The sequence below is a fragment of the Schistocerca nitens genome, chromosome 6 (assembly GCF_023898315.1).
Source record: "Schistocerca nitens isolate TAMUIC-IGC-003100 chromosome 6, iqSchNite1.1, whole genome shotgun sequence".
NCBI classification, from domain to species: Eukaryota; Metazoa; Arthropoda; class Insecta; order Orthoptera; family Acrididae; genus Schistocerca; species Schistocerca nitens.
Window position 1 is genome coordinate 750,650,507 of NC_064619.1, and position 72,089 is coordinate 750,722,595.

Here is a 72,089-nt window from a genome sequence, read left to right on the forward strand (position 1 = left end):
GGATTCGGGGGAAGAAATGAAAGAGGAAGTCGCCTTGTAGAATTTTGCACAGAGCATAACTTAATCATAGCTAACACTTGGTTCAAGAATCATAAAAGAAGGTTGTATACCTGGAAGAATCCTGGAGATACAAATAGGTATCAGATAGATTATATAATGGTAAGACAGAGATTTAGGAACCAGATTTTAAATTGTAAGACATTTCCAGGGGCAGATGTGGATTCTGACCACAATCTATTGGTTATGAACTGCAGATCGAAACTGAAGAAACTGCAAAAAGGTGGGAATTTAAGGAGATGGGACCTGGATAAACTGAAAGAACCAGAGATTGTAGAGAGTTTCAGGGAGAGCATAAGGGAACAATTGACAGGAATGGGGGAAAGAAATACAGTAGAAGAAGAATGGGTAGCTCTGAGGGATGAAGTAGTGAAGGCAGCAGAGGATCAAGTAGGTAAAAATACGAGGGCTAATAGAAATTCTTGGGTAACAGAAGAAATATTGAATTTAATTGATGAAAGGAGAAAATATAAAAATGCAGTAAATGAAGCAGGCAAAAGGGAATACAAACGTCTCAAAAATGAGATCGACAGAAAGTGCAAAATGGATAAGCAGGGATGGCTAGAGGACAAATGTAAGGATGTAGAGGCTTTTCTCACTAGGGGTAAGATAGATACTGCCTACAGGAAAATTAAAGAGACCTTTGGAGAGAAGAGAACCACTTGTATGAATATCAAGAGCTCAGATGGCAACCCAGTTCTAAGCAAAGAAGGGAAGGCAGAAAGGTGGAAGGAGTATAGACAGGGTTTATACATGGGCGATGTACTTGAGGACAGTATTATGGAAATGGAAGAGGATGTAGATGAAGATGAAATGGGAGATAAGATACTGCGTGAAGAGTTTGACAGAGCACTGAAAGACCTGAGCCGAAACAAGGCCCCGGGAGTAGACAACATTCCATTAGAAGTACTGACGGCCTTGGGAGAGCCAGTCACGACAAAACTCTACCATCTGGTGAACAAGATGTATGAGACAGGCGAAATACCCCCAGACTTCAAGAAGAATATAATAATTCCAATACCAAAGAAAGCAGGTGTTGACAGATGTGAAAATTACCGAACTATCAGTTTAATAAGTCACAGCTGCAAAATACTAACGCGAATTCTTTACAGACGAATGGAAAAACTGGTAGAAGCGGACCTCGGGGAAGATCAGTTTGGATTCCGTAGAAATGTTGGAACACGTGAGGCAATACTAACCTTACGACTTATCTTAGAAGAAAGATTAAGAAAAGGCAAACCTACGTTTCTAGCATTTGTAGACTTAGAGAAAACTTTTGACAAAGTTAACTGGAATACTCTCTTTCAAATTCTGAAGGTGGCAGGGGTAAAATACAGGGAGCGAAAGGCTATTTACAATTTGTACAGAAACCAGATGGCAGTTATAAGAGTCGAGGGGCATGAAAGGGAAGCAGTGGTTGGGAAAGGAGTGAGACAGGGTTGTAGCCTCTCCCTGATGTTATTCAATCTGTATATTGAGCAAGCAGTAAAGGAAACAAAAGAAAAATTCGGAGTAGGTATTAAAATTCATGGAGAAGAAGTAAAAACTTTGAGGTTCGCCGATGACATTGTAATTCTGTCAGAGACAGCAAAGGACTTGGAAGAGCAGTTGAACGGAATGGACAGTGTCTTGAAAGGAGGATATAAGATGAACATCAACAAAAGCAAAACGAGGATAATGGAATGTAGTCAAATTAAATCGGGTGATGCTGAGGGGATTAGATTAGGAAATGAGACACTTAAAGTAGTAAAGGAGTTTTGCTATTTAGGGAGTAAAATAACTGATGATGGTCGAAGTAGAGCGGATATAAAATGTAGACTGGCAATGGCAAGGAAATCGTTTCTGAAGAAGAGAAATTTGTTAACATCGAGTATAGATTTAAGTGTCAGGAAGTCGTTTCTGAAAGTATTTGTATGGAGTGTAGCCATGTATGGAAGTGAAACATGGACGATAACCAGTTTGGACAAGAAGAGAATAGAAGCTTTCGAAATGTGGTGCTACAGAAGAATGCTGAAGATAAGGTGGGTAGATCATATAACTAATGAGGAGGTATTGAATAGGATTGGGGAGAAGAGAAGTTTGTGGCACAACTTGACTAGAAGAAGGGATCGGTTGGTAGGACATGTTTTGAGGCATCAAGGGATCACAAATTTAGCATTGGAGGGCAGCGTGGAGGGTAAAAATCGTAGAGGGAGACCAAGAGAATACACTAAGCAGATTCAGAAGGATGTAGGTTGCAGTAGGTACTGGGAGATGAAGAAACTTGCACAGGATAGAGTAGCATGGAGAGCTGCATCAAACCAGTCTCAGGACTGAAGACCACAACAATAACATGTCTTCAAAATATTTCACAAGACTGTAAAATACAGATTGTTCGAAATGTTTCATCATTATGATGCTATATTTTACTCGGTCTTGTGTAGCTTGAGACCAATATGCTGAGAGGAAGGCATGGTAAAATTCTCCTTCACTGTGACAATCATGAATGACCGATCGCATTCTTACAGCTGGTTCATTCTCTAAATAGCCACACATAAATTCTAATCTGTGCTCTAATGGCCAGTTGGGAGGAAAACAATGATAGAATTGATGAAGCCACGCTTGTGGAAGAATGTCGTTGCCAGAATTCTTAAATGTTTTGAATTTACGTGTAGTAATGAACAGCTTATAGTCAAAATCTTCGTATCGGCGAGTCGCATATCGGTCATTGTTACGTCGTGTCGGCGGTTCCATCTCAAAATTGATGAAGCCACGCTTGTGGATGAATGTCGTTGCCAGAATTCTTAAATGTTTTGAATTTACGTGTAGTAATGAACAGCTTATAGTCAAAATCTTCGTATCGGCGAGTCGCATATCGGTCATTGTTACGTCGTGTCGGCGGTTCCATCTCAAAATTCGGTGCACCTTGCCAATTTATTTCATAATTTCCGAAATGCCCTGTGTTATTATTTTGTGGCTGTTCCGTATTTCTAAGTCCCTCTTCCAGTGTTGGAGCGCGAGTGTCCTCTGAAATACGTAATTCCTGTATTATCTGTGTCAGCTGATCTTGTACTTCCCGGATTTCTCTTTGGTGTTGCGTATTAATTTGATTCTGATTTTGTTTGAATTTCCTAATTTGTTCGCACTCTTCTGTGTCATTAAAGACTACCGGTTTTGTGTCATTCAGATTATCATCTACCTTCGTAGATAAATTATTTAGCTGATCCGAAAGTTCAACTACTTCCTGTGATAATGAACTAATTTCCTCCATGTGTCTTTCTGAACCAATTTTCAGAGTATCTACTGTGTCCTTTCCTGAGTTTTTGCAAGTTGCGTAACCGGATCGGTAGATGCAACTGAGTCAATTTTAGCTTGCAAGGTCTCATGATTTTCATGAACAACAGTTTGCAGTTCTTTCATGGCTGTTTCGTGATTCTGTAATGCATTTTCATGCCGCGAAAAAATAGGTTGAAAATGCTCACAAATTTGTGTTTTTACGTCACTACAGACTTTTTGACATTTCGATTCAATGTTATGTAACTCAGTAGTTAAATCTTCACCTGTTTGTTCAAGCGTGGTGTCTAACTTCCGAAGATTTTGTTCCATTGTGTCTAACTTTTGAAGATTTTGTTCCATTGTGTCTAACATTCGAAGATTTTGTTCCATTGTGTCTAACTTTTGAAGCTTTTGCTGTGTTTGTCCCATTTGTTGTATTAATTGTAATAACAATGCACTGGTGTCTGAAACATGTTCCTCAGTGCTTTTCTGCAGAGAATTTGCACCGGCAACATTCACATTTTGACAAGCAGAAAATGTGTCTTGACTTATTTGAGAAAATGGTGAGGACCCAAAACCTGAATCTACAGTATTTGCGAGATTGTGTCCTGTCATTTTGGATTCCTGAGGCGAGCTATTGCCGACCGATCGATCGATAATGCTTCCCTGTTCTCTAATTGTTTCACTGTCTACGCCATTATTTGCCACCCGCTCCATTTCCCTATGCACAATTACCAAATAACTACTTTGAATATCTATTAATTCATTAGACAGTGGTGCTGATAAGCTACGCTCGTCGTCACTATTATTTCTCAGTTTACTTTGGAGCCTAGTGTTACGTTTTCCACACGCCATTATTGTCACAATATTTCACACGATAACACAGAAAAGCACAATTTGAAGAGCAACAATAAGAGAACACATTAACATAGCACTGAAAATAATATCTAGTTAATTGCAAGCACAGCTGCGAAATACTTGGTGCAAATCTACATACATGTCACAACTGTTCTCTCTACAATTACGCGCTAGCCATAAACAAAGGCTGCACTAATTGCACAAACTACAAGAAAAAATCAGAAGATTCCAGTGAGGTATCCTGGCAGGGTCGCCATATGAAACGTCCCCTTAGAAAAATTTATGAATTGCTGTGCTGGTAAACCTCTTACATTATTTGCTTTTCAAACAGCTGAGCAAAACTGAACGTACTCTAACATTCACTAAAGTGACACACAATATTTTTAGCGCAACGGAATCTGACTTTCAATAATCCCTACAAAAGAATGGCCCTGACTAAATTAACCTATACGTTTCACAAATCACTTACCTCACCAAAAATCTTCGTTACTCGAACTACTGCAATACAGCGAGCTCCACTACTGCCAGCTAAATAAAAGATTCAAACTACTGAAGGCACTAACTACTGATAGGCATAGTTAGCAAATGAAAGATTTTGATAGAGAACAAACCATGTATTTACCTTAATAGTGTTGAAAAATCATAATATACATAGCAGCTCATGACATCCAGTCTTACAAATTTCAAAACTCCGCCATTTCTCTCCCCACATCCACCACTGCTGGTGGCTCACCTCCAACTGCGCAACGCTACGCGCTGTTAACAGCCAACTGCCCAACACTACAATGGCAGACAACAATGCAAACTAGCCACAGACTGCACACAGCACAGCCAGTGATTTTCATACAGAGCGCTACGTGGCGTTACCAATATAAAAACTTAAACAGCCTACTTACACTCCCTGAAACTCTCTTAGAACCTCTACTTCTTTCAACTTATCCAGGTCCCATTTCCTTAAACTCCTACCTTTCCGCAGGTTGTTCAGTTTTAACCTACATTTCATGACCAATAAACTGTGGTCAAAATCCACATCTGCCCTGGGAAATGTCTTACAATTTAAAACCTGGTTCCTAAATCTCAGTCTTACCATTTTATAATCAATCTGAAAACTCCAGATGTCTCCAGGTCTCTTCCACATACACGATCTTCTTTGATGATCTTTTAAACCAAGTGTTAGCAATGATTAAGTTATGCTCTGTGGAAAATTCTACCAGGTGACTTCCTCTTTCATTGCTTACTCCCTGTCTATATTCGCCTACTACTTTTCCTTCTCTTCCTTTTTCTACTGTCGAATTCCAGGAAAGTATGTTTAGCAGCCTGAAAGAGGTGATTCCGACAGATGCCATCGATCCATTTCAAAAGATGTCGACTTACCCAGATGTCAACAAACAGTCACAGACATGGGAAGCACAAATGCGAATCACGAGAATGACATTTCATTAGTTTTCCCTGCTCATCTGAAACAACGTGCAGCAAGCAATCCATTCAGTAGACCTCCCACACAGGTGTAGCGATTGCGGCAGATATTTTAAGCACCAGCACGCAGCTTCGCATCGAAAGATGTCATTAGTGGTAGATGTGGCAAGAGACCTGTCGATCTCAGGCAGCACGCTTTGTCGTAGGCCAGCAAATGCGGCAACCCACCAATGTCATACATTTATCATCATACACAGACAAATGTGTGCTTTCATTTTACCTACACAACAGAAAGATTTATCACCAACCTCGACTCTGTGTGGCGTCTAAACTGAGTACAGTATTGCATTCTTTCTGATCGGGAGCTGAAGTGAAAGAATCTAAGCCTTGAGGGTAGGTAGTGAGTTGGTCCCGAAGAGTCAATTCCAGTAAAGTATTTTCGTCAATAGCAAGGCTCTGCCTCTGAGTCTGGCACGCTCTTCTTGCTTTTCGGCAAGCTTCTACAATAATCCCTACAGTATATACACTTCAACACGTTGTAAAGACACAACGTTTCATGAAAGGTTTCTTACATATGACATTTGTGAGTTCTCCCTCGATGACAAGCAAGTGAATGCACCCTCCAACTGTAACAGTCAGCAAAAGCTTTGAAACACACACCACATTTCTATGGCTTCTCGCCAGTCCGCACTTGGGTATGCCTCGTGAGACTGGATGATTGGATGAAAGGCATACCGCAGGTGCGATGGGTATATGTGTACTCCCCAGTATATAGCAGCGATTGCCACCTGAGATGGCAGACTTCCCATATGTTCTCTCTCCAGTGAGTGCTACTGTGTACCACTATGGTGAAGGTTTTGAAACACGCATCCCAACTGAATGGCCTCTGTCCTCCGTGTCTCTTCAGACCACCCAACGTAACGAATATTGGGCAGGCTCCAAGTAATGACTACTGTTGTGGGCTGTCACACGTCTTTACTAAAGATCCTGCATTAACTTCCAGTCTGAGCTGCATGTGGGAGCATGACGATAACTTTGGTTGCCTCAGCTGCTTTAGGAATACAGGACAACATGAGTGTACAAATGAGGAATGGCAGCATTGGTGGGAAAACTAAGTATGTAAGGCAGTGCAACTGTTTTTATATGGTGACACAGCGAAAGCAGGCTTTCTAAATGAATGAACTTTGTTTTCTAAACTTTTTTCAGAAAATGCAGTGTCTATTAAATAAAACTCTCTTTCGATTCTCAAGTACATTCATTATTATAGCTTCCTAAGCTTTCAAAAATTTCTAATTTGACGAAAAAAAGAAAATTGAAAACTAAAAAAGGACAGAATGAATTACCAGATGTTAAAAGAAACGTTACTGAAACATACTGAAAGTGAACTTCAGCAGAATATAATAAACCAGAGAGAGATATTTATTTGTAAACATAAACAGTTTATCTGGTATTTCAATTGACCTCTACAGCTTTTTGTGTGGATGTTACTATTTGCAAAGAATGCTAAGATAATCTTTTTCGTAATTAATAACTATTAACGCAAATTTCTCATAATCTTCTGAGAAATGAATGTTTGCTGAAACGATGTGTGTCAGAATACCTGCTGTGTTAACGAAAATTTACAAATTCTTTGATACCTTCTGCATAAAATCGATCACTCCCTCATTTTTACTCAAACATTCGTGGATATTCTAACGTTTTTTAGACTAACGCAATTTTGACACGATTTTCATAATTGACGCACTGAAAACTATAATGGCTTAAAGCACAGCACAAAATTTTGAGAAAAATAGTTGTTTGTCAACATAAAACCAGTGTCATAGGACTGATTCATTTTTAATGAAGTACCAACATCCTGTAATTCATAATAAAAAATGTGCCCAATTAATGAAATATTAATTAACAATAAATACAAACCAATTTGTTAATGTTAATTCGCAAATTATTTATTTACAATCTAGCGTCGATAGTGTCTTTTGACAATTGTAAAGTCTGTAATTAATGTGAAACTAGAATCAGAATAAAAAGAAGATACTACACTGAAGAGCCAAAAAACCTGGTACACCTGATTAATATCGTGTAGGGCCCTCGTGAGGCCGCAGGAGTGCTGCAACACGACACGGCATGGACTCGACTAACATCTGAAGTAGTGCTGCGGGCAGCTGACGCCATGAATCCTGCAGTGATGTCCATAAATCCGTAAGAGTACGAGGCGGTGGAGATCTGTTCTGAAGTTCCAAGGCATCAAAGATAACCTCAATTATGTTCATATCTAGGGAGTTTGGCGACCAGCGGAAGTGTTTAAACTCGGGAGTGTTCATGGAGCCACTCTGTAGCAGTTATGGACTGTGAGGTTATCTTGTTGGAATTCCCCAAGTACGTCGAAATGCACAATGGACACGAATGGATGCAGGTGCTCAGACAGGACACTTCCGCACGTGTCACCTGTCAGAGTCGTATCCAGACGTATCAGGGGTCCCATATCACTCCAGCTGCACACACCCCACACCATTACAGAACCTTGAACAGTCCCCTGCTGACATGCTGGGTCCATGGATTCACGAGGTTGTCTCCATACCCGTACACGCCCATCCTCACGATACAGTTTGAAACGAGACTCATCCGATCAGGCAACATGTTTCCAATCATCATCAGCCCAATGTCGGTTTTGACAGGCCTAGGCGAGGTGTAAAGCTTTGTATCATGCAGTCATCAAGGATACACGAGTGAGCCTTCAGCTCCAAAAGCTGATATCGACGATATTTCGTTGAATAGTTCCCACACTGACACTATATGCCCAGCACTGAAATCTGCAGCAAACTGCGGAAGGGTTGCACTTCTGTCACGTTGAACGCTTCTCTTCAGTCGCCGTTGGTCCCGTTCTTGCAAGATTCCAGCCGCAGCGATGTCGAAAGTTTAATGTTTTACGGGATACCTGATATGAAGACACTCGCGAAATGGTGGTAGGGGAAAATACCCATTTCATCGCTACCTCGGAGATGCTGTGTCCCATCGCTCGTGCGCCGATTATAACACCACGTTCAAACTGGGTTAAAACGTGAAAACGTGCCGTTGTCGCAGCAGTAACCGATCTATCGACTGCGCCACACACGTCTTGTAAACACTTAGAATAAGGCGCAGAACTCGGCAGCGCCTATATAAGACATTTCTCTGTATTTGATTGTGCATATCCGTAGGAGTTTCTTTGGCGCTTCGATGTAAATGTACCATACACAGAATTATGAGCTATTCCAACATTTCACTATCCTCGTTATAATTTTAAGTAAGCGTATTCTGTGGCTTGAGGTTCAGATAATACTGCCGCTATACTTCTGACTACGAAGAACTGCTATCACTTACGTGATATACGCACTAAATTATGTTGGCAATCCTGGACATCAATTGAGCAGTTCAGAGGAACATAATTATGCTTTGTGCTTTGGGTCCATATGGAAATGAATGTCCGAGTAGTCGATGAGATAGCTTTCACGAATGTTCATATACAGGGTGTTACAAAAAGGTACGGCCAAACTTTCAGGAAACATTCCTCACACACAAAGAAAGAAAATATGTTATGTGGACATGTGTCCGGAAACGCTTACTTTCCATGTTAGAGCTCATTTTATTACTTCTCTTCAAATCACATTAATCATGGAATGGAAACACACAGCAACAGAACGTACCAGCGTGACTTCAAACACTTTTTTTACAGGAAATGTTCAAAATGTCCTCCGTTAGCGAGGATACATGCATCCACCCTCCGTCGCATGGAATCCCTGATGCGCTGATGCAGCCCTGGGGAATGGCGTATTGTATCACAGCCGTCCGCAATACGAGCATGAAGAGTCTCTACATTTGGTACCGGGGTTGCGTAGACAAGAGCTTTCAAATACCCCCATAAATGAAAATCAAGAGGGTTGAGGTCAGGAGAGCGTGGAGGCCACGGAATTGGTCCGCCTCTACCAATCCATCGGTCACCGAATCTGTTGTTGAGAAGCGTACGAACACTTCGACTGACATGTGCAGGAGCTCCATCGTGCATGAACCACATGTTGTGTCGTACTTGTAAAGGCACATGTTCTAGCAGCACAGGTAGAGTATCCCATATGAAATCGAGATAACGTGCTCCATTGAGCGTAGGTGGAAGAACATTGGGCCCAATCGAGACATCACCAACAATGCCTGCCCAAAAGTTCACAGAAAATCTGTGTTGATGACGTGATTGCACAATTACGTGCGGATTTTCGTCAGCCCACACATGTTGATTGTGAAAATTTACTATTTGATCACGTTGGAATGAAGTCTCATCCGTAAAGAGAACATGTGCACTGAAATGAGGACTGACACATTGTCGGATGAACCATTCGCAGAAGTGTACCCGTGGAGGCCAATCAGCTGCTGATAGTACCTGCACACGCTGTACACGGTACGGAAACAACTGGTTCTCCCGTAGCACTCTCCACACAGTGACGTGGTCAACGTTACCTTGTACAGCAGAAACTTCTCTGACGCTGACATTAGGGTTTTCGTCAACTGCACGAAGAATTGCCTCGTCCATTGCAGGTGTCCTCGTCGTTCTAGGTCTTCCCCAGTCGCGAGTCATAGGCTGGAATGTTCCGTGCGCCCTAAGACGCCGATCAATTGCTTCGAACGTCTTCCTGTCGCGACACCTTTGTTCTGGAAATCTGTCTCGATACAAACGTTCCGCGCCACGGCTATTGCCCCGTGCTAATCCATACATCAAATGGGCATCTGCCAACTCCGCATTTGTAAACATTACACTGACTGCAAAACCACGTTCGTCATGAACACTAACCTGTTGATGGTACGTACTGATGTGCTTGATGCTAGTACTTTAGAGCAATGAGTCGCATGCCAACACAAGCACCGAAGTCAACATTACCTTCCTTCAATTGGGCCAACTGGCGGTGAATCGAGGAAGTACAGTACATACTGACGAAACTAAAATGAGCTCTAACATGGAAATTAAGCGTTTCCGGACACATGTCCACATAACATCTTTTGTTTATTTGTGTGTGAAATGTTTCCTGAAAGTTTGGCCGTACCTTTTTGTAACACCCTGTATACAATATGAGCCTACAGATAAAGATAAAGCTGGTTCATCATAAAATCAACAAATCTCAGGAATATGCATATACAATACAGTATCAAAATTGTCGATGGTGCGCCTTATGCCCTTATGGTCTCAGCGCCTGAGCTGTTTTATCAGTCTATTCTGTGTTAGTCCTCAATACTATGTACATAGCTCTCTGCCTGTAATGTTACCTGCGATGATATAAGCATTTCAGTTTAGATATAATGTTCTCTAAGCAGGTGGAAAAATTATATTTATACCGATGCTGTGATGACTTGTTTCATCAAACTTGCGACTGCTTTCAGATAATTAAAGGTAGTTGATTTTTTCGTAATAGTAGGAAAGTGATAATCTGTTGCAAACGTACTACTTTTTCTGCATAACTATGTTTGCACATTCACACCTGTGTTCTCTCAGGGGTAAAATACACAGAGAGAAGGAATTATGAACAATTTGTACAAAAATCAATCTGCATTAATAAGCATTGTTGACAGGGCAGTGGTCCCCGTGTCGACTTGTCGGTACACTGAAGGTAGCCGAGGGCACGTCTGTAAGAGAAAATGATACTCGAGGAGAAGCAATAAAGCTGCTTAGGTTGACTAAAGATTGTAATTATGTCAGACACAGGAAAGGAGTTGAAAGATCAGCTTAATGTAACAGATAATGAGACGAAAAGAAGTTATAAGATAAAAATGAACAAAGATAAACGAAGGATAACGGACTGTATCCTAATTCAGGCGGTGGTGGGGGAATGAGACAGGGAAACGGTACACTAAACGAAGGAAGTGAGTTCTGTTGCTCGGGCAACTGATCCTGCCCGCTCGGAGGCGCCGCGGCCGCTGTCCAGCGTCCGGCTGGAGCCCCCTGCGGCCGTCATACGAGACCGCCTACCTGCCCAGAAGAGTAAAACTCGGATGCCCCACCGAGGGGGTAGCGTCAGTTCGGGGTACGAAACCCAGTGCGCACCTCGGTGTCTAGGATGGGACTGCCGCTAGATCATCCGCGGGTGTGAACTGTGAAGATGAACCGATGCGCCGCGGCTATTTACTGGAGGCGGTGCTCCACCTGACACCGAGTCAGCGCAGGCGGCAACAGCTGCGTGTCTGGGAACTCGCTACTGTGGTGCTCCACCTGCATTGCTGACGCACGGACAGGAGTGGGTAAATGAGCAGCGGTCGGTGTTGAGAGTGCAAGTCAGTTTATTAGGAAAATGGGCGGTACAGAGAGGGCGGAGTGCGGCGCGGCGCGGCGCGGCGTGGCGCCCTACTGCGACTTGCGGAAGTGCGCAGCGAGCGGCCCGTCGTCCGGGTAGCCGGCCATCTCCTGCGGGATGACGGCCGACTCCTCGACGCCGGTGCACGGCCGGCACATGCACTCCAGCGGCGCCTTCGTCGACACCTGCGGGACAACAAACGGCGGGCGTCAGGCGCCGTCGTCACAGCTCACATCGTGAGGGGTGGGGGGCTCTGCGACTGTAGGAGAGGGCAGTGTTGACATCTCCCGAAAGGGAGGTAATGACAGTGGCACGTAAAGTGCCCTCCGCCACACACCGTTGGGTGGCTTGCGGAGTATAAATGTAAATGCAAATGTAAATGTAAATGTAAATGACACCAGGTTTGACACCGGTCTTGCTACCAATACCGACGCCTAAAATTGTACCCACAGTTCGGATATAGGACAAAGATATGGGTACATAATATTTGGTATCGGATCAATATCTGAAATCGTGTCGATACCTCAGTAATGGAGAAAATGTAGGTTCTGATAACTGGTATTCGTATCACCTCTCACAGTAGTGTAAATACCTCAATAATATTTCAACAGAACTGTCGGTAATCGTGCGGTATGTGATATCGACATCTAAAGGTCTCGATAATATCAGTAAAAGAATAGTGGTACCAGTGCAATATTTGGGATCAATATCAACATCTTAAATTGTAAAATACTTCAGTAATGTCATAAAAATACTGATATTTATGTTAGACATTGATACCCATATTGTCTCAATGCCTAATTAGAACGAAACAAGGATTTCAATGGAATAGAATATTTTGTACTGACACAAACATGTTCAATCATATGATTCCTTGATATCGTCGGAAAACACATCAATACTATCTAAAACTGTAGGACACATTGATGAAACGGAAAAAGATATTGATACCGATGCAGTATATGACACCAACACCTGAAATTGTACAAAACGTCAACAGTCTCACAAAAATTTCAGTAGATACAATATTTGATATTAATATTAACGTCTAAAATACTACTGCTACCTCGATCGTAATGGAAAGAAACATTGAAACTGATACAATACTACGTATAGAAACCAACCGCTAGAATTGTAATTCTTCAAGTTTTCCCTGTGAATACTGTTTTCCATCATCATTTGGAGATACATCTGTGGCAGCAGTATAAAAGAAGCAGCCCTCAATGCTGCAATTTTCAAACCGACAGTGGTCCGAAGTTAAATCGATGACAATTCATATTTTGGTCGCACAGTACGGATAAATTATTGACGAACACCTTAGCTCTTCTCTCGAAAATATCACAGAGTAGGAAATGAATGATTGCCTACGGGTTTTGGACGTATTAATTTGACCTAGGGTTGGTGGATTTTTAAAGCATTGCGTGAACCACAATCCACTTGCAGGTGTCGAGCTACCACTATGCTATGCAGACTACAACTGTACGGAAAAGTTTAGATCGCGCAGCCCGTGCAATGTCGATGAAAAGTCTATGGCCTTTCTCCTGTATATGAGAAATGTTTCTTCATAAAGTGCCAGAATAACAAAGACCACAGTTGTTCTGGGGTCTGTGAAAGGTGATATGCTTTTGCAAAAGCCAGGTGTTTATGAGATTCCTCGCAAGTGCGGTGAAAGTTGCACACGACAGAGTACACGCACAGTACGAGCACTCGGCACGGCGGTGTTCGGCGCCCACACAGAGGCGGACGGCGGCAGTCGAGGGCTGCGCTGTGGCAGGCGTTGCCACACGAGCGATGTCGCCGCCTTACCAGTCACCGAGTATTGCGTACAGTGTTGTAAATTAAATTATACTTTTGCCATACACCAGAGCAATAAAACTTTATAGGGTTGTTTGTGGTGTTAATTTCAGCCTCACACCGACAGCATTAAACACAGAATTCAGAGTTCGAATGTACACTGACGAGAAAAAAAAAAAAATAAATCGCGAAACCAAAAAGTAATTAGTGTAATGCGACTGTCGGAATACTTTTGTCTAGGTAATATTTAAGTGATTAAGGATGCAAAATCAGAGGTTAGTGTAAGTTTGAGACAAGTCATTGCAAATGTGTATGCTGTCACATTACCAACCCGTGTAAACGCCAGAATGTTGAATGCAAGCATGCAGACGTGTAGACGTGTATGCATTGTGTCGTACAGGTGCCGGATCTCAATTTGTGAGATGTAAGTCTGTTGCACGCGGTCGGTCAATGCAGGCACGGTTAATGCTGGTTGTGGATGATGTTGGAGTTTCGTCCGATGTCCCATTGTGCTCAATTGGAGGCAGTTCTGGCGATGGAACGGGCCGTGGCAACATGTCGACACGCTGTAAAGCATGTCGGGCGCTACAGCGTTATGTGGGAGACACTGTCCGGTTGGAGAACAGCCCGTGGAATGCTGTTCACCAACGGCTGCACAACGGATTTGCAACCGTGGTGTGTGGCATAACAAGGAGAGCGCCCTGCTGCCCAGGCCGTGACTCCACACAGGCAGGCTGGCTGCAGGCCCTCGACCTGCCTCCACTGGCACCGGACGGAGCCAGCTTTTATCAGGAAATACGGCAGACCCATCCCTGAAGTCGGAAACGGCGGCGGTTTGGCGTCAGTGGAGTGCACCCTGCAGGGCGTGTGTCTCAGAGCTGTCCTCGAATTAACCGATTTGTGAGAGTCGGTCGTGTCAGCGTGGTGCCGGCTGCTGCTGCAGATGCAGTGCGACGCCGCACACGGTGGTCTTCCCCCTGGGTAGCGACGAGTGGCCGTCCAGAGCGCTGTCTCCTTACGACAGCAGCCTACGTTCCCGTGGCGGTCGTGTACACTGGCTGCATTCCTGCCGAGCCACTCTGCACTGTGGCGCAAGGAACACCCGGCTCCCTGTAGCCCTATTACACGGCCTCGTCCAAACTCAGCGAGGCGCTGATAATGACCTCTTAGTCAAGTCACCTTCAGATGTGACAAACATCAACTCACCGCGTTCAATCTCGACGACCGCTACAGCGTGCATTTCAAACAAACATGATTTGCATCCTCGCAATGGTTCTTGACACCGGCACGAAATTTGAACAGACGTCACCCTGCGTATGAAGCAACATGCACAGCAACTTCGGTCTACGTTGCAGAACTGCTTCTCGGTGTTGCGTTCGTTTTTTCCCCTCATTGTATTCGGTAAACGTCAATGAGCAAATTTAACGATGTGTCTAGCTCTTCGAATTGTTTTCTGTAGATCCATTTATTTTACGTAATAATTTTGAGATTTACAGAAATTATGATTAAAAAAATGAAACTCATTATTTTATATTATTGTCTGAGTGAGGGAAGGACTAAATGTGGAATGTGTGTTGCCTGTCAGTCTTTCTGATTCCACGAGTAAGTAACTCAGCACGCAAGAGCTTGAGAATGTGCGTGGGTGTTGCATCTGACGGTCACAGGCATCGGGGAAATGGTGAATTATAAGAAGTCAATTTACGGTAGATTTAAATTATGAAATGTACTTCAGTAGTTCAGGCATTTAAAGATGGAACTAATTTACTTTCATTTGTTTATCTCAAACGTATTATTTAATAATTGTGTCTAAAGTGTTTTGGAAATGTGATCGGTTGGAGAGAGAGAACGTGGAACGGTGTTGATATAACCTTGGGATTCAGCCAATCGAGAGTGAACGATCTTTGCGCACAGTAGGTTTGTGAGTGCGTCAGAGATGTGGAGTCGGAAGGATAAGTGCCGAGCTCTTGTGATCGGACATGTTGCCCTCAACTGTGCAAAAATGTACTAGTAATGAGTAATTGTACGGTTTTAGGAGATTAAAACCACAAATGACGATTCGGCAAATTCGAGATGTGACTTTATTTCGAATAATTAAAATTCCGTGTGGCGTACTGTGCAATTTTAAACGAGAACATATAGTTCGAAATGAACATTGCCAGACATTGTACGAGCGTTCTAACTATAGTAATCCGTGTGTCTGTTCAGTATCAAGTTAGGGTGAAAACCTTAAACTGGTTGCTAGAGACTGAAAGTGTTGGACGTGCGGAAGTCGTAGGGCTCGACAGCGTATGTTTGTACATCGAAGTAATAACGTATCGGTCTTTTCGTTCAGTGACCGTTACTCTTTTGGTAGTTAGTCAGGCTTGAAACTTGAAATCATTTTTGCTCCCTGTCGGCACGTATAGTGCAACTACGGTATTTTTTCTTACAGTTGACACATAGTCAAGAATCCACCGACAGGTGGGTGAACTTTATTCCACAGCGCAACAAACTGCGCTGTCACAGGACGGAGCATCGGACAGCTCAACAGACGTGCAGGGGCCGACGGAGTGGCCAAGAAGGCCGCGGGAGGGTGGCTGGCGGAGGACGCGACCAGCCGGGACGAGCTTTCTCAGCTGCAGTTAAAGGATGTTAGTCGTTTCACGTCCATACTCTGTCTTATCTGCTTGGCGGTTCAACAGGTGAGCTATAATCACTGTGAATTTACTGGATCGTCATTTACTTCGATTTATTCTCAGACACGAGTCGTGCTGCTGTGCTGACTCTCTTGTCACCGAGTCGCCTTCTAGTCGGCTGTACGGCTAATAACTGACAGATTGGAAGATTAAATATTTCTGTCCCAGAGTCACAGGAGAAAGGTATTATATATATATATACCTTGATGGTAGTGGAACTCATATTGTTATCTGATATCGACATCTAGAGCTAGAGTCGGACAACATCTAGAGAGTAAGAGAAAAAAGGTTACGATACTGACACAATTGTCATACGAGTAGTGACACCAAAAATTGTGTCAGTAACTTTGGTAATAATGGAACAAGGGTGTTGATACCGATACGGTAGGCTATTTGATATTAACTTCATCATGTTAACTTGTACGACACCTAAGTAATATCAGAAAAAATAATACAATAATTCTAATTGATTGCAACACTTAAAATAGTACTGGTGTCTCACTCATATCAGAAAAAGATTAGCACTAATATAATATTTGGTGTCAAATCCCTTAAACTGACTAATCTTTTTGATATTAATAAAAGCTATCACTGCTGTCTAACGTATTGTGTGTGGATAACACTGGAAAAAAAGTATACATACTGAATGAGTGAATGTGAAATAATATTCGAAAAAAAAGAGTCGGTACAAATACAATATTGGGTATTAGTGCAGCACCTAAAACTGAATCAATATCTCGATAATATGGGAATAAAAGTATCAGTACCTATTGCTTAGCAAGGTATTGATTACTATGTGTGTGTTTTTTGCTAGACAAAAAAGGATTAATTGAAATACAAGGCAAAAGACAGAAATTGATGTTTCTTGCTCATACCAATTTTAATATGAAATGAAATACCGCATAAACATTAAAGGACAAATATTCCAGAGACAAACTGAAATGGAGACTCAATATGTAGTGAAACTGAAAAACTGTACAAAACCAGTGTTCTACAGAACCAAGATTCTCTGCTTATTGCAGACAGCCACCTTAACCAATAACGTATCCGAGCATAGTTGCAGGCCCTACTCAGGCTTTTCACGGTGTCTGTTTCCACCTCTGATTTCGAAACAGAAGTGTCACAAGTTTTCACAATGGGTACATGGGAACAAGTTGTGCGGTAACAGGCGAGTAGTGGCGCCCTGAAAACACTCTTAAGTTTGGAGTTGGCGTGGCTGCACAGGCCGCTCGGCAAGCCGCGGCTTCTCAGCAACCGCGTGCAGCCGAACTGTGAGCTGGAGGAAGAGGGGCAGCCCCAGCGCCTGGTCCAGGCCCACCGCGTGGCTGGGGGATTCCGTGTTGACGCTGTGTCGAGGAATGGGCTTTGTGCTGACGAAGGAGATTTGTATGCCGGGAGTGCCAAAGACGGCGGACTTTGTGAAACCATAATGGCAGATATTTCACAGTTAATGTAGAAATTAATAACAGCCAGAGGAATCATGGTACCTTAAAAAGGAACATGTACATCATCATTTGCACGACGATTCTGACGGTCTAATCCGATTTTCAATATCTTTATTAGTTTAAAGTTTAGTATCTGGCTGCAAATTATACAAGTAACACCCAGAAACGAATTTCCAAAATCTAAACGGTTCATCCGATTTTGTCGATCGACATGTCTTTAGAAAGCTATTAGTGTAAACCTAAATTGCTATGAATTACACGCCTACGTAACTTGAATAGTAGATGAGTTATTGGAGGTCAAAGTGGTCAATTACTTTTGATCGCGTCAGGACATAAGTACGCCACAGTTACACGAAGAAACGGTAGCAGCATGCTTATAAATATATTTATTCGTCTATGTCTTTGTTTATATTCGATGTATACTAGTCATGAAGAAATTGGTCAAATTTTTACTGTGTTTTAGAAAGCACAGAGACATTAGACTACTGGCCTACTTTTGTTTCTGTTCCTTTGATATATGTTTATTTGATTTGTTTATGTATTTAATAATGTGTGTTAGAGCGTGTTTATGGTGCAGCCGTAGGAATATTTATTTAATTTCAAGTATTTCAATGTAAATCCAGTATTTCGTATGTGTTTCAAGAAGTTTGTGAGTGTGCGTTGACTTGGAGACGTGGACGAAGCGCTCTGGCCAATCATAGCGCTCGTTACTACGGTAGGCGATTGCCGAGGTCAACGGAGAGACTGTAGAGCATCGGGTGGCACAGGACACGGGGGAGTGCTGGACGGGAAGGCGCGACGGACGGTCGCGGGAAATACTTGGAGAATGACGACCAGTTTGCACGTGCTTGCGGGAGATAGAGATATTTCGTAGTGACGACTTGTGCACTTGTGAAATTTCCGTGGCTTCTGCAGTGAAGATGTAGTATGCGTTTGGAAGTGAATACTCACGAGCTACGTTGTTGCTCATAACTAATTCGTGAAGTAGGAATCTACTGTTTCCTTGTTATTCAACTTGTGGTGGACCATCGAGACCAATAAGTGCTTGACAGTAAAAATGGCATTCTTAAAGGTACTTCTGCTATCGTACTCATCATTTAAAGTCGTTAAAATAGTACCTGCACATCTTTCATTTATAAATTTCTATGTTACTATCAAAATTCGCAATTGTTGACTGATAGGAACCTTCGACCATTCGATTCATGCTTGTATTCATATTGTATACTGTAGAGTCAGCAGTATTTGGCATGTAATGCGGCAACTGTGTATCCCAGCCCCCATACAACGAAACCAGCCAAAACTTTTAATGTTTCAACTCTGAGTCTGAGGGTACGTAGTTGAGGGCCACCATTAATTTTTTTGAAAGCCCACAAGCTCCGCTCGGGTGTGAAGACAGCTGAGGACGCCAGTTGTCTCGACTGTGGGACACGGCCCCCGGCAACTCGATGGTCCGGCATCCCTGTCGTGACGCCCGAACACCACAAGTTATGTATGTGTACCACCTGGAAAACACGTAAACTTCTCCCCTACTCGTTCCCCAGGGGGATTACAGTTCTACTGGATGTGCAAGATGGCCTTCCACCGCACTGGGATCGTGTTCGTGTCGTGTGCTCGCAATTGACCCCAGCACGAGAGATGAGACAAGTGGTATCTATCTTGCAGAACTTGGAAAATAGTGTCCTCCTCCTATTCCACTTCGTCCTCAGCACCATCATTTTCGTCATGACCATTATCATAGGTTCGCTTTCTCCCTGGAGATCCCACAGATTTCGGACGTGGAAGTTCCCTCCCTCCCTCTGCGCCGGACTGGGCCAGCGTTGCACAATCAGCTTCAGTGGCAGAGGAGACGCTGGTGGTGGCGCTCGAACCTTGCAGGGCTTGAGAAATCTGCTGCCGCCGCCCTACCGGCTGCCCAGCGCGTCGGGCCGGTGCTGTGGTGCGTCGGGTCGGCGGGCAGCCGGGCAGCCGGGCTACGTACCTTGCGGAACTTGCGCTCGCCGGGCTTGGCCTTGGGGCAGAAGAGCGAGACGCCGGCCTCGCGCTCGCCGCTCTCCTGGCAGCACATGCACGACCGTTCCATCTGCCAGATCTTGGACCCCGACACCTGCGGGCACACGCGTCGGCCGTCAGCAGCACACTCAGTCGGCGCAGCTTATAAGAATCGTCGCCCTTTTATGCAATATTTCTCGATTTCAATCAGAACCACAACAAAGCACATTGACAATGGCACCACTTAATCGAGCGGAATTCTCGATTGGACTGACAATTTCGTAGATGGAGGACACACGACTTTTTCTCAGATGGAGTTATCGAATGAGGTGGGGGCAACCTCACACGATCACGTAGGCTCAGCTTCAGGTACGGCAGGTAGCGGGATACTGGGGAAAAGCAATCACTCTACAAATAAGAACGCTTGCAAAACAGTCGTACCGTCCTCGAATATTGTTCATTGCTCGTACTAAATAGAACTGACAGCTAATACTGTTTACAGATTTTTTTCGACCGACGAGAGAGAGCCTTGCAAATGCAGAAGGACACAAACTCGCAGCTGCTCCAAGACAGCCTCAAAAACTACGCTGGCGTGTATAACTTGAGGAGGAAAGTAACTTTTGCGTAATGAATCACTGCCGACTAGCGTAGCTCTACGAATGTGCCTGTGTGCAATATGTGTTCGCAGCTCTCGCAATATGAGGCTATGTGATGCACCCGGCAGCACTGTCAAACGTAATTGTGCCGTGGCGGCGGTATTCCTGATCGGTTCTCGATCGTTGGGCCTCCGAGTGGTGTTTCTGTCTCCGTTGCGGGGCGCCTCCTGGCGGCGGCTGGCGCCGTCTCTGCCCGGTGGCGTGGTGTGTGCGCGGGCAGCCGAGTTTGGGCGCGAGCGGCGCGAGCGGCGCGAGCATTGCCTTCTGCGTCGGACGGTGGGTCCCTGCGCGCTGCCGCTGGCCGGCGCTGGTCTTACCTGCTGCTCCCCGGGTCGGTCGTCGCCTGACTACCAGCTTTCCTGCCCTGTCTGACTGCGCCTCGCTGAGGTCTGGGTCACCATACTGGTGCCGGATCATCTTTCTCTCGGCGATTTCCCTGGACCGCACCTCGGCAGGAGCTTGTGGCTGTTCTGCTCCCGGATATAGGTTACACGGGAGTACTTTTCCGTCCTCGGAAGTTTGGTGCTGTTTGTGTGTTTCAGCGTGCTATGGCTAAGAAGATTATCTTCATTGTTATGATTGTGTCTGAATCGTGGGCAAACCCCAGTGTTCGTGTTTCTCGGCATTCTGTGCGGTGATGTACCTTACTTAGTGTGTTTCTCTTGGCGTTTTATTGTGCCGTTGCAGAACTTTGCAGAAGTGTAAGGAGGGAAAAGGTTAAACAGAGTGCCTTTGGATCCTGTGGCCTGTAATTTTGCTTGTGCCAAGTTCCGGGGTTTCGGGGGATAATTGGTTAAATTATGTTTTGCAATTTATGGTATTCTGTGTGTTTGTCCGGGGTTTTTGCTGGTCTGTGCCCGTACGATCTCCCGTTTCCTCGCCCGGGCTCGTACTTGAAGTTTAAGGTAAGTTAATTTTGGTAGTTCCCGTCCTGTGGTTCGGTGGGCCCCATGACGAATTGTTTTTTTTTTACACCCTGCCTGCCCTATCTCCCTGTGCTCATCTGTGCCCGTGCGCGAATGTGTGTAAGTGGGCGACGGTGATCGTTTCCTGACTTGTTTACCGTTTCTTGCCGACTTCCCTGCATAGACTACCGAATCTTTCATTTAGTCTATGCCGTGTTATAGTTGCGTCAAGTTGGTTCGCACATTCACCTTGGTAACGACATCTGCGCACCTATGAGATTGAATAATGTTTGAACTATTGTAAGCTGGTGGTTGTCGCCGTGTGTGTTAAAATTTAACTTGTATTTGAGCTTTGGTGTAAATGTATTTCGTTGACTGAGTTAATTTTATCTTGCCTACTGCTGCGATGTCAGAAATGTTAAAATCTAGCCTTGGGCTCCTTGTGAGTTTTTATGTTGATAACTGATACAGCATTTTAGTGTAATTATTTATCTTTTACGTTTTGGGGAAATTTTATCTTGGCAAATCCTTGGGGTTAGACACAAGTTGCACAATTTATGATCTATGGAAATGTTGGGGTGGATTGCACTTTCTCGTTAGGCCTATCATTTATTGTTTTACTAAAGGCATTAAGAGGTATTTGTTGAAAGCTTTTTTTTAAAAAAAAATTTAACTATCATAAAATTAATCTTACTTGTGAAGTCATATTTGTGGAGAGTTGTTATTTAAATTTCATCGTCTACTGTTCACTCCAATAAAACCATCCTGCTAAAGAAAAAATTTTGGTGCTACTATTTGTTCCCCTACCACGGCTCAGTAATCGTTTCGGTGGTCGTGTGAGGAGCATAATGTTGCACGGCCGCATTGACCTCCGAGACTCTGAACACAGTGACCAGCAAGTGTACCGTCATTCCGAGACTCTGCTCCTTCCCCGTGTGGCTTTCTTCAAGGATGTATTCTGCTCTGACTTCACTTTTACAGACGACAGCACGAGATCTCACTGAACAGCCCAGGAGTAAGAGTTCTGAGAACGCAGAGGTACTCGACTGATAGTGAGTTCGCCCCCATCGAGCACGTATTGCAGCGCGCAGCAGCTGTGAGCGGCGCCGCACCGCAGCCACTCCTCGCCGGGCTCGCGGTCAGCCCGTCGCAGGGCGTGCAGCGCCTTCCGCGGTGGTCACACACTCTGATGAGAACCGAGTCCCACCCTGCCTAATGTTCGGCCAATCATCACAACTCGCCTTGACCTCAGTGTACCAACAACTGTCTTCGAATACAAGTCTCCTTCCTGCTCGTTTCATTGCGCATTTCTTTCGGTTACCCTGTCTGCTGTACTGCACTGTACTACACTGTAGTAGCGCTTTCTGTGTACGATCCAAGTTTCGCGGAGCTGCGTTACTTAGCGGAGACACATTATGCGAAAGTGACTCTCGTCCGTAAGTTATGCGCCGGCCAGAGTGGCCGAGCGGTTCAAGGCGCTTCAGTCTGGAACAGCGCGACCGCAACGGTCGCAGGTTCGAATCCTGCCTCGGGCATGGATGTGTGTGATGTCCTTAGGTTAGTTAGGTTTAAGTAGTTCTAAGTTCTAGGGGACTGATGATCTCAGATGTTAAGTCCCATAGTGCTCAGAGCCATTTTCGTAAGTTATGCACACCATTGTAGTGCCGAGAACTGGTATTACATGGGGAATGTAGGAGTACAGTACAACCCCCTGCATACTGCTCCCAGAGTGACCACACAGACTCTACCACACAATAATTCTTCCATCCCTCCAAACGTGAAGGGTTTCGGAAGGAGACCTACTATCTGGTACAATAGGAAGTACCCTTTGCCATGCACTTAACAGTTGTTTGCGCAGTATGGGTGTACGTTGATGTAACGGTAGACGTAACAGTTTTGGATGATGTGTCTGTGCTAGAAAACTATGACCCTCGCATAGAGTATTAAGTGAAAAAAAGTTTAGCCTTCTTTGGAATTTGTCACATGTGATCTGTATTCTTTGAGTAGACTAAACCACCAAAGACCAACAATGGGCAGCATATTACGGAGATATAAAGCATAAAAAACTGGAGGTATCATCTAGTTGTCAAAGCAGTATTGTCTCTTAGCCATGAACCATCAGGCGTTGCAAATGTGATTAATAAAAAGAAATAATTAAAATCTGTAATAATTAGTCACTTAATTAATAATTTTTATATAGTAATAATCATCTGATAATTTAAAAATAATAAAAAGAAACCTTGGGTACGACTATCCCCTGCCACCTTCGCCGCATCTGCACGTCAGCAGGATATGTCCCACACGGCTACAGCCCTCGAAGAAACAAAAACAACGATAAGAAAATATTTTTTAGATGCAAACAATTGTAGTTCGGAAAAAAAGTGTCAAAGCTGAAATTTTATCATTTGTTTCCTATTAAAGAAGTAGATACTGTGAAGAATAAAGGAAGCTATGTGTAAAGTACAAAGCGGAATCTCTCTTCTCTTTAGTCTTTCATACCAGGAAGTGTTTGTCGAATTTTATGTGCTTAAATCACAGTAACTAGCTTCGTCCGTATCCTCTATTAGGTGTCGGTGTCCGCCCCCGGTAGCTGAGTGGTCAGCGCGACAGAATCTCAATCCCAACGGCACGGGTTCGATTCCCGCCTGGGTCGGAGATTTTTCTCCGCTCGGGGACTGGGTGTTGTGTTGTCCTAATAATCATTTCATCGCCATCGACGCGCAAGTCGTCCAAGTGCCGTCAAATCGAAAGACTCGCACCCGGCGAACGGGCTACCCGACGGGAGGCCCTAGAGACACGCCATTTATTTGTTTATTAGGTGTCGGTCAGGAAAATGAAGGCAATCGACGAAATGTAGTTTTCATCGTGACGCAGTTTTGAAATACACGAAGACTAAACAAACAGACCTCCCAACATTCCACAGGTTTAGCAAAGATTGCATTGAAGTCTAAGGTAACTGACTGAAACTACTAAGGATAAACACATGTAATGTACAGGATTATTCAGAAGTACCTCCAGGGTTTCGTAAGACGACTGTGGAAAACACGACGGTAAACAGAAAAACGACAGGTATCAGTGCACAGACCAACTCTCCAAATTTTTAACTCAAATTACAGGTGGTCGTTACGGGCATAGTTTGTGACACGGTTAATGTCAGTACGGAGGTCAGAATCTTGCGGTACGTGTTCCGACGCGTCAGTTCGATACAAGCGAACACATTAACTGTACCTCCTCGCAACTCTTTCAAATTACATGGCAGTGTACGCACGAGCGCACGGTCTTTGACGCGAGCTCGTAACAAGTAACCACACGGAGTCCCGGGGGTGGCTGCGGAGGAGGAGCGGAGAACCGCGTGCAGCACGCGCGCCCTGCGCCTGCTGCGGCTCGGCGCGCAATGACACGCGCTCTGTGGGACGCGGTGCGGAAGGCGTCAGCTGTGTTCCACAGCCTCGTGCGGATTTTCTGTGTCCCGAACACGCGCTTTATGACGATTCGGACACACGAAACGTGGCTTCGTCACTGAAGCCCGCCTTTGCCTCTCGCTGCAGAAGCCGTCGCAGGTCCCTGCCAGAGTGAGAACAGCTGAGCGTCGCGACAGAACGGCACAAGTTGGCGAGGGACGCGCCAGTCGACTGCGGCACCTGCCTGCCGACTGGCTGCTCCGCACAGCGTTGGCAGCCGGTCCCGCGAAATGTGTTACACCAGCTTGTCTGCTGGAGCTTTGACCTGATATTCGATGCGGTACTGCCGCTCGACACTGACGCATTTAGTGGATTCGAAGAAGCAAAACCCGCGCACCACTCCGTCACGCGCCACGTTTTGACGCGCCTGACGACTACTGTTGCACTCACCGAAACCTGCAGAGGTGCTCTGTCCACCTTTGTCTCACTTTTCGATACGTTTTGAGCTTTTCCCAAAATTTTAAATTTGTCTCTACACAGCACTGGGTAGTATAAAATAAATCAGTGTAGCCTAGTGCCACTCGTAACGTAAAGTTCGTACAATTGTAAACGAAATAAGAGCCCAGTTAAATAATGGCTCATTTGTCCACTGGTAAACGAGACTTACTCGTTTACTAACACTGTCGAGTCGGTCACTACTAACGGCACGTGCAGAGAGCTTTCAGTTTTCCACGCTGTTCTGTAGCTCGTCACCGTGGCGACCAGTTAGCGAATACTAAATCGGCACAGCACTCTACAAGTTATTCGAACGGATTCCGGCCATTTATTATCAGCCACCTCACTGTGTAAAATGTCAACTACTATTCTCATCGGTATACTACGACCCGTGTCGAAACTTCCGTGCGGTAATCGACGAAAATTGTTAACAGATTTACCAAATCGCAAAGCACGACCACGTATAAGAGGCTCTGAGCGGTATCTGACTTGTACCATTCACTACGAATCGTCGGTAGGGGGACGAGGGCAGTGCTACCCCACATTCCGTTGTTGCCAGATGTATCCGAGATGGCGGCTATGACGTCATCGAAGATGGCGGCGTGTAGACTTGGCAACAGCAATGACGACATCCGAGTTTGCGGCCGTGACGTCATTCCGGATGGTGGATTTTGGCGGGAAGTTCGAATTTTGGTGGGAACGAGGCCAATTGGGCTACCTCCACTAACCTAACTCCCCACTGCTTTTCTGGGGTAGGGGAGGGGAGGGAAGTTCGAATTCGAACAGCACAATGCATCACACCACGTTTATCTCCAATAAACTAAGAGAATAGAGTGAAAATATGTCACTTGCGCTATACGTACTAACCAAATCATCCGGCCACCATCTCTTCCTAGGAACTGGCACCGAGTTTGGTGGTAAAGAAAGATCAATTTGCATATCTCTACTAAGCTAAGAAAATGGTGTGAAAGAAAGGACACTCGGACTACCTCCACTTACCTAAGTCATCCGACCGCCACCTCATCCTAGGAACTGGCACCAAGTTTGAATTTTGGCAGGAAGATAGGTCAATTCGCCTACCTCTACTACCCTAAGAAAATGGCGTGAAACAAAGAACACTTTGACTACCTCCACTAATCTAAGTCACCCGACCGCCGCCTCCTCCTAGGGATTCGTAGGAGAAGGACTCGGCCTGTACTGGACTGGTGGAGAGAGGAAGGAGTGTACTTTATTTATTTTGGAACAATTTAATTAGGGATGGAGTATATTTATTACACTGATGCAAAACACATGCTCTGACAGGCTTGGGGTCACGTCACACAGCCTACAGACATACTAACCACTAAAAGACTCTGCAAACATCCTTGCTAATTGTCAACTGTCGAAATCATGCACCAGTCTTTATTTAAACAATTTCAGCCACTACCACCATCCGGTGTGTTCGCCACGAGGTCCAGAGCCCAACTGACCTAGTGCACAGCACCACCACCAGAGTGTGCTATCATCCCTCTCATCTCTTCGACCGCTTTCTATCGCTGTTCTAATGGGACACCTCTGACTCGCTGATACCGATGTCACAGACCGTATTGTTCCACTGTTCGTATTGTGTCTCTGATGCCCATACTGATGTTACAGATCATGCTGTTCCACTGCTCGTGCCGTGTGTGTGTACGTGATGTGAATACGGACATGACAGATTGTGCTATACAAAAATTGTTCCACCACTCCTAAATAATTCAGTACACTGATGTGCCCACATAAAATCAACTCGTAAACTGTCCAAATAACTCACAGAACGGCATACAGACCTGTTTGCAAAATAATCCAACAGACACACGCAAGCACCACCTGCAGCCCCCTGTCCACTGCACCACACTGGAGGGTACCAGTGAAGTAACACGACTGTCAGCTGCAAAGTCGTGCACAGCTGCCCGCAGTCATGAGGCAGTGACATCCTATTTGTACTCTGGACCTCAGAAATTCAAAATATGTGTTTAACTGGACACAGTTGTTGACACGACTGGGTGAGAGTGAACACCTCTTTTTTCAGAGACACTCACCCCGTCTCTGAACTGTGTGCTCATGTGTTTTTTAACATTGAAGGTGTGTTCACACTATACCTGCTGTACGGGTCCAGTGGGAACACCTTTCACCATTGTTTTCTGCAGAGGAGACTTTCAGTGCTAAAATTATTTTCCACAGATCGCTAAATTGCACTCACAGTTAAACCCACAAAACCTGTCTACTGATCATCAAATACATACATACTAGACTCACAAGAATATCAGAAGCCAGGAACATATTTACCAATCTAACTAAATATTATTATGATTACAATCTGACACCGATCTATGTACATGTAATTTCTGCTCTTGACACTTGTGGTTCGGGAACAAATATTCATATCTATAACACATAATTTTCCATGTAAAAAATCTCTCTCATACCCTCGTGGTGATCTATGTGCTGAATCAATACGTCCCACACTCATCTTCTCTAGTCTGGCTACAACATAAGCCACAGCAACTTAACAATACGATATATACACATTTTACATAAACAGTGTAGTTATCTTTTATATCTGTACAGCACCCAAAAAAATTAGGGTGTGCCTACACTCACACCGGCTATTTGTCATGATGCTCCTCAGCCCTAGGGAAGAATCGTCAACCTTTTCTTTCTTTCTATAAACGTGACATTCAGTGGCAATAAACTGTTTTACACTTATCACCATATTGCACCGTCAACTAAACCTCACAAAGTGCCATACATATCGTCAAATGCGGAAAGACTCTTACTCAATGACACTGCTCTCCAACTGAGGGCAGAAGCTTGAATATTAGAGCGTGAAGCCGATCTCCATCCCACCAATATATCACCGCGTACCATGCCGATCTAGTAAACATAAAATTCATATTCTCCACTATACAAAATAATCCCTTTTACATCAGAGCACCCTCAGCGGACCGAAGTCACACTCAGAACTGTTCTACAAATTCGGGATTGTCATCCCTCAGCACAAACACATTACTGTTTCTGATCCGAACCTGCTTCCTTGCTTGCTCGCTTTTCTACGCACATCTCCAGACTGGGAGATTACAAGAACACATATATTTTCGCATCGTTTGCCATACTATTATACCATTTTTGCGGTACTTCCCGATATCAAGCTCTAGGCAGCATCCTACCGATCACTAGCGCAACATAATTCCCAAGATATAGACTGGAAATATATTTCACTACAAACCCCAAACTTTAGTGAGGTGCAGCATGCTGTAAACCACTGACTAAGTAGAAAAAATAGAGGAAACTGATATTTCTGCTCTCGAATACCGATGTCGGTGATGTAGCAGATTCCTAATCATCCCTCTAATTTAGAAGCCAACTAAGGTTTTTCCCATGTCTAGAGAACAGGCAAACATGTCTTCCACATGCTATATGCACAAACCACAATCGATCGACTCTCAACTAAATAAAGGAGCGAAATGTGCAGAAGCAGTCTACAGAACAATTTACATGGGAGTCAATAACTCTCTGGCGCAATCGCACCTCCATACACAATCTTCCCAAATTTCCACCTGTCCACAAAGGCCGCCCAACACACAGTATTAATTCACTATTCGCTTGTCTAGATGGCGGCAAAGTTAGATACATTCCTACACTCCAACAGACCTCTGAATTCAGATGGCTGCTGCCATTGTCGGGAAACGAGAATCATTAGCACCACAGGCCATGCATACATGGAATCATTGTAGAAAACCAGTCACATACATGTTTTATCATTATACTTAAATTAAATGTTATGATCGTGGTCTCAACTGAATGTCATTGGACAATGAGCGATGGATTGGAAATACACCCTGCTGAAAACTGTGTCCAGTTGTAAGGAAGGTACAGATATTTCCAGTTCCAGAGCCAGTCTTCAGCAGGGTGTATTTCCGATACTTCACTCATTGGCAAATGCTGTTCAGTTGAGACCACGATTGTAACATTTAATTGTAAGTATAACGATGAAACATATTTGACCAGTTGTCTAGAATGATTCCGTGTATGCATGGCCTGTGGTGGCAGCAGCCGTTCGAATGCACAGGCCTGTTGGAGTGTAGGAATGTATCTGAGTCAACTTTGCCGTCGTCTAGACAACCGAATAGTGAACTAATACTCAGTATGTGTTGAGCGGCTTTCGTGATCATCTGGAAGTTTGAGAAGACTGTGTATGGAGGTGCGATTACGCTGGAGCGTTATTGACTCCCATATAAATTGTTCGTTTTACTGCTTTTGCACATTTCACGCCTTTATTTAGTTGAGAGAAGATCGATTGTGGTTTGTGCATCTAGCATGTTGAAGACATGTTTGCCTGTTCTCTAGACAAGGGAAAACCTTAGTTGGCTTGTAGCAGATTCCAAATCATCCCTATAATTTACATCACCGACATCAGTATTCGAGAGTGGAAATATGAGGTTTCCTCTATTTGTTTCTAGTTACTCAGTGGTTTACAGCACGCTGTGTTCACTCTCGTCTGGTCACATCAGCAACTGTGTCCAGGTGAATACGTATTTTGAGAGGAATTCTAAGGTGCGGAGTATGAATAGGATGTCACTGCCTCATGATTGTGGGCAGCTGTGCGTGACTTTGCAGCTGACAGTTGCATCACTTCGCTGGTAGCTTCCAGTGCGGTGTAGTGGACAGGGTGTCTCTTGGATTATTTTTGCGAACAGGTCTGTAGGCCATGCTATGTGTTATTTGGATAGTTTACATGTTGATTTCGTGCCTGCACATCAGTGTACTAAATTATTTAAGAGTGGTGGAACTATTTTTGTATAGCATAATCTGTGACGTCCATATTAGCGTCACTCATACACAATTCACGAGCAGTGGAACAGCACGATCTGTAATTTCAGTATGGGCATCACACACACATCACGAACGGTGGGACAATACGATCTGTGATGTTGGTATCTGCACGTCAGAGGTGTCCCATTAGAATGGCACTAGAAAGCGGTTGAAGAGATGAGAGGGATGATAGCACACTCTGGTGGTGGTGCTGTGCACAAGGGCAGTTGTACTCTGAACCTCGTGACGAACACAGTGGGTGGCAGTAATCGCTCTAATTGTTTAAATAAAGACTGCAAACATGATTGCTAATTGTCAATTGTTGAAATCGTGCACCAGAGTCTTTTAGTGGTTCACATGTCTGTAGGCTGTGTGACAAGACCCCAAGCATGTCAGATCGTGTGTTTTGTATCAGTGTAATGAATATACTCCATCCCTAAATAAATTGTTCCAAAATAAATAAAGTACACTCCTTCCTCTCCCCACCAGCCCATTGCAGGTTGAGTCCTCCTCCCATGACTCCCTAGCTTAGTGGAAGTAGTCAAAGTGTCCTTTCTTTCGAGCCATTTTCTTAGGGTATCAGAGGTAGCCCAATTGACCTATCTTCCCTCCAAAATTCAAACTTGGCACTAGTTCCTAGGAAGAGGTGGTGGTCGGATGACTTAGGTTAGTAGGAGTAGCCCAAGTGACATGTTTTCCCTCGCTTTTCTTAGGTTGGTAGAGATAACCTCGGTGTGATGCATTATGCTCTTGGAATCTGAACCTCCCGCCATTTTTCTGGGGGTTGGGAGGGAAGGGGGTTTAGGTTGGTGGAGGTAGCCCAATTGACCTTCTTCCCACCAAAATTCAAACTTCCCACCAGAATCCGCCATCTTGAATAACGTCATGGCCGCCATATTGGATGATACCATTCGCTGTTGCCAAGTCTACACGACGCCATCTTGGATGACCTCATCGCCATCATCTTGGATACATCTGGTAACAATGTAATGAGGGGTAGACCCCCTCTTGTCCTCCTACTAACATCACCGTAAGCAGCATTGAATTTAGCTTCTGTCATGTTACACGTTTTCCCATCCTAAACCAAACACCAAGGGGAAAAAAGTTTTCTCTCTTTTTCAGTCTGCACAAAAGTAGGTACAACTTACTGAAATGGTTGCTTCATAGAAACTAACCTATGACTCAGTGTTATACACTGCCAGAAAAGAATTAGTACACTCTTTTAGAGGTTTCCAATCCACTCGAGATTTATTGCCGCAACAGTGTATGTGGAGTATATGAAATGATTACAAACCAATAACACAAGCAAGTCTGAGGTACCAGATATCGACCACATTAGTACATGCTGTCACCTCCACAGGCAGCAACGCAGATGCTGATTCTCACATCCGATCGTTCGCTAAGAAGGCAGGTACTATCCTGGGATACGTTATGTCACGCCTACTCGACCTGTTCACCAAGTTCTCCAACAGTTGCCCGTTGGAAAGTCGCACAAGTCACTTTTTGTCACATTGTAACGTTGTATCGCACAAGTGTGGAGATCGTGCTGGCCAGAGAAGTTGGTACATGTCTTGCAGAACACATCGGATTTCACGAGTAGTGTGTCCCTATTGGAACAACACGTGGCCTTTCTGTTGTAAGAGTGGAAAAGTACGGTTCTAACAACATTCTGCATACATCGAGCGCTAGTTAGCTTCCCCTACAGAAACACCAAAGACGAATGAGCGTCGTAGCTTATCACATCCCAGACCACAAACCCAGTTTGTCTCTCTCTATGTGGCTGTGCACACTAGATCCACGTCTTAGCCACAAACGACCATCACTTCGGTGGAAGCTGGATCTGCTTTCACGGCTGAAGACCACATTGCGCTGTCCCGTCTTCTGAGTGACCCTTTGATGGCACCAGTTGAGCTGTGCACACCGACGCTGTGGCGCGAGTGGCAGACGGGCTGGAGGTGTGCGTGCCCTTAGTCCCACTGCTAACAACCGGTTTGTAACAGTTCGTGTTGTATCTGGGCTCACAAGCACTCGTGTCTGAATTATGGTACCTGTACCATCTTCCACTGCTGCCATTACGACGGCTCTGGCGGGCGTCTGTGTTCCCTGGACATCCAGAACATCGTCTACAGGTGTGAGAATCGCCGCGTGACCACTGATACCAGCACCGTTGCACAACTGATGCAACACCTCCAACTTGTGTTGAAATTCTCCCAGAGGACCATCACGCCACTCAGAAGGCCACAGTTGGGCCATTCGTGAGGATGACAGTTCAAACCCTTTTGTGACCATCCCGATTTAGGCTTTCCGTCATTTCTCTAAATCGCTTTGGGCAAATGGTTCCTTTGAAAGGGCACGGCTGACTTCCCTTTTCATCCTACCCTAATCCGAGCTTGTGCTCCATCGCTAATGACCTCGTTGCCGACGGCACGATAACACTAATCTCCTCCTCCTCCTCCTCACAATCGGACTCCCTGAGTTGGCTGCAGGAAGCGCGAGTGTCTCTTTGTGGCATGGTTGCCTGCTAGCTTCACACATCTGCACCCCACTGAGCCTTCTGGCTGTGAGCACTCTCTGTTCAAGGGAGATTGACTGCTTCAGTGCCTCTGTATACTCTGTAACTAATCTAATCCTGCTTACACGATACATAAGGCGTTGTAGTATATCCCTGCATTCCTCAGATAATACTAATTTATGAATTCTGTACATAGGCCTTCATGGATTAGATGGCATCTTTCTTCAGAAGTCTGCCAGTTCAGTTTTTCGAGGATTTCCATGACGCTCTGTCATTAGTCAAGTCACGTCTGTGACCATTCACGCTTTCTTTCTTTGTACACGTCCAACTTCGTCTGTCACTACCATTTGGCACAAAGATGGGGCGCAGAAATGATTTGTAAGCAATTTCCTTTGCACACGTCTGCCTTTTCCCCACTAGCCTGGCAATGAGCCTAAGTCTGCCACCTGCCTAACATACGAATGAGCCTGTATGATCGTTCCAAGTTATATTCGTACAGACTGAATGAATTTTTTGACGCAAATTGCAGGTTCTTTATAATGTAAATACTACGGTTTTGCGTTTTTTTGAAGCACACAGTTTTACATCTATGAGCATTTAAAGCAAATTACGAATCTTTGCACTGCTACGAAATCGTACCGAGATCTGAATCGATATTTTTCTGCAGCATTTTTCAAATGAATCTTAATTTTAGATAGCTGCATCATCTGCAAATACTCTGAGATTGGTATTAATAATGTCTATCAGGTCATTAATAGATGTACGAACAGCACACAGTCTCCTGGGAAACGCTCATAGTTATTCCTACTTCTATCGATGACTCTCCATCCGAGATAACATGCTGCGTTCTGCCTACCAAATTTTCAAACAAGCCAAAAATTTCTCGATTGCGCTTTCGGTAAGAAGTGTTGGGGTGGCACCGACTAATGCTTTTCTGGAAGACAAGAGTTATTGCATGTACATGTCTTCCGTTATCCACGTCTCTCAGGATATCGTGTGAAGAACGCACAATTTAGGTTCTGCATACTGATGCTTACAAAATCCAGTTGGGTTGACCGAGAAGAGGTTATTCGTTTCCTGCAGCTCATTACGTTTAAACATACAACAGCTGACTATGAATTACACAAAAAACGTTAGACATATAACATGTCGACATCAGTACAGAAAACAACAGTGACGGTTTCCTAAGAGAGGAACACAATAAGCGGAAGAATAATAACAGAGAAGAAAATCACAGGATTTCAGTTTTTAGTGATCGTGGTAACACCCAGAGGAGATGGACATTAAAAACACACAACTGAGAATTTGTGTTACCTAACGTTACAACTGGAAGATTAAAAAATGTAGAACAGAAATTAATCTTAAATTTTATAAAGTTATGTCAGTACCACATTTGCTGTGTGGGTGTGAATCTTGGTTAGTGAAACAAAAAGGTAAAGGAAGCTTATGAGCTAACACAGTGAAACTTCCTCAAAAACACAGCAGTATTCACAAAATGAGTTAATGAAAGAAGAACAAGTATTAGGAAGGAATTGAAAATATTTGATGTAAACGAAAAGGCTCAAGAAAAGTGGCGAAAACGGATATTCAATCTGTTGCAAGTGGAAGATTTAAGACTACCACTAGATTTTTGGCAATATATTCAGCAAGATAAAAGATGCATGGGAAGAGATGGAAGGACCGAACGTAGCTGCAATGGGCCAGAAGAAGAAAACCAATATGTTGTAAGATTTCACAACAGACACTGGACGGAAGTTTCCTTCTCGTAAACCAGAGTGTTGCAGCCAGCTGCACGAGGCGCGGCGAGGCGGGCAGCGGCGGCCGAGCAGCTGGCGCTCAGCCGAGCCTAGGTGGGCAGGAAGGGCTGCTCGGCAAGCTGGCGGGCAGCCCGCGTGTGCTGACAGCGCTGCCCTGGAACAACCTGCCGTCTACAACCGCTGGGCACAGTTACTGGCTGCACGATTCTGCGCGAGTACTTTTAGAACTGTGTAGTGTACGGACCTGCAAGTAGCTGGAGCAGCGACCGGTGCAGGCGAAGCTGGGGATGGGCTTGGGCACGCAGCCGGGGTACTGCAGCACGTGGATGACGGGCGTCAGCTGGCACTCGTCCGCGGGGCTGCGCTCCGGCGCCTGCGACGCTTCCGAGGCGTCGGGACGCACGACGGCGAGCGCCGGCGCCGGCGCCGCCAGCAGCGCGGCGGCCACGCCCAGCCACCACCGCGGCGCAGCCGCCCCCGCCCCTGCAGACGCCGGCTCTGAAACTGGGCTGCAGCAGCCTCGACCGCCAACTGGGGGACCAGCTTCCAGCGTCTCCACCACCACCCTGGAAGTGGGCTAGGGCAGTTCAGACCCTAACACTGCCAGGTATCAGCCCTGGTACGGGGGAGACACCTCGACTGTACTAATGCCTTTCTTCTCTGTCAAACTCGACCGCACTCCGAGAGCTGTCCAGATTTACATTTTCTTTGATGTTCCAAAACGACTCGACCTTTATGGTGTGAACAGTGCCGATTCACGTTCTCGAGCCTTAAAATTGCAATATCGGGAAGAACGGTTAATAAAATTTTACTTATTGTGCACACACGGTATAGAAGGAAGAATATATCATCAAGTTGTAGGTGATTTGGGAGAATAAGGAGTGTTCAATACAGAGAATTGTCACCTCTCGCAACAGCAACAGCTCCGACCCGCTTTGGCATTGCGCCACACTCACCTCGAGAAACAGATGGGAGTACGTAGTTCTGTGGCGCTCCGACTCCGTGCCAAATCACTAATCTTAGTGCCTGGAAAGGAGTGGTGTGGCAGTCTCTCGGCAACCTGTGACCAGCAGGTTCAATACCTCAAAGATCTGGAGGACATGCTGGCCAGTGCAATCCCTGTACCGACATATTTAAGGACAGAATGGGCTACCTCTGTTCTTATGTCATCTTGTTGAAACATTTGTTCACAGAGACGTCGAAGCTAGGGCAAAAGGCGAAAACAGAATGGCTGCTGTCCAGATTACTGGTTATGTGAACCAGAGGTGACTGCATCGTGTCCCCAGTGGTACCCTATGGTGTAATGAGAGGTGACGGGCTCGTACGATGGTAATGAATGTAATATCGCAATGTTCGTTCCCCTCGGACCCTCAGTAGGCAGAACAAGAGCTCTTCTGAAAAGACAGTGTGGTGCACAGTGTTGTCGTCAGGCATACCATCAGCAATGCCCCTGTGTCTAAATTTTTAGACAACATAGTTGTGTGGAGATAGCAGCGATTAATTTACTTATAGTCAATTATTCAAAATTACAGTCACAATCGCCAACCGGTTGCCGGCAAAATAAATAATGAGATTGTGACTGTCATTTTGTATAAGTGGTTCCTGTATCAACGCAAACAGGACCCACTGTCACCGTGCCGACATCTGTGGTGCTCCAAATATTATCGCACTGGCCCTGTGGATACCTGTTCTCCTGCAGACAATCCTATTTCCTCACTCGAGGTGCGCCACGCCGTATTGGCTGGCTGTGCTGCCGTCTACGGCGCTAATCACGTGGGGTTGCCGAGATCCAGCACGGAGCAGAACGCAGCACGCAGAACGGCACCCTTCTGAACGCGTCGCTGCCACACTGGCGTGACAACCGTGGCATCCCGACCCACGTGGGCGGCAGTACCACGGAACGGTAAACCGTACTCTCTGTAGGCCACAACTGTACCGTTGTCGAATTCTCACACCAGTTCACAGACATTTCTTTGTCCCCCAGAGGGCATAGCGCGATATCTCTCAATTGCGCAACAATAAAAAGCTATTTCTCCATCAGGAGAGCGGTGTGTAACCTTTCCTTACATACAGGATGTAGATGGCGTTATTCGTACCTGATTTCGGCAGTTTCACTGAAATACCAGATCGAGACATATAATACATTCGATACGAATTTAACGTTTGTTGCGGGGGTGTCTTCCCGGTACTGCGAATTGAACAGCCAAAAGTGCCGTATTTCTCAGAATCTCGTTATCAAACGAGCCGTGGGAACTAAACGCTAAAGCGTCCTGCTACCCTGTTCTGGACCAGTATACAGCATAAGCACTCAACTGCTCTGCTCCCGTGCAACGTAGCAGTGATCCCCCATCCAGCTCCAGTCCCGCCCTAGTACAACAGCGCATACAGCCACGCACTGTCTACAAACCTATTAGCTTCTAACACTGAGCAGCGAGTGTTGTTACACAAGTATGTGAAGGTATTGAACAACCCTGAGCTTCCCATTAGTCAATGTAGCCCTTACGATACATCTGACAGGCTAAACTCCAGACGACTGGCAGTAAAAACAGCTGTTAAAGTTCTTTTTGAAGATTTTTATGTACGGTACTCCAAAAATAGGATCCAGTGTTCACCACCAGGAGTACAAACCGAGCTAAACACGTAAACTGAACGAGAAGGCCTCGATTTGCCCAGCAAGCGTGTTCAAGGTGCACAATTTGCACCACCTGTGGACTGTGCAGGCACTTTCTCCGCTAATGAGAACAACTGCCCAAGCCGTGTGGCGACACTCCCGAGACCAACTACCGCATCGTGCAAGAGTGCACTTTATAGCATCGTGTCGAGACAAAACGAGAGACTTCGTCAAACTCCTATGGGTTTGTGACTGAATTGAGAAATTTAAATTAATGCTGTAACCGTTTTTCCATTAAACGTCTGCACCGTACATGTACACCCTTGCACTCTAAATTTGTTTAATATCTGCAGATTTATGTTTAATAACACCTTGTGTCCCATCATTCGCTAAGCTGATCAGCTCTGCACTGCTTGGGACATGTGCTGCAGCAGTCTACACGGCTTTGCCGGTACCTCTTCGTTTCTCTTGGTGGCACAGCCATCCTGTGGCCATCAGTTGTCCGGTTTTGCACAGTTTCCCCACAAGGCTGAAGGTAAATGCACGGATGATTCCTTTGTTAAGGTCCTGGCTATTTTACGTCTCCATCATTCCACTGTCCTGGATAGTTTCCAGAGGCAGATTCACCCACATTACGTCCAGGGTAGGCTCACCCACGTTACATCCAAAGTAGTTTTCAGAAGTGGATCCACCTGCATTCCACTTCTATCACACGTCACCATATTTCGCTCTGTGCAATTCAAACATGCGTAATTTGTAATGGGAGCCATCAAACCAACATTCTGGACAGTGGAAATTAAAATGTTCTGTCGTACCACTCCTGCTCGCAGTCGGCCAGTTTGACATCCTGTCCCCTTTAAAAAACCTCACAATTAATACTGATTGGAATTATCTGTGACTGCAAATTTTCTGAAGAATTTCTGTCAGTCTTTACTGCCTGTTAGCAAGTAACTTTCTTTCCTGTGATATAAAATTAAATTTAGGAAACATTAGACCAGTAAATACAAGACATAAGGAAGACAGTGCACATTTCATCAACTCCTAGTCCCAGCATTTTTCTCTCTCTGCTCTCCTACAGCTTTACACGGTGTGAGTAGTAGGGCAACCTGCACATCACCCCACTCACCATTCTTGCTAAATGTATTCAAGATGGCGATCCAAGATGGCGGTGATATGTAAATGTCGCAATGACGTCATGGCGAGAACTTCAAATTTTGGCGACACATCATGGCTACCTCCACTAACTGAAGGAAGTAGTGGGAAAATAGGTCACTTGGGCCACCTCCACTAACCTAAGTCATCCGACTGCCACCTCTTCCTAGGAATTGGTGGGAAAAACACTTTGCTGGATAGGATGGACATAAGTCTTTATTTAAACAGTCTTTATATAAACAATTTGAGGCAGTACCTCCATCCAGTGTATTCACCCTGGGGTCTGGAGTCCTACTGACCTAGTACACAGTACTGCAACCAAAGGGTGCCGTCATCCCTCCCTCCAAGATGGCGGTATGGAGGGGAAAATGATGGGAAAAGGACTCAGTATACACTTCACAGACCTGCAAACTACTTGTAAATCACCGAAATAATGCAGTACACTGACGTGCAGACACCCAAACAACTTCTAAATTGTAAAAATAATGCATGTAAAATGCTCTCCAAACATGCTTGCTAATCATCAACTGTCGAAATCAGGCATTGCACAGCCTGCACACCTGTTCAAAAATAATGCAACTGACACAAAAACAACTCGTAAATTGTCAAAGAATAACACATGTGTGTCACTATTCAAACACACTCACAATGCTTAAACACCCAAAAATAATGTAGTGCACAAACAGTCACTGCACGCAAAAAACACAAGGTATCAGCGAACTGTTCCAACACTCACACGCACTTTGCAGAGCCAGCTGGACTCAAGCCAGCGCCAGAGTGCAAGCCATTGCTATCGCGCCACTGCCGATGGCAGGTGAAAGTCACGCCTATTTTCGGGTATACAGTTAGAGTTCATTGAGTGTTATACTGACGTCACATATCTATATAAATAAGCTCCAAGTAACACTCTGGACTGCATGCACATATTCACCATTGCTGGCCCAATCAATCTCTTTATCTGCGGTCCAGCAAAGACATAATAGCCTAGCAACTCACTCTCACAGATGCTGGAGAAATCCATTCCACTACTTCCCACAATAGCACAGGCTGCATTGTTCTTAGTGATCCTAACGGGACACACAAGCTGCGTCTAGCCGTGCATGTGTTTACCAGCCAAGTGTAGCTGATATATTGTTACGAAATGCTCCTGTAACTATACACTGTCACAAATGCATCTAAAAGGTTCTCAATGTTACACTGATGTCACATGGCTATGTACAATAAGAACCAAGTCGACCTCTCAGAAATTGTATAGTGTTCCAGTAATAGTTAACTGTCACTTTTTTAGAAGCTTTCGTGATGTCTCAGCTTGTCTGCATGGAAATACTTGCCCTAACAGAACCTGTTTACGAAAATAGCGCAGACTACTCCTGATGGTCCAAAGGTGGCACCCTGTCCATCACATGTTACCCTTCCTGGAAATAGTAAAGACAGGCTTTCAACAAACATCTCCAAAACGCAAACAATCTCATCACTATATAGAGGCTCCTACGTCCTGACATAAAGGATGTCTTGTGACTGAATGGAGCATTATGATAGGCTCTTATTGAATTTACCTGCTGAATTATTGATGCTGCCGATGTGGAAGCACTGTCCACTTTTTTTTCATTCTGCAGACGAGACTTTCAGCGGCAAAAATCTATTTTGTACAGATCACCACTGAGGGCGGGAGCTTGAATATTAGGGTGAAACAGATCTCCAACTCGGCAATGTATCACTGCGTACCATGTCGATGTAGTAAACATACAATTCATATCCTGACCCATACAAAATCGTTCCTTTTACATCATTCGTATAGCTATCGACCGCCAGACACTCGTACATATACCGCCAGACAGACAGCATAAGCACATGCACCATAGGTAAACCAGTCGTTGCACTAGACATTCCCCGCGAGGTCGGGCGGTCATCCACCCCTGACACGTGACCAGAGCGCCCTCAGTGGAACGAAGTCACTCTCAGAACTGTTCTACAAATTCGGGGTTGGCTCTTCTGGCACCTGCGCGTTACTGCTTCTGGTTCCGACCTGGTTGCTTGCTTGCTTTGCTACACCCATCTCCAGACTCTGGGAGTGCAAGAATATATGTAATTCCTCATGGTTTGCCAAAATATCATACCATTTTCATGATCCTTCTCGATATCAAGCACATAGCAATATCACTTGCATAGTAGTATCAGTCGCGCAACATAATTCTGAAGATATGGACTGGAAATTATTTCTCTACAAACCCGAAACTTTTGCGAGGTGGAGCATGCTGTAAACCATTCAGTAACTAGAAACTTATCCCGTCTGCGAAGACCTTTACGAGAAAACTCGAAAAAAATAGAGGAAACTGATATTTCCACTCGCAAATGCCGATGTCGGTGATATAACAGATTCCAAATCATCCTTATAATTTACAGAGTCAACTATGGTGTTTCTCATGTCTGAAGAACCAGCAAACGTGTCCTCCACCCGGCTTTCACCTGATACCACACCTGCAGTCTGGGATTTGGAATCAAGCCTCACCATTCTACCACATACCTGTGTTGGATCCTATAGAGAAGTCCTTTAATGATTACAGCCACTACTGAATCATATTTCTGGCATTCTCATACCTCGAAACAACTCACCTTTCTCGAAACTATTTGCTACAGTAAAATGCCAACGTCGTTTTAGGTAGTCCCTATGCATCTTGCAACTGCTGCCATATCTGCAGCTTTATGCATGTTATCGTTCCAATTTATATCGGAACTGAGTAGAAGTCGGTGAAAGCTAGATCTACCACCTTCTGCAACCCATGTAGAAACAGGCTAAGCTGAGTGTGACAGGACTGTGTTTTGACCATTCGATGGAAATGGGAACATATGTCGTAGCTCCGCCAACTGTACACGATGTGTAAGGTCAGCGCCAAACGAAGCCTGCTCCTGCAACATGAAGAAGTATAAAAGACAGTATGGGAACTGGCAGAAGGACGAGGATTTTGCTACTGCATTGTGGTGCATCTGCAAACTACTACAAGTGCCACGCAGGATTAGCCGAGCGGTCTAAGGCGCTGCAGTCATGGATTGTGCGGCTGGTCCCGGTGGAGGTTCGAGTTCTCCCTCAGGAATGGGTGTGTGTGTTTGCCTTAGGATAATTTAGGTTAAGTAGTGTGTAAGCTTAGGGACTGATGACCTTAGCAGTTAGGTCCCATAAGATTACACACACACACGTACAGCTGTCCGAAGCAGATCTGCATCCCTCAGGACCCATTAACGTCTATCACCCCAACATGCTATCTTCGTTTTCTGTACCAGCCAACAGAGAAAAATTACAAACTATAAAAGCTCCACTAACTTCATCCGACAGAGAACTCTATAAGAGTTTTGCCACATCTCTCTCCTCCCATATATCGAAAATAAATACCGTCTACATGCTGGCATCGAGCACACGTGATGATAGTATTAAATATACAGCTAATTATCCATTGCACAGACCAGTGTAAAGGTGCATCGCCTGTACTGTAGCAGGATGACCTTATCTAACAAACTATAGTATAATTCGAAGAGAACCTCCCTATGACCCTTTGTCGTTGTTTGAAATATTGTTTCTTTCTGCTGTAACACGTTTTGTACACTGCCATGCATATTGTTTTTTCCCCTCACTACTTCAAGGTCTGTGTCAGGTTCTAAACTGACATTAACACATTCTTATCGCTTCTCACAGAAAACTAGACTTCGCACAGTTTAAGTCATGTTGTTACTGCTGCTACTATAACACACCACACACACTGTATCATTTTAAATGAAGGATAGTTACAACATAAGGAAACTGGAAGAGGTTGGCGGCGTTGTGGGGAGTTTACAAACTGCTGTCTGAAGGTGACTGACGACCTCTACATTTAAACCCATCTGTCACAGTGATGGAAAAGCTTATGACTCTACGTTCCATTTCGACTGATTCCTCATATTGGAGTCATGTACGTGATCACTGTTTCGGTGCTAGCCATCCCCAGACGCTGTTACCCCTCCACCAAAACTCTTTCTCCAACTCAAACAAGTGATGTCAGTCAATAATTATGTCATAACCAACAACGTACCAGTGGACAGATGGGATGGAAAAGACACCGTCGATTTACTGAAATAATAAGCATCACAGTCGATAGTGTGAACAATTTTAGCAATTTTACAGTAAATTCAACAATGACCAATGATGCGACACCATGTTTCCCAATTTCAGTATCATAGCTAAACCGTCCCTTCTCTACTTTGCGAGTATCACTGCAAATGAAGATAGATGACTGATGATGTATATGTTCGAGAGTAAATCATGAATGGACGTACGGCACAAAGTATACCACACAGCCCTCTACATGTTTCTAGCTCCTCTAGAAGAGTGCTTAATGTACGCTCTATCTCTATGTGGATGGGAGTCACAGTGCATTCTCGCCATGTTACAGTGCGAGGAGGTCTTTCAAATTTTATCGTCTTTGACCAACCCACACTGCAGCACCATTACCGATTTAATCTGCAGCCGGCCAGAAGTAGACGGCTACATTCCACATCTCGTGAATGGCACTCCTTATCGATGCATAGTAACACATTTGAAAGTGTTCTGATGTAATAGCAGACGGTTTAGAAGAACAAGAAACGGATGATTTTTATGCATGATGGAGCTCCAGGCGGATGGAGTTCGAAGCATTTTATGTAAATCAACTAAGCTATCTATTCTAAAGTATTGTTCTAGTGTCTATGTTCCCTCTTACAAATGCCCTCGTGGTATTGATCGTAAACACACGCACTCCTAAAGCTACATGGCTCTGCACTTGAAACAGACTATAATATTAGATCGCTTCAGTTTCCGCCCTATCAGTCATGTGGAATGCAACACTCTTAACATTCCAATGTAAAAAACATATTTTCAGCGCATGACATACAACCTTACTGCAGGTTTCTCTACGATAAACTACGGTAACAAACAGTAAAATGATAAAAATTCTTCCTTAGAATATCAATTCTGTATGATACGTGCACAATTTAGCTTTCCAGGGATGTATAGCATCCACTATTCACATCTGATCACAGTTCAGAAATTATACTATGCTCAAATTGGACCTATATAAAATGATCGTTAGTAATGGAGGATACCTCTTACAAGGAAACAGATAAACGCATAGCAGCAGCGCCCGACATGTGAAATTACATGTCATGCCACAGCTAACTCTGGAAACAGGAAACCTGTCAAGCAGATGTATACACAGGGATTGCAGTGTCTCACAAACATGTATCGCTAACTTAAGAATCATCTTAGTTATGAAACTGAAGTCTCGATTTTATACGCAAGATGCGACAGGGGAATGGAGTACACTACATAAATCTTCGTTCGTTTAGAGGAATATGTCAAAACAGAATTGTCACGTTTCATCACACATGAGATGGATGTCCTCTGATGGCAGAGAGGTTTGCTATTAACGATCGCAATTAGACAGTGCTCTAAGTGAAATACAGAACACATGGTAGTATACGAGTCAAATGCAGGCTATGTCACGCGACTGATGCATCCTGACAGACGTGCGCAAAAACTGGTCAAATGACCTGCGCCAACATCTCCCTCCCTCTCTAGAATGCATCCTCAGTCTGCCATTAAATGGTACATCGTTACAGCTCCATCTCAATCGATCACTCCGTCCACACTCTGTTATCCTTTACCGCAGATGCATGTAAGTTTAGAGGCAGGCTTCCTCGACGAAAAAAAGTGTTTCCCTTCGCTTCCATGTCGACGTTTTCTCGGATTCCTCTTGCTGTCACATACTTGTTCCCATATACAAGGACTGTTCTGCGCCAATCAGAAGACCTGTGCTGAGGGGAGCCGACCCTGAGTTTGTAGAACAGTCCTAGAGAGTGACTTCGTTCCACTGAGGGCGCCCTGATCACGCGTGAGTGGTGGATGACCGCCCGACCTCGCGGGAAATATCTCGTGCAGCGAAGGGTATACTTCCTCAATTTCCCCTCATTTCAGCGTATTTTCCCTCAATTTATACGTATTTTCGATCATTTTTCGCTATTCTATCGATTTTTTATCCCACTTCTACCCACAAGATCGTCACATAACCTCTCATTCCGTGTTCTAAAACTGCTTTTAAATGTAGTACAGCTGCCAACACCTTGCGCAAAATCACCATTTTTCTGGTCGGTGTTCGTAGTATACAGGGTGATTCAAAAAGAATACCACAACTTTAAAAATGTGTATTTAATGAAAGAAACATAATATAACCTTCTGTTATACATCATTACAGAGAGTATTTAAAAAGGTTTTTGTTCACTCAAAAACAAGTTCAGAGATGTTCAATATGCCCCCCCCCCCCCAGACACACGAGCAATATCAACCCGATACTCTAACTCGTTCCACACTCTCTGTAGCATATCAGGCGTAACAGTTTGGATAGCTGCTGTTATTTCTCGTTTCAAATCATCAATGGTGGCTGGGAGAGGTGGCCGAAACACCATATCCTTAACATACCCCCACAAGAAAAAATCGCAGGGGGTAAGATCAGGGCTTCTTGGAGGCCAGTGATGAAGTGCTCTGTCACGGGCTGCCTGGCGGCCGATCCATCGCCTCGGGTAGTTGACGTTCAGGTTTCATAACTAACCTTTTTCGTAGGACTCTCCATACAGTTGATTGTGGAATTTGCAGCTCTCTGCTAGCTCTGCGAGTCGATTTTCCTGGGCTGCGAACAAATGCTTGCTGGATGCGTGCTACATTTTCATCACTCGTTCTCGGCCGTCCAGATCTTTTCCCTTTGCACAAACACCCATTCTCTGTAAACTGTTTATACCAACGTTTAATACACCACCTTTCAGGAGGTTTAACACCATACTTCGTTCGAAATGCACGCTGAACAACTGTCGTCGATTCACTTCTGCCGTACTCAATAACACAAAAAGCTTTGTGTTGAGCGGTCGCCATCTTAGCATCAACTGACGCTGACGCCTAGTCAAGCGAACAAATGTACAACTAAATGGAACTTTATAGCTCCCTTAATTCGCCGACAGATAGTGCTTAGCTCTGCCTTTTGTCGTTGCAGAGTTTTAAATTCCTAAAGTTGTGGTATTCTTTTTGAATCACCCTGTATAATGTACTCCATTGCGTCCACTCGCCTCCACCCACACATTCCCCTTTCGCAGTGGGTTTGCTCTGTCTTCTGTATGCCTGTGTATGCGCATGTGTCGCCAGACTATTATTCCCTCCCATGTAAATTGTCCGATTGACTGCTTCTTCACATTTCCCGTCTTCATTTGGTTGAGAGAATATCGATTGTGGTGTGTGTTGTGTGCATCTAGCAGGTGACAGACGGGTGGAAGGCACGTTTGCTGGTTCTCTAGACATGATAAACACCGTAGATGAGTTTATAAATTGTAAGGATGATTTGGAATCTGTTATATCACTGACATCAGTATTCGCGTGTGGAAATGCCAGTTTCCTCTATTTTTTTCGAGTTTTCACGTAAAGGTCTTCAGAGACGGGATAAGTTTCTAGCGAGATGGAGTACGCTGTAAACCATTCAGTAACTAAAGTTTCAGGTTTGTAGAGAAATAATTTATAGTCTATATCTTATAATTATGGTGTGCGAGTGATATTGCCATGCAAGCGATATTGCTATGTGTTTGATATCGAGAAGGATCGCGAAAATGGTATGATATTCTGGCAAACCATGAGGAATTGCGTATGTTCTTGCACTCCCAGAGTCTGGAGATGGGTGTAGCAAAGCAAGCAAGCAAGCAACCAACCAACCAACCAACCAGGTCAGAACCAGAAACAGTAACGCATTTGTGCTGAGGAGAGCTGACCCCGAATTTGTAGAACAGTTCTGAGAGTGACTTGGGTCCACTGAGGGCGATCTGGTCACATGTCAGGGGTGGATGACTGCCCGACCTCGCGGGAAATATCTAGTGCACCTACGATGCATGTGCTTATGCTGTCTTTCTTTGCAGTATATGTATGAGTGTCTGGCGGTCGATAGCTATACGAATGATGTAAAAGGGGCGATTTTGTATGGGTCATGATACGAATTGTGTGTTTACTATATCAACACGGTACGCTGTGATATATTCCCGAGTTGGAAATCGGTTTCACAATCTAATATTCAAGCTCCCCTCCTCAGTGGCAGAGTAGTGTAATTGAGTCTTTCCATATCTGTCGATCAGTATGCCACTTTGTCGGGTTTAATTGTTGGTGCAATATGGGGATCTGTACAAAATAGATTTTTGCTGCTGAAAGTCTCATCTGGAGAGAATCGGTAATTTGGTAGGTAAATTCAATAAGACCTAATCATAATGCTCCATTCATTCACAAGACATCTTTTGTGCCAGGATGTAGGTGAGAGCGTTACTGTTTCAGGGATGTTTGTTGAAAGCAGGACTTAACGATTTCCAGGAAGGGTAACATGTGATGGATGGGGTGCCACATTAGGACCATCAGCAGGAAGGCATTCAGCGTTATTTTGCGCTATTTTCGTAAACAGGTTCTGTTAGGTCAAGAATTTCCATGCAGACAAGCTAAGACATCACGAAGGCTTCTACAAAAGCGACCAGTAACTATCTCTGGGACAAAATACAATTTCCGAGAGGACGACTAGGCTCTTATTTTAAATAGCCATGTGACATCATTATAACATTGAGAATCTTTCAGATGCACTTAGATGGTGTAATTATGGCTACACGAGCATTTTGCAGCGATGCATCAGCCACGGTAAACACAGTTCTTATGTGTCGTTAGGATCGCTAGGAACAATGCACCCTGTGGTATTCAGGGAAACACTGGGCCAGAATTCTATAGCGCTACCTGTGACGTCAGTATCCACAGGTGGAGAGGTTTAGCGCCAGCAATAGTAAACATGCGCACGAGGCCCAAAGTGTGACATGGCACTTATTTACATAGACATGTGATGTCAGTAGAATACTCGAAGAACTCTGTGTACCCAAAAACAGGTGCGACTTCCACCTGCCGTTGGCAATGGCGTGACAGCAATGGCTCGCGCTTCGGCATTGGCTTGTGTCTTACTGGCCTTGCAAAGCGCGTGCGTGCGTTGCAACACTTCGCTGATACGATGCGTTTTTTTATGTGCACTGAGTGTTTGTGTAGTGCATTATTTCGACAGTTTATAGTTAGCAAGTGTGTCTGCACAGCGTTTTACATGCATTATTTTGACACTTTATGAGTTGTTACTTGTCTGTACGTCAGTGTACTGCATTATCTACCAGTAATTTGCTTTTCTGTAGACTATTTACTGCGACCTCAAGCACGTCAGAGTGAGTGTTTTGCATCAGTGTAATAAATATAGTTTGTCAAATCCGTCATTAAATAAATAGTTCCAAAAATAAGTAAAGTACACTCCTTCCTCTCTCCAGTAGCCCACCGCAGGCTGAGTCCTTTTCCGCCATTTTTCCCCTCCAGACCACCATCTTGGGTTACGTCACAGAAGGGACGAGGCGCCCTCTCACGGCAGTAGTGTGTACTAGGTCAGTTGGTCTCCGGACTTCATAGTGATCACACTGGATGGAGGTACTGCCTCAAATTGTTTAAATAAAGACTTACGTCCATCCTATCCAGCACAGGCTGAGTCTTTTTCCCGCCAATTCCTAGGAAGAGGTGGCGGTCAGATGAAGTAGGTTAGTAGAGGTATCCCAAATGACCTATTATCCCGCCATTTTCTTAGGTTAGTGGAGGTAGCTGTGGTGTGTTGCAGTGTCCTGCTGGAATTTAAGCTTCCCGCCATTTTCTTGGGGAAGGGTGGGAAGGGCAGAGAGGAGGGGATTGCGTTAGTGGAGGTAGCCCAGTTGCCCTATCTTCCGGCTAAAATTTGAACTTCCCGCCATGACGTCATTGCGATGTTTCCATATCTATCGCCGCCATCTTGGATCCGCCATCTTGAATAAATTTGGCATCAATGGAGAGAGGGGTGATGCACAGTTTGTTCTACTACTGGTGTGCTTTCCTATCTATGAAAGAATCGATTACTTCATCAAAGTTTGTCAAACATATGGCTACATGAAAAATCAAATTGTCATTGTCAAATATTGTAAATGCTTCTAATACGAATAGTACCCAATATTGTTGTTCAAAAGGTTCTGAACACTATGGGACGTAACTTCTGAGGTCATCAGTTCCCTAGAACTTAGAGGTACTTAAACCTAACTAACCTAAGGATATCACACACACACCCATGCCCGAGGCAGTATTCGAATCTGCGACCGTAGCGGTCGCGCGGTTCCAGCCAATATTGGTGTGGTTCCTCGATTCGATCATGTCTATTTTGTTAGTGTCTGCTAGAGAAAACGAAATAGCCCTTTCTAATGTCAGCAGTTGTAACACATGGTAAATAAGCGAGTGTGTTTTGGCTAAAATGGTCATTTATTTGTACCTCATTTACATAAGTAACACGACTGAATATAAGGCACGAAGTACCAATATGAAATGCGTATTAGGCCTACTACAAGAAAAAGCATTAAGTTAGTAAATAGTTTCACATTTGATTCGTATGGTCCAGTTTCTCAAACATGAGATAGAAAATATCAGTACGAAATTTTTATGTAAATTTAGAATCGTCATTTTCTTCCATACTATTTGTGTCTTGTCCCCGTTTCTTCTCCTTCCTCGTCCTCCCAAACACTCCTGTCATTTCTAATTATGTAACTATTCCTGCCACTGTCAAAACTTATTCTCCAGTTAACTTCGGTAACCCTGCCACAATCAGCGGTTCAGTTATCTCGCGTCTGGATAGGCATTATTACATGTTCGTACAACGTGTTTTTAGCGCTTTTCCGACTTATTCTGGAAATAGAAGCGGTTACTAACCGAGGCTCTTAATAGCATAGCCTTCTGCAAAAATTTTCTATCAAATTTTCATTTTTTCGGATACGCCTAGAAGATAATTGTGATCTTAAGTGCCTGTTATTCTTTTTAGTCGTTTATTTCCACTTCGGTAGTCTGAATTTATGGATTTCGCTAATAATTACAACAAAGCTGCTCATTCGCACACCCAGTCAACCACATAAACCAAGAGCGATTGGCATTTATCTGGTCGGGTATATTCGGCTCAGCCCCATCCCCTTTAATCTCTGGGAAAGTTTTTTATTTCTAGATGCGACGGGGATTTCCCTCGGAGAAACATCACGTAAGCTATGCAAGCGTTCAAAAATAACCTTATTATTAGTTCAGAAATCAACTAAGAATTTGTTCAAAAATATTCAAAAACAAACTGGGATGCTGTTCAGAAGCATATGAATAATCGGTAGACCAACGTGTGCTGGATGCTAGGCCTTCGTGAAACAAGGTTTTTTTCTTGAAGAATATGATTTGACGCCCCCTGAAACTGCCGCCCGGGGCAGATACCATGGTTTGCCAACACCCCCCCCCCCCCTCCCGTCACCAGCCCTAGATCCGGGCCTGCGTGATGACAAGATTGATTGAACTAAATATAGTGTGCACAGAGACGTTTAGTCTTTTACTGCGCTTCAGACGTGAATGGAACAGCAGGGAGCCCTAACAACTGGTGCAGTGGAGTGTACTGTCTGCAAACGAGCGTGAAGTGCGTGGCACAGTGTGGATCTAGATGTCGTCGAAGATGTAACGGAGACTAGGGCACATGCAGTTGAATGGAGTTATTTTTCCCTCGTTCATTACGAGAATTAATAAATTCGTTACGTAGTAGGCTAGAGTAGAGCCGTGCGGCCAGCAGGACTGGGAGTCACTGTGAGTTCTAACAACCCAGCAGTTGGCTACACTGTGGCGCACGTAACAGCTGCTGCGGGCGAATCTGCGCGGCGGTGTCGTTGCCGAGCAGTGCCCTACCAACGACCATGCGTTATTTTCGTATGAAATTTTATAAGGCAGTAATAAGCTCAGGAAGTTGAACCTTACACTGCCACGTACTGCGATACACTGTCGTTCTTATGAAGCCTCGTCTACCCTGGAGAGGCGTTCAGTTTTTCACCGAACTGTTCGGTGTGGTAGACATAGATTGATCGTTGTCCGTCTACATCTGCATTGTTTGCGGTATTTCTTATATGTATGTAACCTGTTCGTGAATTAAAAAACCATAATAAAAACGAAGATTCCTACTGATTTGGTAAGCTAGTATTACGGTAGTATATTACTAGATCACTTTAATCGTACCGTTGCTTTATGGCCCACAATTCCTTTAGGTAAACCTGTTTCCTTTGCAACATGTCGTATCGTTCTTTATGCATTATTATTTTGATTGTTACAGGAATGCTGCAAAGAGCATTATGTACTTAAGAGAAAAAATAGATTCACTAAGAAAATGTCCTGGTGGTTCTTGTAGCCACTACATTTTAAAAGCACAAAATGAAAAATCCTGCAGTTGGGTCAAGGAAGCAGCCGACGAGCACCAGGCCGGAGGAGCGGGCTGCTCGCACTCTTCTAGTGTAAAGAATGGTGGGGTGCGGTGAAGGCTGTGTGTGCTGTGGCAGGAAACGCCTTCAATCGGTGCGATCAAAAAATGTTTCGAGCAGCATTAGTAAATTCATTGTTCCACTTGTGGTGATTTAAAAGAGAAAATAGCTGCAACTGAACTGACTAAAGCGTGTAACGCGATGCAGCATGGACACAGTTACAAGTTCTCTGACCGTTGGCGTCCGCCGGCATTCTTCCAGAGGGGGCAACATTCCGAAATATACATTTGTTTTTACCTAACTAATGCGGTGATTCACTAAATGCGTTGTGCGCCAGTAATTAAATTTGACCTGACATACACAAAATTTATTATACTTCAAACGATTGATAGTTATCTAATTAGTGTTCTCGAGGCAGATTGCTTTAATATCTCAACGATAAGCATAATCGGTTGTATATATAAATAGCTTTTTATGTTATTAGTGTGAATATGTAAGCCACTTTTTTCGTTCAACGATCTAAAATTTCATGCTCATGAAAAAATGTGTATACAGGGTGGTCGATTGATAGTGACCGGGCCAAATATCTCACGAAATAGGCGTCAAACGAAATAACTACAAATAACAAAATTTATCTAGCTTGAAGGGGGAAACCAGATGGCGCTATGGTTAGCCCGCTAGATGGCGCTGCCAAAGATCAAATGGATATCAACTGCGTTTTTTAAAATAGGAACCCCCATTTTTTATTACGTATTTGTGTAGTACGTAAAGAAATACGAATGTTTTAGTTGGACCACTTTTTTCGTTTTGCGATAGATGGCGCTGTAATAGTCACAATTTTAGACGAACAGTTGGTAACAGATAAGTTCACAAAGGTACATGTATCATATTGGAAGAACCGAAATAAAATGTTCAAACGTACCTACGTTCTGTATTTTAATTTAAAAAACCTATCATTTATGAGCACGCATGCTAATACAGCATGATTACCTGTAAATACCACATTAATGCAATAAATGCTCAACATGATGTCCGTCAACCTCAATTCATTTGGCAATACGTGTAACGACAGTCCTCTCAACAGCGAGTAGTTCGCCTTCCGTAACGTTCGCACATGCATTGACAATGCGCTGACGCATGTTGTCAGGTGTTGTCGGTGGATCACGATAGCAAATATCCTTCGACTTTCCCCACAGAAAAAAATCCTGGGACGTCAGATCCGGTGAACATGCAGGCCATGGTATGGTGCTTCGACGACCAATCCACCTGTCATGAAATATGCTATTCAATACCGCTTCAACCGCACGCGAGCTATGTGCCGGACATCCATTATGTTGGCGGTACATCGCCATTCTGTCATGCAGTGAAACATCTTGTAGTAACATCGATAGAACATTACGTAGGAAATCAGCATACACTGCACCATTTAGATTTCCATCGATAAAATGGGGGCCGATTATCCTTCCTCCCATAATGCCGCACCATACATTAACCCGCCAAGGTCGCTGATGTTCCACTTGTCGCAGCCATCGTAAACCGGCATAATATGCACTATTGGGCAACAAAAAATCCACGTTAAGCTGTTGGTGAATGACGCTTCGTCGCTAAACAGAACGCGTGCAAAAAATCTGTCATCGTCCCGTAATTTCTCTTGTGGCAGAACTGTACACGACGTTCAAAGTCGTCGCCATGCAATTCCTGGTGCATAGAAATATGGCACGGGTGCAATCGATGTTGATGTAGCATTCTCAAGACAGACGTTTTTGAGATTCCCGATTCTCGTGCAGTTTGTCTGCTACTGGTGTGCGGATTAGCCCCGACAGCAGTTAAAACACCTACTTGGGCTTCATCATTTGTTGCAGGTCGTGGTTGACGTTTCACATGTGGCTGAACACGTCCTGTTTCCTTAAATAACGTAACTATCCGGAGAACGGTCCGGACATTGGATGTTGTCGTCCAGGATACCAACCAACATACATAGCACACGCCCGTTGACCATTTTGATCACAATAGCCATACATCAACACGATATCGACCTTTTCCACAATTGCTGAACGGTCCAATTTAACACGGGTAATGTATCACGAAGCAAATACCGTCCGCACTGGCGGAATGTTACGTGATACCACGTACTTAGACGGCGCAGTAATAATCACAAACGTATATCACAAAGCGAAAAAAGTGGTCCAACTAAAACATTCATATTTCTTTACGTACTACACGAATATGTAATAAAAAATGGGGGTTGATATCCGTTTGACCTTTGGCAGCACCATCTAACGGGCCAACCATAGCGCCATCTGGTTTCCCCCTTCAAGCTAGACAAGTTCCGTTCTTTGTAGTTTTTTCGTTTGATGCTTATTTCGTGAGATATATGGCCCGGTCACTATCAATGGACCACCCTGTATGGGTCCATAATGCGGCACGGAACGAAAATTAAAAATCTGCAACAGAAAAACTGAGGATGACTGAGAAAATCCTGTTGATCATCAACAAAAGCAACAAGCAGTAATACTCCTCAAAGTGGAGGAACGTGCTGTAAACTTTGAAAAAAGCTTTGTTAGATCTGATATCATCTATAAAACTTTCTTTATCTGAAAACACATCACGTTAGTGGCTGTATTTCGTGACTTTCGTGCTTTCTAATTTTTGATACTGACTGGTATAAAAAAAATGAAAAAACGATCACTTTCCGACCTGGTTGTGTTTTCTAGAGTCTGCTGCAATAGCACTGCCATGTAATACTGGATGCGGAATTTACGCACCGCGCACCGTCGTGTGTCTTGTTTGTCCACAGAGGAGCGGTAAACCTCTAGTGAGATGCCGTCGAGCAGCAAGGGGAGGACGCATTTCTCAGGATATTTGGTAAGAATGGCAGATACGTGCGCTGTAGCACAGGAGTGAGCGCTCCAGGGTGCCTTTCTGCAGTGCCTTCCTGCATCTCCTAAAAAGATGCACGAGGAAGAGACAGGGGAAAGGCTGTTGTGGGGTAAGGCTGCGCACCCACACTGACTGTAGAAAGGTGCCGAGACTGCCACCAAACCAGGAGAGGCGCTGCAGCCGATACCGTGCTGTTAGCAAAGGCCATCTGCTGCCAGCGCCCGTTAACACCTTTTACACCTTTTGTGTCCGCAATACTGCCGCCATCTATAAGTGTGCATATCGCTGCCCCAAGACTTTTGTTACCTCAGTGTATAATAGATTACCGCTCTATACCTGAACGTCATCAGTTTCGATTAGATTAGATTCAGTGTTCGTTCTGTAGATCCAAAAATGAGATGATTCTCGTGGGTGTGGAACATGTCAGAAAGTGTAACATGAAAAACGTAAAACATCTGAAGAGACGGTCAACATATGTGAATACACACTGGAACTAGTAATATTTACAGATTTAATACACTGTCATAATGAAACATAGTTATGCACTTTTAATAAATTTATCGTACACAAAATACCTGTCTCGACTGTTGCGACCAAGTGCTGTCAAAACTGAAATCTAACAGACTTTTTGCATAACTTGGTATAACAGTCTCCATTAAGATATTCATTTACAAAGTAGAAGGAATAGCCTATCAAAAATCCTTTCAAGCTCTGTTAAAACTTTGGTTTCAGATAAAGTACAGTTTAAAGTCTCATTCCGTCAGACATTTTACTCCCACACTGCAAGATATACTGTGGCCGTGCGGTAAATGGCTCCAATCAGTTCAGTCTGCTCTACGAGTAATTCGTGAATGGAAGAGATTTATTTAGACAGCATTAACCTTGTGAGAAGAGTAGCAACTTTGTGGTTATTCATTGCATCACCAGCAAGAGACCACACTGACAACGACAGGTAGTAGTCCAACCCCTCTCAAACCAGCACTACAAGCGTCACTACCAACAACACAGCAATTAAGCACTTCTCAGTCATTCTTTATAGGAACGTATTTCACAGAAAGCTCACTTGTTGTTGTTGTTGTTGTTGTTGTGATCTACAGTCCAAAGATTCCTTTGAAGCAGCTCTCCATGCTACTCTATCCTGTGCAAGCCTCCTCACCTACTGCAACCTACATCCTTCTGAATCCGATTAATGTACTCATCTCTTGGTCTCTCTCTACGATCTTTACCCCCTTCATGCCTCAGAATGGTCCAATCAATCGATGTCTCTTCCTACTCAGGTTGTACCACAAATGTCTCTTCTTCCCAGTTGTATTCAGCACCTCCTCACTAGTTGTACCACATATGTAGGTTTGCCTTTTCTTAATCTGTCTTCTAAGATAAATCGTAGGGTCAGTATTGCCTCACGTGTTCCATCATTTCTACGGAATCCAAACTTATCTTCCCCGAGTTCGGCTTCTACCAGTTTTTACTTTCATCTATAAAGAATTTGTGTTAATATTTTACAGCTGTGACTCATTAAACTGATAGTTCAGTAATTTTCACACCTATCGGCACCTGCTTTCGTTGGTATTATTATATTCTTCTTGAAGTCTAAGGGCATTTCTCATGTCTCATACACCGTGCTCACCAGATGAAAGAATTTTGTCACAGCTGGCTCTGCCAAGGCTATCAATAGCTCTAATGGAATTTTGTCTACTTCCGAGGCCTTGTTTCGACTTAGGTCTTTCAGTGCTCTGTCAGATTCTTCACGCAGTATCATATCTCCCTTCTCATCTACATCTACGTCTTCTTCCATTTCCATGATACTGCTCTCGAGTACACGTCCCTTGTACAGATCCCGTATACACTTCTTCCACCTTTCTGCTTTAATTTCTTTGTTTAGGACTGGTTTTCCATCTGAGCTGTTGATATTCATACAGGTGGTTCTCTTTTCTCCAAAGGTCTTTTTAATTTTCGTGTAGGCGGTATCTACACTCCTGGAAATTGAAATAAGAACACCGTGAATTCATTGTCCCAGGAAGGGGAAACTTTATTGACACATTCCTGGGGTCAGATACATCACATGATCACACTGACAGAACCACAGGCACATAGACACAGGCAACAGAGCATGCACAATGTCGGCACTAGTACAGTGTATATCCACCTTTCGCAGCAATGCAGGCTGCTATTCTCCCATGGAGACGATCGTAGAGATGCTGGATGTAGTCCTGTGGAACGGCTTGCCATGCCATTTCCACCTGGCGCCTCAGTTGGACCAGCGTTCGTGCTGGACGTGCAGACCGCGTGAGACGACGCTTCATCCAGTCCCAAACATGCTCAATGGGGGACAGATCCGGAGATCTTGCTGGCCAGGGTAGTTGACTTACACCTTCTAGAGCACGTTGGGTGGCACGGGATACATGCGGACGTGCATTGTCCTGTTGGAACAGAAAGTTCCCTTGCCGGTCTAGGAATGGTAGAACGATGGGTTCGATGACGGTTTGGATGTACTGTGCACTATTCAGTGTCCCCTCGACGATCACCAGTGGTGTACGGCCAGTGTAGGAGATCGCTCCCCACACCATGATGCCGGGTGTTGGCCCTGTGTGCCTCGGTCGTATGCAGTCCTAATTGTGGCGCTCACCTGCACGGCGCCAAACACGCATACGACCATCATTGGCACCAAGGCAGAAGCGACTCTCATCGCTGAAGACGACACGTCTCCATTCGTCCCTCCATTCACGCCTGTCGCGACACCACTGGAGGCGGGCTGCACGATGTTGGGGCGTGAGCGGAAGACGGCCTAACGGTGTGCGGGACCGTAGCCTAGCTTCATGGAGACGGTTGCGAATGGTCCTCGCCGATACCCCAGGAGCAACAGTGTCCCTAATTTGCTGGGAAGTGGCGGTGCGGTCCCCTACGGCACTGCGTAGGATCCTACGGTCTTGGCGTGCATCCGTGCGTCGCTGCGGTCCGGTCCCAGGTCGACGGGCACGTGCACCTTCCGCCGACCACTGGCGACAACATCGATGTACTGTGGAGACCTCACGCCCCACGTGTTGAGCAATTCGGCGGTACGTCCACCCGGCCTCCCGCATGCCCACTATACGCCCTCGCTCAAAGTCCGTCAACTGCACATACGGTTCACGTCCACGCTGTCGCGGCATGCTACCAGTGTTAAAGACTGCGATGGAGCTCCGTATGCCACGGCAAACTGGCTGACACTGACAGCGGCGGTGCACAAATGCTGCGCAGCTAGCGCCATTCGACGGCCAACACCGCGGTTCCTGGTGTGTCCGCTGTGCCGTGCGTGTGATCATTGCTTGTACAGCCCTCTCGCAGTGTCCGGAGCAAGTATGGTGGGTCTGACACACCGGTGTCAATGTGTTCTTTTTTCCATTTCCAGGAGTGTATCTTACCCATAGTGATATATGCTTTTACATACTTATATTTGTCCTCTAGCCATTCCTGCTTAGCCATTTTGCACTTCCTGACTATCTCATGTTTTAAACATTTGTATTCCCCTTCACCCGCTTAATAGTGGAAAGTAGAAAATATAAAAATGCAAAAAAATTAAGTTCAATATCTCTTGTGTTACCCAAGGATATCTACTAGCCCTCGTGTTTTTACCTACTTAATCCTCTGCTGCCTTTATAATTTCATCTCTCAAAACAACCCATTCTTCTTCTACTATATTCCTTTCCCCTATATTTGTCAATCGTTCCCTAATGCTCCATCTCTTACATCCTCTGGTTCTTTCAGTCTATCCAGGTCCCATTTCGTTATACTCTTGCCTTCTGGCATTTTTTTAGTTTTAGTCTACAGTTCATAACCAATGAACTGTGATCAGTGTCCACATTGACACCTGGAAGTGTCTTACAATTTAAAACCCAGTTCCGAAATCTCTGTCTTACCATTATATAATCTATCTGAAACGTTCCGATGTCTCCGGGTCTCTTCACTTGTACAACCTTCTTTCATGATTCTTCAGCCAAGTGTTTCCTATGACTAAAGTATGCTCTGCGCAAAATTCTACCAGGTGCCTTCCTCTTTCATTCCTTTCGCCCACTCCTGCTACTTTTCCTCTATTGGGTTCCAGTGACTCTTACATTTTCGTCTCCCTTAACTATCTGAATAATTCCTATTATCGCATCACACATTTCTTCAATGTCTTTATCATCTGCGGAGCTAGTTGGCGCATGTACTTGTGTTACTGTGTTGAGTGTGGGGTTCGTGTCTATCTTGGCTGCAATAATGTGTTCACTATGCTGTTCGTAGTAGCTTATCCGTGTTCCTGTTTCTTAATTCATTATTAAATATACTCCTGCATTACCCCTATTCAATTTTGCATTTATAACCCTGTAATCACCTGACCAGAAGTCCTGTTCCTCCTGCCACCGAACTTCACTAATTCCCATTATATCTAACTTTAACCTATCCATTTCTCTTTTTAAATTTTCTAACCTACCTGCCCGATTAAGGGATCTGACATTCCACACTCCGATCTGTAGAGCGCCGGTTTTCTTTCTCCTCATAACGACGTCCTCCTGAGTAGTCCACGCATGGAGATCCGAATGGTGGACTATTTTACCTCCAGAACATTTTACCCAAGAGGATGCCATCATCATTTAACCTTTCAGTAGAGCTGCATGCCCTCTGGAAATATTACGACTGTAATTTCCCCTTGCTTTCAGCCGCTCGCCGTAGCAGCATAGTAAGGCCATTTTGGTTGATGTCACAAGACCAGATCAGTCAATCATCCAGACTGTTGCCCCTGCAACTACTGAAAAGGCTGCTGCCCCTCTTCAGGATCCACACGTTTGTCTGGCCCCTCAACAGATACCCCTCCGTTGTGGTTGCACCTACAGTATGGCTATCTGTATCACTGAGGCACACAAGCTTCCCCACCAATGGGAAGGGGCGCGGTTCATGGGGTGGGGGGAGGGGGCGAGGAGGGGAAAGCTCACTTAATAGCTGGAAATAGGTACTCACTTAATAAACAAAAAATAACTGAACTAGTTGAACATGAGTTCAGTTGAGTTATTGTGTCTAATCATATGAGAGAACTGGACAGGATATGCTGGACAGGTATAGTGTGTGTCTAAACCGAAAACCGAACAGCGCCTTCCCCACAGGGGAAGGAAGTTACAACTGCCCCTGTAGCAGTGTAGAACAGAGTGCAGAGATTTATGTAGAATCTGTCCATGTGCTTTAATGATGTTTGTATTATTAGTAAATCATATACAATGTAGCGGTAATCTACTTGTGGATAATAAACATACCCCCTCCCCCTCGCTCATCTTGCTGACCAATGAAGGAAGAAAGTGCATGACCACAATCTGACAACCTATGTTCCCTCATGCTTCTAGCCTACATCCCCACCTCTCCACCCCGTTACACGCTCCAGAACACAAATTATCTATTAAGGATACAGGGTACTTCTCTGGCTCGATATTATGTTAAAATCAACACCTATTTCTTTCAGGCACTCTTTATAATGTATGTGTTTTACAGATTTTTTGCTGATATCAGGTAACGCAGCACACTTTCTAAACGAATTTGAAGTGTTTTAAATATTTTTGAACCTGCTTATGATTATTAAAAAAAATTATAAAGAAATTGATGCAATTTTATCCAAAATGCTTACTCAAATCGAGGTACCATTTAATCCAATGTTATACATTTGAAGGAGATCAAATTTTTACCAGATGTGCATGACATGATGGCTCAGGTACTAGACCTATTTAATTTCACCTATTATGTATATTATAAGGGTAAAAAATATCACATCTTAAATTTTAATTTTTATAATTTTTTTCCTAATAAAAACGTTATTTTTTCTATAATTTAGTTGATTCTGCAATAAAGCTTAGGTCTACTACAGAAGTATGGACTATTGCAAGTTACAGAAAAAATTAGATCAATTCTTTTTAAACTTTATAAAATATTTATACCTGAATTCTGAAAAGTACAACTTGCGGGAAATTGCGAATGAAGATACGGGTCCAATTAACTGTGCCTCAGAACATTCCTGAAGCATAATCTTCATCCTGCAGCATTTCTTGATCTTCAGGCTTCCTCTTGGCATTCCTTTTAACACTTCTTGCTTCTTTGGTGACTTGAAGAACGAATCTTTCAGCTTCATGCAGCCGTTGTCTGTCACATGCATGCAATTGATCTTCCATATTAGAGCCACATTTTATACCTAAATTTCTCAAGACTTCCAACCTTCCCATCACTCCATCATTGAAACATATCACTGTATCTATTACACCAACTTTTAATGTGTTTATCTAAGAATGTTTTTGTAGGACTAATCTTTCGCATATGCAAAGGTTGAAACTTTCATTTGACTGCTCCCATGAAGACATTTACTAAGCAAAACAGGGACACACAGGTCTCTAAAAATTGCTTTTATTTCATTCATTAGAGGCTCAGGAAGAGAATGCTTGTGACGGTATATTTTACCACTTTCTTTTGCTTTTTGGTAACCACACCAAGAATCTGCTCCTTTAGGGCAAAGTCCATGAACAGGGTGGTCATCTGTAGACATCATATGAAAGTAAGTCAGCTCTTCTCATTGCTGAAACAGCATTTAGAGGTGCATTTCGTCAAATGGCCAGTCCATAATAACTCTGAAGGAGGCCTATTTCAGTTTCTGTCAATCTGCCTTGGCCAGAGATTTTCCATCAGACAACAACTTTCCTTTCGTTTCTCTTCGTAGCTTCCTCAATCTAGCATCCATCCTGTTTTGCACATGACCACAACACTCCAGTTTTGTTACCATAATATCACCATAACCATTGAACTCATTAATTTTATTGAAAGCTTTAGAGTCCCGATTGCCTAGGTACTTCGCATGTCTAACGTTATTAACGGGCAACGACCTCTGAAATATTTTTAGAGCTTCATCACACTCCATACCTCCACTGTAACCATCATAATTCTTAGAATACTGATGTTCAATATGCCCTTCAGTGTTACCATGGAAGGTGAGGCAGTACTTACACTCAACACGAGCAACTTTTCCATTCTCCAGAGAAGTAGCACTTACAACACCGTTCAAGGAACGATGTCCTCGACTTTGCCATGTCCCATCAAGTGCAACAGCAATGTCCCTGGTTCCACAAATATTTACAGTTTCTTCTGCTGCACGTTTCATAGATGCTTCAGATACAACCATCAAGGCACCTAAAAGTATTTTTATGTACATGCTGAACCTACTGGGAGGAGGAAAAAGGTCCATCAAACAACAAAACGTTTGAGCAGCCTTTTTTCCTTTACCTATTGCACGGATTGCATACACTAACTTCGAAAATTTTGCATAATTCATATTATGTGAATTTGAAGTCATTTTCGAGGTAGATTTGTTGCAGGATCTACACAGAACAACTAATTTCCTGCTATTTTGTTGTTCAGTTACTTCCAGACAGCCTCCACCATCACATCAATAACAATAAATCCACTACAAACAGCGTCATTGTTAACGCAAAAATTTCAGTCAGCAGGAGGCGAGCCATGTGGGAGTTACTTCCCTGAAGAACTGATGCATAGGTTACTTTCAACTGCGTGGCTTGCTTTCTTTGTGAACTTGTTACACGGAATTTCCTTTTATTGAATTTCTTGATACGTGGCATAGTTTGTTGGCCAAGTGCTACATATATTTGTGGAAGTACATATCCTTGAGTGTGCAATAAATACAAACTTCCAGTAACACGTGAACAAACTGCTTCATCAAAACGAAAGTAAATACTAGCAAAGCTGATCATTTACAGACACTAGAAATCTGCACTGTTACCAACATATACAATGTATCATACGTATAATCACTGGAAACAGAAAGTTCATAGTTCTTTTCGAAATAATGCTGGTTACTGTAACAGAACTAAAGGGGGCTTGGCGGCATACATGATTGTAACTTTAAAATTTTGTATATATGTCATTTTTCATTTTAATCCCTATAATGTATATATCAATGTAATCAAGAAAGACTATAGAAGAAAATAAAGTTATAAACGTCGGAGAAATCGATGTTTTTATAAGTACCCTGTATCTTTAATACGCTTTACAATTAAAACTACTGTCGAAGCTTTCACATTCGAAATTACATGTTTGCAGAGCGATTATGCTAGCTTCACCATCGAAATTGTGAAGTGCACTGTCCACAAATTGCAATTAATTCTCTGTAATCACGCTCGACCAACAAACTGGAGATCGTGCGTGGAATGTTGCTAGACAAGTTGAATATACACTGAAGCGCCAAAAAAACTGCTATAGGCACAGAGATATGTAAACAGGCAGAATACGGCGCTGCAGTCGGAATCGCCTATATAAGAAAACAGGTGTCTGGCGCAGTTGTTAGATCGGTTACTGCTGCTACAATGGCATGTTATCAACTTTTAAGTGAGTTATAGTCGGCTCACGAGCGATGGGACACAGCATCTCCGAGGGAGCGATGAAGTGGGGATTTTCCCCTTACGACCACTTCACGAGTGTACCATGAATATCAGGAATCCGGTAAAACTTCAAATCTTAGACATCGCTACGGCTGGAAAAAGATCCTGTAAGAACGGGACCAGCGATGACAAAAGTGCAACCCTTCCGCAAAACGCTGCAGATTTCAGTGCTGGGCGATCAACAAGTGTCAGCCTGCGAACCATTCCACGAAACATCATCGATACGGGCTTTGGGAGCCGAAGGCCTACTCGTGTTATCTTGATGATAGCACGACAGATAACTTTACAGCTCGCCTGGGCCCGTCAACACCGACATGTTGCCTCGACGGACGAGTCTCGTTTCAAATTGTTTCGATAGGATGGATGTGTACGGGTTGGAGACGAAGCCTGAATCCATGGACCCTGCGTGTCAGCAGGAGGAGACTGTTCAAGCTGGTGGTGGCTCTGCAATGGTGCGGGGAGTGTGGAGTTGGAATGATGCGGGACCCTTCATATGTCTACATACGACTCTGACAGGAAACACGTACGTAAGCATCCCGTCTGATCAGTTGTATCCATTAATGTCCATTGTGCATTCCGACGGACTTGGGCGATTCCAGCAGGACAATGCGACACCCCACATGTCCAGAATTGCCAGAGAATGGCTCCAGAAACACTCTACTGAGTTTAAACACTTCCGCTTACCACCAAACTCCCCAGAGATGAATATTATTGAGCGTATCTGGGATGCGTTGCAACATGCTGTTCAGAAGGGATCTCCACGCCCTCGTACTCTTACGGATTTATGGACAGCCCTGCAGGATTCCAACAGCTGGCGAATAGCCATCCAAATGAGAACCCTCTAACAGGCAACGAAACAAGCTGATGTGCACCAGACCTTCCCCACTAACAGATGTATCACACAAAAAGCTGTGGCGGCGCGGGCTCACCGCCGTGTCCGTCCGAGGCCAAAGCTGTGGCGGAGAAATCCAGCCCGCACTGTCGTGCCAGTGGAAATTTAACGCACAATTACTACGTATGTACGTGGGACTACAAGTAATTCTAGATAGTGCAATTTTAAACACTCCTCTGAAAACGACGACGCGCAGGAAGCGGCGGAGCAGCTCATATTGCGGAAGTCGCGAGCCGTCCTCGTCCTCGTCAACAGGGCCGTGGTGTGCTGTAAAGAGCGTTCCCGCCGCCATAGAGAGCAGGCGACGCGCGACAGCAAAGGAAAGGAAAGGAAAGGAAAGGAAACCTGACCGACACGATCGTGTAGCTGCGTGTGCAAAGCGATGTAGGAAGATTAATAATCTCTTAAAACCTAATAGGATAAAAAAGTGTTGTACTTTCGTTCATTGTGGAAGATTCTGAAGAGTTGTATTCGTTTCTAAAGATCCACAGAACGTTCCCTTCGAGTCGACTTGGAGATAAACGTCATCAGACGCAGGACCCGAACCCCGGAGCTACGGTACGCTAGTCGCCACTACTAGGCACTCGCTATCGAACGAAAACTGTCTATACTTTAGTCCACCGTAATCGCAAAAGTACCGATACCTTAAAGTATCGACACTTATCTTTGATGAATGATTAGATACTCGGCATAGGCTCCGATCTCCCCATGTCCATTTTTAAAATCTAATGGAATGAGAGAGAGAGAGAGAGAGAGAGAGAGAGAGGAGAAGAAGAGAGAGAGTCGATTTCCCAAGTTTTAAAAAGCGTTAAATAAAGCAGTGTGTTTATTTTGCACAGAGACTAGCTGAAAAAAACACACTTCTCTTGCTCTTTGTTTTCTGAGAACATCCTTGATCACTTATATCTAAAAAACGAACTTCAAAAAAATCGTAATAAATGTTAGTGTTTCACGCTCAAAAATACTCTAGATTGCTCAGAAATACTCTCAAGTGCACTGACGTATTCAACAGCACCCTACTGTGAAATGAACGACTGTGATTGATCGTGATTTCTGTCTAGAATATCGGAACATTCCAAATCATTCGAGGAGATTCAATAATTCAAAACTATTCGAGAACATTTTCTCCCTTCCTTGATTCGCTGTAATCGATTTCCAAAATAATAGTGACATCCCGGAACATACTCGAACGTCCTAACAAATTCTAGAACATTATGGAACATTTAAGAACTTTCTGAAAGGGTCTAGAACAGTTTGCTACATTGCAGAACATACAGAATCTTTCAGAAGGTTCGTGTAACACTATGGAACATTCTGCAACATTCTCCAACATTTTGGAACATTCTAGAACGTCGTGCTCACTGTCGGTCGGCCACCTCGGCACTGGCACACGATTTGCAGCTACTCTGCCGACTTCTCGTGTGATGTTCACCTGCACGACGCTCCCTTTTCACGGCGACATCTTCGACCTCAGCCCCGTCTGCACGGGTGCGGTGGCGGAGGGGCGGCTTGCGGGGGTGCAGCGCCCGGCTCGCACCTGCCACGCCTACGTACTCGCACACTGACTGCCACCTGTACAAAATTAAAACCTGATAACACGACAATACAGCACCAGGGAGACAACTGAATAGTAGCCAAGTTTATCTTTCCGGTAGGCTCCTTTCTCTGTGGTAATTCAATTATTCTTTCACATAAACTGCTTTAGACGACAATACAAAAGACAACGAAGTTATACGAATCGTTGAACAAGGAGATTTCAAGAGCACAGACTATTAACGAAATGCTGTCAACGTTGGCGAAGCGGCGCCAGTCTTCACACACTCACTGTCTGACTGACGCGACGTACACAAATCTCGGCCTGTTCGTTCTCGTGCAGACACTTGCTGTTTCAAGTGTTGCAGCTGAGTAATGTGGCCAGACAATGGGTAAATAATTAAAATGTAATAAATCACTAGGACGATACGTGCTATCTGTGTAGCATATAAGGTAAAACGCTATCCCGGAACCCGGTACGAATTACAGTGTATGGGCGACAAAAATTCGCTTGTCAACATTTCCCGTAGTTATCGACAGAATTTATGAAACTGAAATACTGTAGTAATCTACTCATTAAGAGGTATAATCGTGTGCGACACAGTGAGACGCGTACGAGACTCAGAAATTGTGAGGCGGCTCAACTCGCGTATCTCATTTCATTCAGTGTCAGAGAACGAGAGCATTTAGCTACTTCCAACAACCTTCAAACGTAATTTCAAAAGTCTGCGGGACTCCTCCTCGCTGACAACCACCGAAAAATGACGGAAGGAAAAAAGTTTATCAATCACTACATTTCCGCTCTTTGTCCTATCATACTTCAGGAGCACGCACGGCGTCTCAATTTATTACACGTTTACTACTAACTGTACACGCAACATAGTTTTCGGGCAGTGTCCGCGAATGCCACTGAATGGGCCTGTAAAATGATATCTCCTGAACGTTACGCTGTACGGTGACATAAAGTCATAAATACTAAGATGCGTGGAAACATAGCTTTTCTTAGAAGATGTTGTTTCTTTTTGTACACGGGAGTACCGTTGTTTAAAAATTCGCGGTTGGCGGAAGTTTACGGGTAGTTATCGAATGATGGAAAACTTGGGTCTTTATTTTTTGTGTCCCGACTTTTAGGGCCTACAGACGGTGATGATGTTTCAGAGCAGCAATCGTCCCTCGAGTCGAGATGTTGTGCAAAGTGCACCTGTCAGTATTACTACACCGCCAGTCGTTTGAGTCTGAGGATCTGCGACACTCCTGTCACCGTGTGTGCATTACAGTTTAAATATTAGGTAACCCTTTGGGACTCTGTTAAATAATATCCAACAGTCAGACGAAATATCTTGAAATATCACTTTAATTTGCTAAGTTTACTTCAGTAAATCGTCAATTAAACCTGAAGTGCGCCATCTTGCACAAGTTTACTATACACTTCGCCGACTACCGTACTGGCGGATTCAGATTTTCCTAAAGCGTTTACGATGTAACTCTGTTTTACCCAACCGAATTGTGAGGAACTCCGCACTAAGCGACCTAAGCAAACTTGTACCGCTATTCTTGATTACACAAATATTGCAATCAACGTCTCTTTTTCAGATGAAATTACCGTAATTTGTGCTGACAGTGACGTATTTCTAAAAAGACGAATTCAGCGGCGATCGACTCTGCAAAATTCGATTGCTACTTTCAGAATAATAACAAATTTTGAACACTAGAAGACATAAACGGAGTTTTAAGGAAAGTTTGTGAGTACGTTGCTTTGCGATTTTCTTTTTACTGCTGTTGCTGGTGTAATTTTGCAGTGCCAGTGTCTATTTTGACATTAAACTGGTGAAGTGAAGTTATTATTTAACACTCATTACATGACAATACTCTTACAAATCCGTTTAGTGTTTGACGTCCACATTTCTTAATCCATTCAATGTTCCACAATCATTTTTGTTTCGAGGTTTGTGCAGAAATAATGGCTGAACTGTTACAGTACTTAGTTGGTGAATCCCCCTTTGTATGTCACGCGCTTTGCCTTCCAGTTGGTGTGTTGGTCCAACCACATGAGATACGTGTGGTCAGTATCAGCTTTACATTAAACCACTTCTTTTCTGTTTCACTTGGCAGAGTTGAGTCCTGTTCGAGAACTCCATCGGTCCGACGCGACACTTTCGTACAACAACCTCTGCATAATACAGCACTTCGTTTCATACTCTAAGTTCATACGCTAAGTTCTAAATACTTAATTACTCTAGAACTAATGGTAGTATTTTGAACAGTGAAACACCGTTGAATTCGTCTGGTACTGGCACCATAAATTACTATAGTTCCATTGGAGAAAACGAAGTAGATACCAATAGCTCTGTAGGAAATGGTACGAGCACGAAATTCGATAGTACGCAAGACGAATGGTCGACTTGAGTTTGTTCGCAGAATTCTAGGAAAGTATGATCCACATGTAAAGGAGACCTCGAATAAAACCCACCCTGTTTACTGCTGGAGTGTTTCGGATGTGCAGCACGTCAGATAAAACAGACACACGGAAGCAACGGTGCCTTTGCTGCCAACGTGTTGGAACGACGCTCGAGTGTTACGCAGATGCTTTGTGAACTCAAAAGGGAATCCGTGGATGGACGTCCAAGTTCTTTTCACACACAGTTGCGAATGTGAACCACTTTCGGCTACGTATTAAAATGACGGCAAAGAAAAGTTACGCCGGACCGGGAGCCGGAGCCAGCAAGTCGTTCTTTGGCTCACAACCTGTGCTCGTCCGTTACGATTTTCCCGTCCATTAAGGAAGCGTTTACTTTATTCACAGTCGAAGGCCTGGTACTTGCGAATTCGTAACTATTGAGAAAATTTAGGGAATTGGCATCACACTACAAAACGATACTGCTGCCGCTAATATACATTTTCGCGTAATATTTAGTGAGGGCTTTTTCTGAATTCGTTTTTGTGAAAACAGAATTATGTTAATTTAAATAGTTCTGGAATAACTGCGTAAATCGACTGCCCTGTGCTTGTGGATGTAGAAGGATTACACTGCCTGACGATTCCAGGAACGAACTCTCTCGGAATTTCAACAGTTAACATTTCTACAATGCACCATGCCTCTCCTGTTGCGCAGACCAGACTACCTCGTCGAGTGAAGTCGTTCTTAACTTACCTGAGGCGACTCGTATGCTACGGTGAACCATTGCGAGTGTGTGTTGGTGTCAGCTGCGGCCCGCAGAAGACGTCGAGTCGATGTGGCGCCCCGTGTCCCACCCGTGCGGGGCGACGTTTTTATAGCAGCGGAGGAGAGGCTTCTCCCCTCCCCTCCTCTCCCCTCCAGCTGGGCTGCTCCTGCCAACGGGGGCCGCGGCTAACCACCGACTCCCCCCCCCCCTCCCGGCCCCCAGCGACGATCGCGTTTGGTGGAACAGACAGTGGAAGTGGGGGAGGGAGAGGGACAAGTGGCACAGCAGAGAGAGAGAGACAAAGTCAATATTATCCTCACTTCATGGAATTTCCTTCAGCTCAATAATCACTAAGTGTGGCAGTTATTCAGGATTCATAAGAAATGTGTCATATATTCTTGCACGAAGTACTATTCGCCAAAAATACAAGAAACGTCACTATACTTATACGACCGGCGATCAATACCTGTTCAGGCAAGAGCCGTTGAAAATGCGTATTTCACAGCCTGCATTATGTTTACAGCCCAGCAAACCCACGACTGAAGCTCACAAGAATTTAGAAGTGAGCAAAGCCACGGGGTAATTCATCTAAGGCCACACGTTCAACTCATAGGTCGATTAAAGGAACTGAAGTCGTGCATTCTTTCATCTATCTCGGGCCAACCATCTGCTACTAGGGGAAGCCGTGAAGATGAGATAAGAAGCGTCCATGAAAAGCCTATTAGATCTGCCAGAACAGACCAATAACGAACGCCACAAAGAAATGACTTGTTGAAACATTCGCATTTTCCGTCTTATTTTGTTGTTGTTGTTGTTGTTGTGTTATTCAGTGAGAAGACTGGTTTGATGCAGCTCTCCGTGCTACTCTATCCCATTCGAGCCTCTTCATCTTCGAATGTCCGCCCCGATAGCTGAGTGGTCAGCTTGACGGATTGCCGTCCTACGGGCCCGGGTTCGATTCCCGGCTGGGTCGGAGATTTTCTCCGCTCAGGGACTGGGTAGTGTGTTGTCTTCATCATCATTTCATTCCAATCCGGAGCGCAGGCCGCCCAATGTGGCGTCGAATGTAGTAAGACCTGCACCAAGGTGGCCGGACCTGCCATGCAAGGGGCCTCCCAGCCAATGACGCCAAACGCTCATTTCATTTCCATCTTCGAATAACTCCTGCGACCTGCATGCTACTGAATCTGCTTATTGTATTCATCTCTTGGTTTCCTCTACGATTTTTACTCCCCATCATTCCCTCCAGTACGAAATTGGTGATCCCTTGATGTCCCATGTGTCCCTTCTACTCATGTTGTGCAACAAATTTCTTTTTTCCCCAATTCTATTCAGTACCTTCTCACTATTTACACGATCAACCCATCTAATGTTCAGCATTCTTCCGTAAGACCAAAATGCAAAAGCCCCTGTTCTCTTCTTGTCTAACATTTTTATCGTCTATGTTTCACTTCCATACATGACAACTCTCCATACAAATACTTTCAGAAATCAGTTATTTTGCTGCCCCAATCTTCTACATTAAGTGTCTAATTTCCTAATCTAGTTCCCCTAACATCACCTGATGGAATTCGACTGCAATCGATTAAAGTTGTTTTGCTTTTGCTCTTCTTATAACCTCTGTAAAGACACTGTTCATTCCGTTCAGCTGCTCTTCCAAGTCCTTTGCTGTCTCTGACAGAATTGAAATGTCGTTGTCAAACCTAAAAGTTTTTATTTCTTCTCCCTGAACTGCAATACCCACTTCAAATTTTTCTTTGCTTTCCTTTACTGCTTGTTCAGCGTATAGATTGAACAACATTTGGGATAGTCTACTACCCTGTCTCACTCCCTTCTCAACCACTGCTTCCCTTTCTGCTCGTCGACTCTTAAAACTGCCGTCCTGTTTCTGTTCAAGTTATAAATAGCCTTTTTGTCCCTGCATTTTATCCCTGCTACCTTCAGAATTTTAAAGGAACTGTTACAATCAACATTATCAAAAGCATTGTCTAAGACTAAAACCTGTATTCTAAAATAAGTCAGTATTGCCTCGCATGTTCCTACATTTCTCGTTAATACCAACTGATCTTCTCTGAGGTCGGCTTCTACCAGTTTTTACATTCTTCTGTAAAGAAATTGTGTTATCATTATGCAGCCATGACTTATTAAATTGATAGTTCAATAATAATCACACTTGTCTCCACCTGCTTTCTTTGGAATTGGAATTATTACATTCTTTTCGCAGTCTGAGGGTATTTGGACTCTCTCATACATCTTTGCATAGCAAGAGATTTTTGATGGCTGGCTCTCCAAAAGCTGTTAGTAGTTCTGACAGAGCGTCATCTACTCCCAGGGCCTTGTTTCGACTTAACATTTTCAGTGCGTCAAGATCTTCTCACACTATCATATCTCCCATCTCATCTTCATCTATTTTCTCTACCCTTCTATAATATTGTCTTCAAGTTAATCTGCCTTCTAGAGACCTCTACATGGATACTCTGAGAGGCACTTAAATGTGATTTGTAAAGGGTTCGACCCTCTATATTTATTCCTTCCAGCTTTTGGCTTTACCTTCTTTCCTTATGACTATTTTCCATCCCAGCTCTTGATATTCATACAGCTGCTTCTCTTTTTCCAAAGGCCTCTTTAATTTTTCTATAGCGATGTCTATCTTTCCTCTAGTGATATAAGTTTCTAAATCCTTACGTATGTCCTCTAGCGATTCCTGCTTAGCCATTTTGCACTACCTGTCAGTCTCATTTTTTAAATGTTTGTATTTCTTTTCGCCTCCTTCATTTATTGAACTTTTGTATTTTCTCTCTTCATCAGTTAAATTCAATATACGTATCCTGAACTATCCAAGTGTTTCTACTAAGCCTTGTCTTTTTCCTATTTGATCCTCTGCTGCCTTCGAAGGGTAGCTGTGAGAGATGAAATAGTGGTCTTCTACTGTATTTTTTCCCAGTTTTAGTCAATCGATGCCTAATACTCCCTCAGAAAATTGAAAGAACCAGAGGTTGCTGAGAGTTTCACAGTCCCGACTGCTTAATTTCCTGCCTTGTTGCAAATTCTTTAGTTTTAATCTCCAGTTCATAACCAATAAACGGTGCTCAAAGTTCACATCTGCCCCTGGAAATTATTACAATTTAAATTCTGATTCCGAAATCTCTCTCTTACCATCATATAATCTATCTTAAATCTTCCCACAGTCCATATTCACCTACTATTTTGCCTCTCTTCCTTTTCCTACTATCGAATCCCAGTCTCCCAGCACAGAAGAAATGTATGATGAGATAAAATAAATTATTCAGGAACTTAAGGGAGATGAACATTTAACTATCACTTCATCATCTGTGGAGCAATTTGGCTAATAAACTTTTACTATGAACAGCAAGGTGAATGCATTTTCGTAGCCAAACTAGTCGTCTGAACCATATCCCCCAAAGTAGTACCTTACCCGTGTTCCTATTATCCAAGTATTTAACCAACATCTTCATTATCCTTCTTTGATTTGGCATTTATAACCTTATATTCACCTGAGTAGATGTCCTGTTCCTCCTGCCATCAACAGTCACTAATTCCCACTATATCTAAGTTTAACCTATACATTTCTTTTCTTACGTTCTTACCTAACTGCCTAATATTCCACCCTCCAATCCGTAGAACGCCAGTTTGTTTCTCCTGATGGTGACATTCTGCTGAATAGCCCTGCCCGGAAATCTAAACGTGAGACTATCTTACCTTCGGAATATTTTAGTCAAGAGGATTCTATCATCATTTAACCACACAGCAGAACTGAATGCCCTCAGGATAAATTATGGCTGTCGTTTCCCCTTGCTTGCAGGTATTCACAGCACCAACACAGTGAGACCATTTTTGTTGCTGGGACAAAACCAGACCAGTGAATCATCCAGACTGTTGCCCCTGCACCCACTGGGAAGGCTGCTGCCCCTCTTCAGCAACCACACGTTTTTCTGGCCTCTCAACAGATACCCCATCGTTGAGGCTGTACCTACGGTATTGCTATCTGTATCGCTGAGGCGCGCAAGCCTCCCCACCACCGGCGAGATCCGTGGTTCTTCTTTTATGTTAGCGAAACGTGGACTCTTAATGGATGATGGTGCACATAAAATGGACTCAAACAGTAACTCAGTATCTCCAGGCTCCTTTCTTCTCGTGTCAACCGAAAAACTTATTTTTTAGGCGAGTTGGAGAAAATCGAGGAAAAATAATCTTTGAAGGAAAGATCGATGGCGTGAGGTAGATGAGAAGAGCAGCGAACAGGTGAATAGATCACATCAAGATTATCTCCAGCCTACTTCTTCAGGAGGCTCTGAGAGTATCTGGCTGCTGTCCGAGACAAAGATGCTTGGTTCATGGTGTCAAAACGCTCAGCTATGAGGACAATGTCTTGTGACGAAAGCCCCGATGCTATAAAGGAAAAAAGTCAACCTGTGATCATTTTGCAAAAGACTGAAAGTGTTAAATATTTGATATTATAGCATGTAAGAGAGAAAAATTCAGAAAAGGGTTGGAATTATTGTGGTGTCGCCGCCAGAATTGCCCATCACGCCAAGCTATTTGCTTATTCTGTAATAAAAAAGGACATGTTCAAAGTGTTTGCCAGAAAAAGCTAAGATCGGACACTAACAACCATTCCAGGCCCTTTGCTTCGCGCCGGAATCGGAATCGAACCAAGAATACTCAGG

The 72,089-nt window shown here is 44.1% G+C and overlaps 1 protein-coding gene across 1 annotated transcript; it reads right to left on the bottom strand.

The window, feature by feature from the left end:
- Positions 1 to 11,876: 11,876 nt before the first annotated feature.
- On the bottom strand, positions 11,877 to 34,792 carry LOC126263620 (bursicon-like; the record flags this gene model as incomplete). Its single annotated transcript, XM_049960706.1, has 3 exons — positions 11,877 to 12,079; positions 19,787 to 19,912; positions 34,601 to 34,792. Coding segments are annotated over 3 exons (453 nt in total), but the record flags the coding sequence as incomplete, so codon positions are not given.
- Between the last annotated feature and the right edge of the window lie 37,297 nt (positions 34,793 to 72,089).